We start from the raw sequence: 70445 nt of genomic DNA on the forward strand, positions 1-70445 counted from the left end.
CATAATAAAAGAACAGAATGGAAAAACTGCCTGGCCTCGAGCAAACCACAAAAAAATTGTCTTCTGCCTGCAGTGCTCCACCGAGCTGTGGGGATGAAAATAGCCCACTGGCCACATGGAGAGGGAGCCCCTCTCGCCGCCCGCGAGTGCGCGCTCGCAGACCCCCACCCGCCGCAGCTCCAGCGCTGGTATGCGCTCCGTGATTAGGGCTTTCTTCGGGGTTACAAGGAAGCAGAGTTGTAAATCGGTATTAGAATGTGATCAAAAGGAATGTCTGCATGCAATTATTCTGTTTGGAGGCCGGCATTCAGAGGCACCGGCTTTCAAGCCCTGGCTCGGTCACGTGGCGCGCTCTCCGCACAGCTGCGCACATGACTTTGGTCCCCACGAGAGAGAAGACAAAGGCTCGGCTTTTATCATTGTTGCTCCTTTGTTCCAGAATGAAGTCGCACTCCAGCAGCTCAGAAAGGACCCTCGCCACCACCTCCCCTGGCCGGCCCGGGACCACTGCGGGAGGAAGCCTCCCTAATAACCCCTTGCCCCGGAAACTCGCAGTTACTGTAATTCGAGAACAGACATCCCCTGCTGAACAGAAACTCACTTACTACGCTGCGGCCTGGGTAAGGGGGAGAGGGAGCAGACAGAACACTCGTGATGCCCGTCTCCTGAGCTCCGGGCACTGTGCTGGGCAATTTCACATCCGTTTTCACGTTTCCTTCAATGAGCCATCCCAACCACCCCACCAAGGAGGTATTATTTATTATCCCTCACGGAGCAGGGAAGAATCTGAGGCTCAGAGGGCTTGTGCACATTTCCCACGGTCACAGGGTGGCAAGGGGCACTGCTGAATCAAGTAAAAGACCTCCTCAAAGGAATGACACAGGGAAAAGGAAATTGGGGGGATGCAGGTGTCCCGTGAGTTTACATTATGGTGGCGGCTCGTCAAGGCTGCCGAACGTTATACATGCATTTAGGAAAGCAAAACCCAAAAACCCAATCGGTCAGATAACATCGGAAGCACTCAGCCCTGTGCCAAGCCCAGCCAGCCACCTTCATCGGCGGGCGTGAGACCAAAGGGTTGTGTTTGGGAATGGAACTGTTCGCACAGACGTGTTCCAGCGATTGCATGATTGCCATCCTAAGTCACAAGGCTCTGGTCTGGGCCCCGTCTACCAGTCCAGCCTCGTGTGTAGCTGCCTCCCCCTTCCTCTCTGGGTTCCAGCCGAATAGGGCATGGCTGTCCCTTGAGGACACCACGCTGCTTTCTGCCTCAGGTCCCTGGCGCCTGCCCTCCCTCATTCACTGTGACAAGAGGGAAGCTTCATGAGTCTGGGGGCTTCGATTGGCTATTTCACCACTGCATCTCCACAGTCTAGAACAGAGCCTGGAACATGGTCAACACTCAGTAAATACCTGTTGAGAGAACACATGAGTAACTTAATAAATAATATTTCAGACCTCAGCTCACATCTGATTTCCTCAGTTCGGTGTCCTGTGGATCACACCCCCCTTGTTAAATGCTCTGATTTCTGACCTACCTTTGTCTTTATTGTGTATATGCATTTGTGTGATTGCTAATGCATGTGATTGCTAATGCCTGTGTGATTGTATATGCATTTGTGTGATTGCTAATGCATGTGATTGCTAATGCCTGTGTGATTGTATATGCATTTGTGTGATTGCTAATGCATGGCTCTCCCCCAAGACCTCCATGACGGCAAGGACCCGGCCTGTTCTGCTCACTGTGATGCTCTCACTGACAGTTCTACTGCGGGTGTTGCATAAATGAGCGGTGGATGAATAAGTGGCCACGCCGGTCTCAGGAGGTCAAGGCTTTCTGAGCTCTTTTTATTACACAGTACTCAGAGGAACTAAGAAAAAATGGGTTGGGAATCAGATGAAAAAAGCAGCAATCTGATTTAAAAATGGGCAAAGGAGCTGAACATTTTTCAAAGAAGACATCCAAATGGCCAACGGGTATATGAGAAGGTGCTCAACGTCACTAGTCATCAGGGGTGATCAACAGGGGTCATCAGGATGGCTGCTATCTATATATACATATTTTTAAAGAGTGACTGTCTCAAGGGTGTGGAGAAAAGGAGCCCTGTACACTGTTGGTGGGAATATAAATTGTTAGGCCTCTACGGAAAACAGTAAGAGGTTCCTCAACAAACTAAAAATAGATCTGCCGTATGATGCAGCAATTCTACTTCTGGGTATGTGCCCAAAGGAAACGAAAGCAGGGTCTCCAAGAGATATCGGCACCCTCGTGTGCATGGCAGAGCTACTCACAACAGCCAAGACCCGGTCCACCTGTGTGGCTGTTGACAGGTGAGTGCATTAAGAAAATGTGACATACATAGTAATATAATACATGTTTATAGTACAAAATATATATCTTTATAATGAAATCTTATTCTGACATTAAAAAGAGGACATCTGCAACAACATGGATGAACCTGGAGGGCCTTGTGCTAAGTGAAATAAGCCAGACAGAGAAAGACACGTACTGTGTGGAATAACTTATATGGAACCTAAAAAAGTCAGACTCACTGAACCAGAGAGCAGATTGGTGGTGACCAGGGGCGGAGGGGGGGAGAAATGGAGAGATATATGGTCAAGGGGACAAACTTTCAGTTATAAAATGAAAACATTGTGCGGCCTAATGTACAGTGTGGTGACTACGGTTAACAATACTGTATTGTATACTTAAAATTTGCTAAGAAAGTAGGTCTTAAGTGTTCTCACCACCAAAAAAAAAGACAACTATTTGAGGTGATGGATGTGTTAATTAACTTCATTGTGGTAATCATTTCACAGTGTGTACTTATACCAAATCATCACGTTGTGCACTTTAAATATATACAATTTTATTTGTTAATTATACCTCAATAAAGCTGGGAACAAAAATCATGTCTAAATGGCCAATTATTTTTCTCCAGAACACATTCCTGGTTTCAGAATGAAAATCGGTGGTGGGAACGTGAGGTTCATTTAAAAGTCCATCCCCTCGTAGCCATTTTTGATGGAGTGCATGTGCCCCATTAAGTTCGGGGGCCTTCACGAGATTAATTTGATTTACTGCCCGCGCGTTTCCTGAAGCATACGGTGGCGGGCAGACGATGTGGGCTGTGAAAGTCTGGAGGGACGTGTAAAATCTTCCTAGGAGCCAAAGGCCGTTTCGTTTTCATGGCTCAGTTTGCAGGGCCGCCTGGCAGACCCTGATGCAAACCTCAGCCGCACGGGGCAGGCTCAAAACCCGGACATGTGGAGGCCAGAGACTGGGCTGGGACAGGCCACCAGTTGGCAAGTTCCCCCCCAGACCACCCTGCCACTTCCTCTTTGCTGGCAAAAGATGTGTGTCACCTGTGCGCACACGGGGACAACCTCGGTCGTGGGTGTGCTGACCGGCACGGGAGGGCCTGGGTCTTCTGTGGCCTTGAGGACCCAGAGCTCCTGGAACTGGGCGGGACCCACTGGAGCCCAGAGCATGCAAAATCTGGGGTGCAGGGGCAGCTGATGCTCACTGGGGGCCCCCAGTCACCCAACACAGCTGCTGGCTCCCAGGGCCAGGTGTCTTAGTTGTCACCTCTATTTGGGGGTTGACTGGGAAGGGGGTGTCTTTGAGCACAAGGTGGGTTTTTTCTAACTTGCTCTAGTGGGCTGGTAGGTCCTGCTGCCAGCAAGAAAGAAAATAATAAAATCCCCTCACTCTTGTGTGCGTGGGGGGGGGGGCAAAATATATAAAACATAACATTTACCTTTTTAACTCTTTTAATTTTACAATCTGGCGGTATGAAGTAAATTTACAATATTGTGCAAACATCACCATTTTCAGATCCTGTCAATCACCTCAAACAGAAACCCCGTACCCACTAAAAATAACTCCCAGCCCTGCGCTCCCCGGCCCCACTTTCTGTCTCTGTGAAACCATCTATTCTAAGCACCTCGCGTGAGCGGAATCCAGCAACGCCTGTCCCCTTGCGTCTGCCTTGTTTCATGTGGCATGATGTTCTCCAAGTTCACGCAGACTGTATCGTGTATCAGAGCCTCATTCCTTTCTAAGGCTGAAGAACGTTTCATTGTATGGAAACAGCGCCTTTTGTCCGTCCATCCACCTGCTGGCCAACATCGGTTGTCCCCCCCTTGGCTACTGTGACGAATGCTGCCAGGCAAGTGGCCCCTTCAGAGCTTATTTTTAATTCTTTGGATGTGCATCCAGAAGGGGGATTCCTGAATCCTATGGTAAGTCTATTTTTTTAAAAAAAATTCTGAAGACGGCTCGGTCATTTCCAATGTTTCACTGGGATGAGGGAGGCTGGTTGAAGTGTTAAGAGCGAAGCCGTCAGGGGATGTGAAGCGGGGAGGGGACGAGGCAGATGTGAGGAGAGAAAAGATACAAAATAATCATTTTAGAAAGAGAATGTATATATTTAGAAAGAGAAAATGTTTCCCTGCCAAGGGGAACATTTTAGGATTACCAGGTTGTGTTGCATGATCATTTGGGGTTCGTGGTGGCGCATGTAAAATGCAAATGACCCGCAGGAGCTGTGCGTGTCCACGCGGTCGGCGTCCGTCGGTCCGTCGCTCTCTGCGGATCACCCGGCGCCCTGCTCTGCTCCTGTGCGGGGCGCCCGCAGCGTTCCAAGGGGTTCAGGTGACCATCCTCCGGGGACCGGCAGCCCGGTCATTTCCAATGTTTCACCGGGATGAGGGAAGCTGCAGTCAGGGCTCTTTCCCGGCTGCCTTGGCCACAGAAAACTCTTTCTCCGGGGATGTGCTAAGAGGGGGACTTTCAGGGTCACAAGGTAAATGCGTTTGAAAGTTCCGTAGATTCTTCCGTTGCTCTTTGAAGCGACTCTGCCCATTCAAACTCCGCAAGAGAAGGCGAGCACACCCCACATCTTCCCCAGCCCTGGGTGCAGCAGACTCGCTGCTTTGCTTCTCTGATGGAACCAGAACCGGTCTCCCATTGTTTTAATTTATATTTCCTTTATTATTGGAGCTGTTACGTCTTTTCACAGTTTTCTTGCCCATTTGGATTCTTCCTCTTGTGAACTGTCGTCTCACATCCTTTGCCCTGTTTTCTTTTGCACCATGTGCTTTTTCATCTTGATTGATCACAGATGATTATATATTTGGAATATTCATTGTGCGTATACTGTAACTGCTGCAAATATTTTCCTTAGTTGGTTGCCCATTTTCACTTTTGTTTATGGCAATTTTGATGTGATTGAATTTATCGATATTCTTTAATGGCTTTGGTGTTGTGTCTTATTTCACAGGCTTTCCCTGTCACAGATCCATGAAAATAGTATCTTTTCTTGTCATGTTTTGGTAGTTGTTTTGATCGAACGTTTTATTCCAAGATAATTGTAGATTCACACGCAGTTGAAAGAAATAATACAGAGAGATCTCGTGTATCCTTTACCCATTTTTCCCCAGTGGTGGCATCTTGCAAAATTTTAGTGCAACTATCTCAACCGGGACATTGACATTGACACGGTCAAGACACAGAACAAGTCCTTCGCCTGTAAGGGCCCCTGCTGCCCCTTTATAACGGCATCCACCTGTCTGTCCCCCAGCCCCCACCACTGCCACCCCATCCTTAACTCTGGCAGCCACTAATCTGTCTCCATTTCTGTAATTTTGTCATTTCAACAACGTTCTGTTAATGGAATCATAAAGCGTGTGACCTTTTAGGGCTGGCTTTCTTCGCTCAGCATAGCGGCCTGGACAGTCACTGAAGCTGGTTGGTGTATCAATAGTTTGTTCCCCTTTATTTGGGGTTTTCCGTGGTAAGGATGCACCCCACCTTGTTTAACCACTCATCTGTTGAAGGACGTTTGGGTTGCTTCCAGTTTGGGGCTATCACAAATAAAGTTGTTATGGGCATTTGTGTACGGATCGTTCAAAAGCACGATGTTAGGTCGAATGATTAGGTGCATGGCTAGTTTTTTTCAGAAACTGCCGTTTTCCCCCGATGTCTAGACATTTTACACTCCCGCCTGCAAAGCGTAAGTGATCCAGCTTCTTCATACCCGGGTTCACGCTGTCATGGTTTCATTTTGGCCATTTCCTAGGCGTGTGGTTTTCACGAGCATTTCCCTAGTGGCTAAAGATACTGACCACCTTTTCACAGGCTTACTTGTCACAAACGCATTCTCTTCCCTGAAATGTCTGTTCCTGTCTTTTGTCCATTTTCAAATGTAATTGTCTTGGTGTTTTTTTACTGCTCAGTTTGGAGGGGTCTTTCTGTATTCTAGATGCTGGCCCTTTGTGAGATACGTGTTTTACAAATATTTCCTCCTAGTCTCCAGCACATCTTCTTTGCTGGGCCTTTGACAAAGCAAAAGCTTCCCACTTTGATGAACTCCCTTAGTGCTTTTGGCATCTGGGCTAAAAATCTGCTTAGCCCAAGATCCAAAGACTCTTTGCCTATGTTTGTTTTTCTAAATGTTTTAAAGTTTTATATTTCATGTTTAAGTTTGTGTTGCATTTTGAGTTAATTTTGGTAGGAGGTGTGGGGTCCGAGTCAAGGTTCGCTTTTTTGCCTGTGGATGTCAATCGTTCCAGCTCTGTTTATTCCAAAGGCCCCCCTTCCTCTCCCGAATTGCCAATCGGCTGGGCATATTTGTGTGGGTCTATTGCTGGGATCTCTTTTCTGTTCCATTGATCCACGTGTCTGTCCGTCTGCCAACATCACACAGCCTTAATTACTGTCACTGTGTAATGTCTGAGAAACTGGGTAGACTAATTCTCACTTAATTTTTCTTTTGCAAAATTATTTTAGCTGTTCTAGTTCCTTTACATTTCCATATAAATTTTAGAATAATTTGTCTATATCTATGAAAAAAATGATTAATTTCACAAGCTTTCTCTATCACAGAAACATAAAAGCAACCTCCTAAGTTTTCTAATTCTTTTATATTTCTTAAAAAAATGCCTTGCTCTTTAAGTAACCTACACTTCGGTGCTATGAATGGTGCAAAGTAGGGATCAAACTTGATTTTGCCATAATTTCTCCCAGCATTTTGAATGGAATGTTTTTTTCACTTATTTGAAATACCAACTTTATGACACACTAAAGTCCTACGGAATCGAGGGTCACTGTTCTTTCCATTGGTCTATCTATTCCTATGGTGTTGGGGTTTTTATTATTTTCTTGTTTTATTTACCTCTGTTTATTCTGATGTTTATTTATGCCAGCAGCACACTTTTCTATGTTGTTCCAATTCTATAACTTTAAAATATGTTCTGATATCTGGCAGGATAAGTTTCCCTTCACTTTTTGTCTTTTCAAAAGTCTTTTCTAATTCCATGTTCCATGTGAATATTAATAATCACCTTGTCAATTTTAATGAGAGATCCCAGTGAGATGGTTATTGGGATTGTACTGAAATTATAAGTACTTCCCACAATGGATATCGTCGTAGCATTGAGATTTCCCAGTGTAGTATGTATCTCCCTTTATTTTGGTTGTCTTCGTGTAGGTCCTCACGTTCCTGTTAGGACTCATCTTAAATATTTTGTGAGTTTTAACTGTGTTGTGAAGAGGGTGTTTTTACACATCTATTATCTAACTGGTCACTATCATATAGGAACAAAGCCTTTTCCCGTGGGTTTCCCGTAAGATACTCACAGGGACATTTTTATGCCAGGAGGGTCTGGAGCTCAGAGAGGGAAGCTTGGGCCAAATGCAAGTCCTCTGTCCCCCCTCAAAGTGCCAGGCCCATCCCAGAAAGCTGCGGAGTGGGGTGCAGCAGGGCTGCAGGGCCTCCTTGGGACATAGCAGGCAGCGCTTGGCTTTGTGTAACCTGACCTCCCTCTCAGCGAGGCTCTGGCTCTGCGGAGACTTAACTGAAGCACCCACCCCTGCACCCCACCCTGTTCCTACTGCTCTGCAGCCTGTCTCTCAGCAGCTGGGTCCCCTTCTCCCCGTCCCTGTGGCCAAGGCCTGCCGCATGGGGGTCCAAGGGTCCAGCCTGAGGAATGAACGCTATGACCATTAAAAGGTTAAAGGGTCATTACAAGCATGGGATTAGTCACGGGAGGCAGGTGGTCACTGACCAACCCCTGAGGATGAGGGAGGCGAGCTTGGAGGAGCCTCAAGGGCAAGGTCAGAACCAAATGCCTAACTCGGGTGGCAACGGGGTCCAGGAGTGGAGGAGACCAGAATCTCGAGTTCCAGGGTGCAGGGAGGCCCCCTGCGTGGGGAGGCAGGCCTGCAGCAGGCTTGTGAGGCAGCCACCACTTGGGGGGCCGGGGGAGCTTCATGGTGCGCCTGACCCTTGGCTTCTCCGTTTGTTTCCACGTTTGTCTCCCTCAGGGTTCGTGATGGTGGTAAGAGTTTTACTGGGCAACCCTACTGCACACACTCTCCCGCTTCCCCTGGAGGGAGGACAAGCTGGGGCACAGCACGGGGAGCCTGGCCGTCACCAGGGCTGCCTACCCTCCACCAGGGGTTTGGGCTGAAGCTAATCAGGGAAGGTGGAGCATCCCCGGGAGGCTGGAGAGCCCATGCCCGGGAGCGGCCCGCACGCTCCCCAACCCCGGGATGGGCTCTGCAGCCCCCGCTTCCCCGTCACCCGCTGGCTGTGACATGGAGGGGCCCCCAGTGGCCTGGCAGAGGGGGTTGCCGGGGCAGCATATTACAGACAGAAAGGATCTTATGAACACACAGGAGTCTGCTATGTTACTTTAAAGGCTTACCGCAGGGACCTGGCCCATAAACACTCAGGCGAGGAGGTTTTATGAGTGTAAAAGAGCCCGCCCCTCCCTCTCCCACCCCCTCCCTGCCTGCACCGAGCCAGGCCAGGGAACCTGTTCTGTCCATAGCAGGGTTTGAGCCTGGCCCATGGACTCCTGATGTGTCACTTGTCCTTTCACCGCCCTCTCTGGCCATGCTGAGCAGATACACACACACACACACACCCGACAACTCCAGCACAGCATGCCTCATCGCTTCCATCTGCTGACTCAGCTCTTTTAGGGGAGGCGGGTGGATCTTCAAACCAAGAGTTTCCAGCCATCACCCACATCTCTGGGATGACAGAGCAGCCCATTGGTCATTCCCACAAATACACGCAGCAGCTTTGGGCAGGGAGACCTTGTGGGAAGTACACAGGCCTGAAACCTGCTCCCTGCCCCTCTCCTGCAGCATCCCTGTACTGGGCAGAACCCACTTCAACTTCTAGACCCCCTGGGGATTCCCAGTTACACTGAGGGAGTCAGATTTAAATGGACTCACTCCAGGCAGCAGGAGAATATCAGTCTCTAGGGAGAAAGACCTCAAAAGTCTACGGATGCTCCCGTCTGGAAAATGGTGGCTGTGATTCACGCCAAGCCCAGAAGAAAGAGATTCATGGGCCCAGTGTGTCTTCTGTGTGTCCCATGGCATTGTCTAGCCCCATTACTCACACCACAGCCAGGGTGACACAGCCCCTGTCTAGTGCTTACTCATGTCTGGCCTGTGGGTGGGCGTGTCCTTCCTAGACAGAGGGAAGCCCCTCTGTGGAGGCAGATCTCCTTCTTCTGTGGCCCCCTGGCATCATGGTAGCTGCCTGCCCTGTTCAGAGCTTCTGTCTCCAGTATATCCCATTCCAACAGGGTGCATGTGTGTGTGGGGGGGTGCACATGCACAGACAAACCCACCCCCAGCCTTGTCACTGTTGCACACCTTACTATCTGTCCACCAGGCCCACATAGAGAGCCCTGAAGCTGAGCCCAAAACATCCTTTACTTCAGGGTCATGTCTACCAGCCATGTGGAGGCCTTGGGGGGAGGGTTCTGCTGCGGTGCCTCCACTCCTTTCCTCCCCCCACCCTGGTTCTAGGGGGGCCCTCACAGGACCCTCCTCTGCCGGTCACAGGGAGCAAGCCCCTCCCACTCAGGCCTCTCTCTTGTCCCCTCTGGCTTCTGGCCACTCAGGCCCTTTGCTCCTCTCCCTTGGTCCCAGGATGCTGACCGGTGGTCCCCCCACCACTGGCGTGTCATCAGCTATTCTGCTCTGTTCTCCCTCTACATGTGCGCAGAGGGATGGAGCCGGACATCGGCTCCCACAGATCTGGGCCTCTGAGACAAATGGCCCACTCACCTGGCCGTGACGGCCACCTCTCAGCGCAATCCACTGGGGGGTTCTGCTCAGGGTCTCCATCTCTCTTCACCTTGAGTTCAGGGCCCCGTGCGGTGGCATTGGTATCTGCCAGGGACACAGGTGTTTGCCAGGCCCCAGAAAGAGGGTATGCGGGCAATGTGGAAAGAAAGAAAAAAAAACAGTGCTTCAAATGGGGATGCTGGGCGCGGTGGGCACCCCCAGCCTGCACAGCTCATCTTGCCTGGTCTTCTGGGTCTGAGCATGAGTTGTATGTTCCAACAAAAGGGATATGCCCTGGACGACTTGTCCCCAGCCCTCCAGAGGAAGACAGGGCCAGCACCACTGTGGCTGTGACCAGCATTGGACTAGGAAAACCCTCCCCAACATATAATGCTCCCCCACAGCCACACCTCCCCCTCCCTGAAAGCTCTGTGGAAATCCCAGGAACAGGTGGGCCAGGAGCAGAGGGCCCAGAGGAACAGGAGGGTCCCCTCAGGAGCTGTGCCCCCCAACTCCCACCATCAGGTCCACGCCTCAGGGCCCAGGCACTCACGATTTCAGGGCACAGCTGTGTGAAGAAGGGGCCTGGGACAGCTGTCAGCCACACAGCAGGGGACGCCGCCCTGGCTCCCTCATTTCCATTCCCACTAAGAGGCCCGGAGTGAATGCCAGGTTCAGTCAATCAACTCGTACTTTAGCTGCACCAGCTGCGGATCACATCCCATCCCACAAAGATGAGGTCCCTGTCTCAGGAGCACGTGGCTTCAGGGCCCTTTGGGCATGGGGGTGGACACCGAGGCATGGCTCTGCACAGTGAGGCATGGCTGTGGACACTGAGGCATGGGCGTGGACACACACCGAGACATGGCTGTGGACAGTGAGGATGGGCATGGACACTGAGGCATGACCCTGGACACTGAGGCTTGGCCATGACACGCAGCACAAGGCTTACCTGCCTTTCCATCGGGGTAGCTCCAGGATATCAGGGCCAAGACATCTCCTTGTGATGGGGTTGGAGGAATGAAGAAAGACCCATGGGCATTGAAGATAAGGCCTCCACAGTGGGAACAGGCCCGGATGCTGGGTGCTCCTCCACCAGCCCAGCCTGGGTCTGATAGGCTTCTTTAATGTTGATAGTTAACGTTTTATAGATATTTCTCCTGCAGCAAGTTCAATCACATCTGCTTAGGCAGACATCCAGGCCCGGGGCCTGTGGGCAGATGGAGCGAAGGCCCGAGGCTCTGGCGGGCAGGCCTTCCTGCTGTAAAGCTCTGTGTCTGATAGGAAATGTAGGCAGGGGAGCGGGGAGGCCTGGGTTCCTTCCTTTCTGGTCTAAGAGTCTCTGGCGACTCAGCCTTTTCTTCAGTAGCATCTTCATGTGGATTCTGAGGTCTGGGTCTGGGCAAACTCCCTTCTGGGAAAACAGCGTCAGAGCTGATACCAGACTGTGGCTTACACAACAGCCCGGCAGGAAGACAAAGAACCTCACTGCCAGTCACAGGGCCAGGGATGACAGAGGCTGGCCCTGGGTAGGGCTGGAGGAGGCCGGCCAAGCAGGCAGCAGAGGTCCTGGTAGTGGGCAGGGAGTTGGCGGGGAGCCCAGCCATGGGACCCCCACCCCGCAGGACTGGTGGTGCTGGGTGGGTTACTGCCAGGGGATTGGTCATGGACTGTGGGGCACAAAGCAGGACAGAGGCCTCCAAACAGGGCCTGAGATGAGAATGGTGCCTCTCTAGGTCTCCTGTCCCCATGGGGAGGGGTCCCCACTCTGGTCCTTCAGCCACCAGCACAGCAAGCTTGGGTGGGGCCACTTCACCTCATGGCCACCTTCCTCCTTGCCCTGGGTTACTCAGTGAGGTGCTCAGAGGCCTTCAACACACACCCGTCGGACACCTAACTCACCCCAGGGTGTGCATTAAGCTTTGGTGTTACTCCCCGCCGGGGTGGCTCGGTGGTTGAATGTCGACCCATGAACTAGGAGGTCACCGGTTTGATTCCTAGTTCGGGCATATGTCTGGGTTGTGGGCTTGATCCCTAGTGAGGGGGTGTGCAGGAAGCACTCGATCGATGTTCCTCTCTCATTGATATTTCTCTCTCTCTGTCCCTCTCTCTTTCCCTCTCTCTAAAAAAAATCAATAAAAAACATATTAAAAAAAAAGTTCTGGTGTTACAAAACAAATACAATACAGTTCCTTCCCTGAGGACTTCCTGCTTGGGAGGGAGCAGGAGCAAGGATAGCGGGATGTAGAGCCGGTCTTGGGGGCACGGAGGGGAAGCCCCCAGCATGGGGTCACAGCACAGGGCACAGATAACAGGAAGACGGGCTGCACCTCCTGCAGGGACCACCGTCACCCAGCCCGGCCTCAGCCCACTGCTCCCCACCCCTCCCCAGGAAGCCTGCCGTGGCCAACAGCCAACAGGAAAAGCACCCTCATGTGCTTTCCCCACAGAGCTTGTTTCTGGTCTGAGGACACACACCCCTCTCCAAAGAACCAAACAACTAGCTGGGCTGGGTGACTAACCCTTTGCATCTCCAGAAAACCCAGTGACTTAGCCTAGCTTAACAGGGCTCCCATCAGGAGTGGCCTGGCTACCCTGTCATGCAAACACCAGTGGCTCACACAGGCCCAATATGCAGGTCACACATTTTCCACTGTACTGAGTGCCTACCATGTGGAAGGTCTCATGCTAGGTGAGGCTTACACTTCCCTTGAAGGTAGGCAGGGTGCTGGGTTATTATCTAATGCTGCGTAACTAACCACCCCAAAATTTAGTGGCTTAAAGCAACAGCCACATTTATTTCACTTGTGAACGTGCAAAGTGAGCAGGGCTCAGCAGGGCCGGCTCCTCTCTCCTCCAACTGGTCTCAGCTGGGGCCGCTCAAAGGAGCAATAAATAGCCATCTGAAGGTGCTCATTCACGTGCCTGACTCCTGGCAGGGAAGGGCCCACAGCTGGGGCAGGCAGGGTTCCTCGAACACCTCTCTCTCTCCCCCTGTGGTCACGCCTCCAGTCTCCCCAGCACCATAGCTTCTGGGTAGCCAGACTGACATCTGGCCCTAGGGCTCCTGGGCATCTGTCCTGTGCCAGGAGAAGCCAGGCAGATGCTGTATCCCCTTTCCTAACCTAGAATCTGGGGTCACGGAGCATCATCACTGCCTCCATAATTAGAAGCAGCTCATCAAAGCGGCCCATATAAGGAGAGGACAATTAGAGCCCGCCTTCTGCTGGGAAGCATGTCAAAGAATGTGTGAACAGGACTGCGAACATGTGATAAACTCACCACGCAAGACAAAGGTCACTGTCCCCTTTTACAGGGGCCTGCAATAAAGAGGTCTGTCAGCTCACGCAGCAATTCGGAACCAGGTGAGAACTCTAAGCCACGTCTTCTGGCTCCGAGCCCAGGCCCTCCTTCAATCTGCCACCTGGCTCAGTGACAAAGGGCTCAGAGTCCCTTGGAGCATCTGATAAAATTTATAAACAATTTTCCCAGGAAAAAAAAAAAAAGCATACATAAAAATGTGTGTCCTTAAATTTGTGGGGGCACTTCCTGTTTCTGACCTAGTATGTGAGAAGCTTCAAGCTGCTACCATAAAATGCTGAACAAACTGAAAAACCAATAACTCTTCTTAGAGGGGGCACAGAGGTGGGGACACAGCAGAGAGTCTTCGCTAGCCAGAGCAGAGCCCACAGCACACACTCTGTGGGAGCCAGGGCTGGGCTGGGAAGCGGCCCCGTGACTGACGAATTGCTGGAGCCTCAGGCAGGACAAGGCGGAGAGAGAAAAGCTACCGCGGGCCCAGTCCCCGGGGTGCCCACACTTCTGTGAGTTTTTCCTCTGAGAGCTCAACCAGGTTCCCCCAATAAATAGCAAAGGGAAACCCTCTCGTGCTCCTGGTAGGTAGGGGGACAAGGAACCCTTTTTAAATACCCAGAGTCCTCTGCTCGGCTTGACAAGGCCTGCGCTCGGGAGAAACTAGTTCAGAGACTACCTGACCTGGCAGGAGGGGAGTAGCTGGCTTCAGCCCGCTCTGGCCATCGTGTCCTACCAAAGGGGGAAACACTGGGAAGCACGGGTGAAGTCCACAGTCCAGAGGTACAGGCTCACCGAAAGACAGACCTCACCACAGGGCTGCAAGACTGCCCTCCCCCACGCCCAACCATCCCGTCACTAACGGCCCATTTACAGCAGCTCCTTTTACCTGCACCTCGTGTCCAACTACCAAGAAAAAATTACAAGACATGCTATAAGGCAAAAACACAATTTGAAGAGACAGAACGAGTGTAGAACCAGACCCAGACACGGCTGGGATGCTGGAGCTATCAGGCTGGACACTTAAAACAACTGCGACTAAGATGCTAAGGGCTCCGATGGACAAAGCAGACAGCATGCAGAACAGACGGACGCTGTAGACGCAGAGATGGAAATCCTAATCACGAATCAAAAGAAATGCTAGAGCTGAGAAACGCTAGCAGGAATGAGGAATGCCTTTGATGGGCACATTAATAGACTGGACAGGGCTGAGGAAAGAACCTCCGAGCTTGAGGATATCTCAGTGAATTTGTGGTTATATTTACAATATAACCGAAAGTAAAAGGCTGGGCTAATCACTTCTGACCTGCAACTGCACCCAGCACAGCCACCACACCCAGGGCAGCCCGTGTGCCGCCCGGAGCAGGTTCCTGTCCCCACACCTGCCTGGCAGCCTGGAGGCCTCTCTCAGGGCAGCCTCGGGTTCTGGGGAAAGCTGGCCTGTGGACACGTCTGGGTGGTGCTGTGTTGGCCAGGACCTCCTCCCCATACACACCAAGTGGAGGAAAATGCAGAGTTCCCTCCTGCTCCTGACGTTGGCAGACCCAGGGGCCTGGAAGGAGAGAACGGAACCCAGGCTCCCTTCCCTGAAGCCACCAGCCTTCTCACGCCCCGGAGCAGCTGGGCCAGGGCCCCAGGGCAGCCACACAGCAGAACAACAAACAAGCCTCTCACGAGAGGTTTTGTGTTCTGCATTTGACGCTGGAGGGGCAGCATCGTGGATCCCTATTCTCCTTTCCTTCTGCTCAGACCTGAGAAAGGAACACGCCCATCAGACACTGCAGACCACAGAGGGTATGGTGACACCTGGTCCCCTGCCCGCCCCCTAGGCTGGTTTGTGGAGCTGTATGGAAAGAGGGCTTATAGACGAAACTGAAATTAGTTTTGTTTCACTCTATTATCTTGAAATAAAGAGCTTTATGAGAAACTGGACATTAGCAGCTTACTTACTTGAAGGCCCAGGTGACAAAATATGGTACAGATTGGAAGGAGAAGGGACCTTGATGTGGGGCTCAACCCAGTGGGGTCTGAAGGGAAGGCTGCCCTGGGCTGGCACCTCGAGTGTTTTGTTGCGTTGGAATGCAAGATATCAGAAGTGGAAGGAGCAGGTGACAAGGGTGCCAGCAGGTGTGGCTCATTCTTGAACACACCTGCACACAGTGGGGGTGAGGGTGCCCCTGAACGGCGCTCAAGTCCTACAGTGGCGGGGCAGGTGGTGTTGAGTAGTCACGCTTACGTGGCCTTGTGTGTGCCCAGAGTGTGGTGGGAGCTGAAGTGTTAATAGAGAGACATGCAAAGCGCACGTGAAGTTGGAAAGCGCAAGGTGGTAAAACACCACGTTCAGTCGGGAAAGTAACATGGAAGGACCGGCAGTGCTGAGACACAGGGATGGATGGAAGCCAGGTCGTTCCAGGCGAAGGAAACACCTGATTTGGGGACACGAAATGCTCCATTCCGAGTACGGTCACTGTAAGGTTCCCACAGGAATATCACAGGACTCTAAAGGGACATCTTGGAGGGCTCTCTGGGGTTGCTCCAGGGGTGATGGTGGCATTACTGTTGGGTCGAGGTGCTGGATTACTGCCGGTCTTCTCCTGAGGGTAGGAAATGTCCCTAAAGACTGGCATAGACATCCTCTGAAGTGTGACTTTATTCTGGTAAGGGAGATGGGAAAAGTTTGTCCTCGGACCCAGGGAGAGTCCCAGGGAGGGTCAGGAGGTCAGAAGGGGAGTCAGCCTTGGTCTAGACTGAGAGGCTGTCAAAGTGTAGCCAGCCTCTGGGGGGGACAGCTGCCCATGGAAGACAGACGAGGGGCCTGGGAGGGCATTACAGCCCTGTGAGGGGGACAGTGGGTTCCATGTCGGCCTGAGTGTGGCTGGGCTCACCGGGGAGCCCTGGGAGCAGGTTCGAGCATTGGGAGCCCACCTGTGCACACCTGTGCACCTGCCTTTGGTGTGTTTGTGTCCCTGGGGTTCTCCCTTGGGACTCAGGGAGAACCTGGGAGTCTCAGCCTCACACTGCTTCTAAGAAGAGCAAGAGAAAAGCTTACCGCACCTTCCTCATGATACCCAAGACTTGGTGCCAGGACACCGAGACCCTGCTGCCAGGCAACCTCACGTCTCACTGCCTTGCTGAAAGCAGCAGGATCGTGGCACTGCCTCACTCCGCTTTCTAGATCCCCTGTGAGTGCATTTACTTGGCAGAACGGAATTCACCCGCAGAGCCCTAGCTGCAAGGGAGCCCATCAACGGAGTCTCATCTTTCTCCCCTCCAGTAAGTGGAAAGGCACATTAGGAGGCAGAGAGGGATGCTCACGGTCTATCAAACTGTCAGCAAATCTGACATGTTAAGTCTGCATTTTACAGATGGTGACACTGGGGCTTAGAGAGAGAAGCATTTGAAATAGAGTCACCTGCCAGCACCTGGCAAAGCCAGGACTTAAAGCACTGAGGTGCCAGCAAATATTTACAAACCAGTTCTCCACGGGCAATTCCATCATGGATGTTGGTTGATATTTTTTTCTTTATGTTAATGAACAAAACAAAAGTAGAACAACTTAGACATATGTTGGAACTTTGCTCTTTTGTCAATGACATGAGGGACTTTTTTCTAAATCAGATAAGAAATTTCAAACATGTGAAGAGTATTTCCTTAGTTTTTTATGCTACTCACAATGTAGTAACTACAGATACCACACCCTTCAGTTGTACCTGCTCGATTAACATTTTCTCTGTGTGTAAATATTCTCATTGTGGCTGATTTCAAACTACCAAAGGGACGTCACTGAACAAAGAGCTGGGAATAGCTGTGCAGTGCAAACTTCTGCATAGTATTTCCATGTACAAACATAGCAGGAGTAAATAACCTCAGAGTATAGATAATAGTACAATAATTAAGGAGTGGTGGTGTTTAAATCTGTATTACTTTTGTGTTTAATATGATTGATTCAATTATAAAGTTATTTAATTGTTAATAATGTTATGTTTATCAACCCGCTCCCCAAATCCCTGAACATTTAAGAATCAGTTCTTGGAGGTGTACAATATGGGCACAGCCCACTGACTTAAACCCGGGACTTCTGATATGAAAGCCCATGCTCTTAAGCAACTCAACACAGCTGGACACCCAGAGGACTGCTGGTGGTAAGTAGTGGAGTGGAGATTTTTAAGTAATCTGACCCCAAAGCCAAGTTCTTACTCACCAACACTTGGATAATTGTCTCCACTGTTTTTCTGTGGCTCTGGAAAGCTGTCCCATTAGCCATGGGTGGGCCCGATGGGAAAGAGGGGGAGACATAGCAAGTGGACTCCGAGGGACCTGCTGGGCTACCCTACCCTGGACCCCAGGCAGAGGGAGGGTCATGGACGCTCAGGCACTATCAAGAATTGTTCCTTCACTGCAGAGAGAGGCACCTGCCCAGGGTCACACACAAAGGCTGGGGTTGAGTTGGGACTAGAGCCCAACTCTCCTCATTCATTCCCAGGCCAAGGCATGTCCACAGACCTGTGCCCAGTGGGGACTGGCCAAGAGGAGCCAGCACTGCAGTCATGGGCTGGAAGAAGCTCCATAGGACACACAGATGCCAGAAACAGCCCGAGGCCTGCTGCGTGCCCAGGCCTGTTCCAGGCACCCTGGGGAGCTGCTATTGTTGGGAGGAGAGAGACGATGGACCGACCAAGCCCTGCACACAGCTGCATTGTCCAATTTGGTTGCTAGTAGTCACATTTGACGATTTATATTTAAATTCATTCAAATCAAGTGAAACTTAAAATTCAGTTCCTTAGTTGCAGTTGCAAGAGCTCAATTGGTACATCTGGCTAGGGTGATGGTACTAGATAGAGCAAATAGAGACGTTTCCATCATCACAGGAGATTCTACTGTCAGCACAGGGCCCAGAAGGAAGTCAGAGACCACGTGGAAGAGCGGTTCTTGGAAGGAAAAGTCCTTGAAGAACCAACTACCATGAGCAGGGCCCCACCCCAGGCCCAGGCCTCCCTCCTTCCCCACGCACTCAGCCCCAATCCCAGGCCTGAATGGCCTGTCCGGAGGCCTATTTGCGGCTGTCCCCACCAGCCAGGGCTGGAGAATGGTGCTTGTGGGGACTTGCAAGGAGCTGACCAGGAGCCAGCAGTTGTGGGAACAGCTGAGCCTCCTTCAGGCCACAAGTGACTGCAGCCCAGCGGAGTGAGGCCCACAGGAGCACCACCCACCTGCCTGAATCCCAAAGGGCTGTGAGGACAGAAACCTGAGCCAGGAAGGGAGCTGGCTGGGGCTGGAAAAGATTCTGCGCCCCCTGTAGGGGGTGGGCACTGTGGGCTTGTTTCTCTGAATCTTTGATGCTCCTTGGAGACTTTCAAATGGATGTCCCTGGTCAAGCACCGTGTGCTATTTGCCCTGGGGTTTTCCTTTTATTTATTTTTAAATCTGTGTCATTCAGTTGGTTCTGTAAAGTGCAAAAGAAGTAACCCAGCCATAAAAAGAAATACTATACAGTTTATAGGGGAGGGGGAGTTGGTAGCTGGCAGGGGACAGCTGAAAGCAAAGTCCTGCGCACTCACCTCACACTTCACAGTTTCGGTGCTTGACCCGGTAAAAATCTCCTTGAGTCTTCACGGAATCTATGTATACTTGGGGGTGAACATAAACTTCTTGAGATCTTAACGGAATCCATGCAGACGCTCATAGAATCCTGGAAGCAGCCCGTCGGGGGAAGCCGTGGAGCTGACTGTGGTCAGACAGCCTCTGCGTCTGCCCGTCTGTGTCGCGACAATGGCACCTCCGCTCTCAGCAGCTCCCCCTGCACAGCTCGGCCGAGCCCCAGCTCTGCGTCCTTCCCTGGGCACGTCTGAGAAGGAACAGGAGCCCCCTGCCCCTGGGAGTAGTTTTAGTCCCTGGATATATGTTTGAAAAAAAGAAAGGAAGGAGGAGAGAGAATGAAAATATTTTTTGTAATTCAAGCCAGGCCGAGCCACCTCTAACTCAGAACTGTTCTACAACAAACACCAAACAGATAAACCATGTCCCGGTGACTCCCGGGGCCTCTGCCTGGGCACAGCCCCCTCCCCCATGGCCTTGGGCAGCCAGGAGCAGGGCTGGCCTTCTTGGGAGACTGAGTCGCCAAATGTAACCTCAGCAGCAGCAAGAGAAGGGCTATCGGAGGGTAAGGCAGAAGCAAGTGAGGCCACGTCTTGGGACAACCAATAGATGTTTCTCTCTCACATCAGTGTTTCTCTCTCTCTCTCTCTCCCCCTTCCTCTAACTCTAGAATCAATGAAAAACATATCCTCAGGAGAGGGTTAAAAAGAAAAATTTAAAAAGATGATAATAGCATTGTGGTTATGTTTTTAAAAGAGTCCTTATCTTTTAGAGATATAACTTCATTTCTAGATGAATATTGTCCTAGATTTGCTTCCAAATAATTGAGGGGTTGAATAGAAAGTAGGTGGGGGTAAGATGAAACAAGCTTGGCTGAGTTAACAATTGTTGGGGTTTGGTGTAGATACGTGGAGGTTCATTACACTAGTTTATTTATATATTGTTTGAAATTTTATGACATAACATTTTTTTTTAATTTAAAAGGAAAGTGTCCCAGATTGGACAATACATGTGATCACTCTAGTTCAATCACCAGGAGGGATTTTGCCACCAGGGGACAGTTGGAAGTGTTGGAGACGTTTGGGGTTGTCATAATTGGGGGAGGGGGTGTATCTACTGTCCCCTCATGGGTACAGGCCAAGGATGCTGTTAAATGCTACAGTGCACAGGGCAGCCCCCCCAACAAAGCCCCAGGTGTCAGAGGGGCTGAGGTTGTAATGGATACTCTAGGGGTGATTATTTAACACAAAAATAATTTACACTCAGAGTGGCTAGCGATGTTTTCAAACATAGTTATCTAAATCTCCTCCCCAAATTCATTAGTTAGCACAAGAGGTGTTCTGGAGAATTGATCACTGGTGAAGTAAGTGATGTTTTAAAAATGTGTTCAGCTGGAAAGATGGTCTAGGCAGGCAACTACATCTTTGCTTGAGCAAGATAGAAGAATCCAGCAAACCTGGCTGCCTGACACCCAGGGACTAGTGCTCCGGGTGCGTTCCCATTTGGTTCTGGGTCCTCCTCTGAGCCCCGACTACCCCCCAGACTCTGACAGAAGGCTCTGTCTCCTGGTGCAACCAGAATGAGGGCTAGTCCTGCTGACAGAACACAGGCTTATCTTGGCAGCATTAACCTCTCATGCAAGTGCTCGCTGGATACCTAGGGACAAAGAAAGGGGATGCCCCGAGCTCAGTGGCGAGGGTCAAATGACTGTTTTGGTGCCTACTTGTTATTAAAAATATGTCATTGTTGCAGAATCTGATCCGAAATTTGCTTTCGTTGTAACTTACCTCTTTGGAGCAAGGGCGTCACCTGAAGACTCATAGCCCCCACCTAATCCTTGGGGACACCAGTGTTTACTTAACAACCTGATAATCATTTCAACGACCAAGCTGGCTGAGACCAGGAGATAATGCTGGTGGTGTATGCGGAGGAAAGATTAGAGAGATTAGACCTTTCTCACTTCCTTCGGGATCTTTCCAGCGTCTTCCTGTACCTCCCTGACACCAACACTGTGTATCACACCTCATTCCAGCTTACTAGGGTTTCACCCATGTCTCCTAACACCTACATCTGTGGCTTCAACCATGGCCAGGAATGGTCAGCTTGTGCCCAAGGCCTCCAGAGCAGAACAGTAAACACGCAGGAGCGCTGCATGGCCCGAGTCTGGCCTTTGGGGCTAGAACTGGTCACGGTGACCAAGACTGGTTTCCCGCTCCCTCTCATCTGCCTCCAGCTGTGGCCGGGCTGGGACAGGCTGCCTCTGTGTCCTTGAGCGCTAGGGGCCTGGCTGCTCAGCACCACACGTCCTGCCCAGAACTGGGCTCCCTGGTCGCAGGCAGTGGCCAGGCATTTAGGGGCAGGGGGACAGTCAGACAACAGCAAGAGGGGCTGGGAGAGAAGCCACTAAGGAAGCCTTATTTTCAGTCATCAACAGCTGGAGAGAGTTGGAGAGGGGGGAGCACTGTGCTGTTGAGTGGGGGAAGGGTGGGCGTGCATGGGAAGAATGCCCCTACCCAAGGGGGGTGGGAGGACCCCGAGGGAGCTTTCTAGAGCTGTCATGCGATGAGCTCCACTGACTTCTCCATCCTGAGGGGGAGCGTTGCTGCCCTAGTCGGTCCTAAACATGGTACACACGTGCGCCGCGCACACATACACACACAGGCCCCTGGGCTGCGTTATTTGGCCTCGTGGCCCTTTCTTTCACAAGGTCTCGGATTATGAGTCCTACAAGGATGACGTGAATTCCTCCTAGCTGCTAACCCCAGGGTGCGCTGACTCCCATGGGGTCCCCAAAATGCTCCCATCAGCCCAGAGGCCAGCTCCCTGCCTCCCAGGACTCTCCCTCAAGGTGCACCTCTGAAAGAGACAGAGGCCCTGCAGAGGGCAGAGGCCCTCCTGGAGGCACATGTGCCTGTGCCAGGGTTATTCAGCGGGATCTCCCTGCTGAACCCTCCTGTGGCTGCTTTTGCCTCCATCCCTGCCGGCAACTGCCCCATGGGAGGCTTGGGGTAGGGAGGAAAAGTGGTCCCAGGGCTCTGGAAATCTCTACAGTTCCCCTCCCCCAAACCATGACAAATAAACATATACTGCAAAAAGTCCAGTATGTGATTTCAAGGCCCTTTTCCCACCAGCTGCCACCCAAGCCCAGCCCGTCTAGGGGTTCTGGTGCCACCCCCCTGTCCCCCAGATCGCAGCCCACAGCAGCATGTGTGCGGTTCTTCTTGTCTGCTCCTCTGCCTGGGGTCCTCTGAGCACGTGGACTGGGCAGGACATTGTTGATCTCTGTCTCCCAGCAGAACTCAGCCCAGAGCCCCCTAGCCCCGTCCCCACCCCCACCCCCACGCTCAGAGGACGTCAATGAGTGTGGGCAGAATTTAATTGCCTGACAAGTTCAGATTCGCATCTTTGATCTGAGAAACTGGCAGAGCTGGGTAGTGGAGAGAGAACTCAGGATTCTGGCGCAGATGGACCTGGGCTTGAATCCCGGCTTTGTCACTTACATCGTGTGACCTTGAACAGTTGCTTCACTCCCCTGAGCCTGGTGTCTTCTTCTGGGAAATGAGGATGGTCAGCTGTACCTAACTCGAAAGGGACCATGTGAGAGGTGATTACTCAACGTGCATGTCTAGCACCTGGTGGCCACAAGTCTTCCTCTAGGCCCTAGAGTCTCAGGCAGGGGTGGGGAACATCCGGCCCACAAAATCATTTGGTCTGGCCCTGCCAAGGCAACCGCAGGCAGGACTCGAAATTTAATAAATCTAGGAGCTTTTTTCATAGCTAATTTTTAAGTTGATAATTTTGTATGGCTCATGAATTATAAATATCCAAATGGCCCTTGGCAGAAAAAAGGTTCCCCACCCCTGTGCCTAGGGGATGAGCTGTGCCCAGCTGTGAGTGGTTTAGTCTTGGTTCCGGGCACCAGGGTCTCTGTGTTATCGGCATAGTAAGCACTTTCTGTATATCCTAATCTCTACAATGGACCTTTGAAGAAAGTATCATCATCATCATTATCAAAATACCTTTTTATAGCCCAGGAAACTGAGACACAGAGAGATTGTGAGGCTCGGCCAAGATCACACAGCTGGTAAGTGGCAGAGTTGCTGTTCGAACCAAGGCACTGGGTGTTGGTGCTGGTCCTCCTAGCTGTGCACTGAACTGCTCTGAGTTCACACAAGAGAGGAAATGGACAGGACAAGTTCCTTGATGTGATCAAAAATGTTTGCTAAGCTCCCAGAACAGAATTAGGAGGGGTGGTTCCAGCTGCACGGCACGGTCCTGGGGAGCAGCTCCGGCCCCAGGCCTGCTGAGGAGCTTTGCTGAGACCTGGCAGAGGTGGCCCTGCCTGTCACGTCTTCCTCCGCAGCCCACTCGCCTGGCAGGACAGTTGAACAATGATTAACTGCAGCGGACAGGCCGGTGCAGGCTGGGGCGGGCACGGCAGTTGAGCTCACCCCTTGCACAATGCCTGCCACGCCTGCCTGTGGCTCCGGGCGACTCAGTGGGGCAGGGCCGGGCAGGCTTCCAGAGCTAGAAATGGCCCTGGGAAGGACAAGGGACAGCCTAGCTGGCCATGAAGACCTGATCACCACCACATTCAGCTCCCACTCCCAGCTCCCCAGCTTATGGGGCCTCCTCTGCGTGCTCCTGTGTTCCCCAGGTGCAAACTTTGGCCTCAGTGTCCAGTGGGATCAGCCTTACTGGAGATTTTCCTCCAAATTCTCCAGAGCCTGCCCCCTCTGCTTCAGCCACCAAGCCACATACCCCAGATGGGACTGGAAGAGAAGGAGCTCACCCTTGGGGCCCTCACCCAAGCTCCAGAGAGCGTGCTCCTCTGGGCCTCCCTCCCCTGGTCCCTGCATGTTCCAGGCAAGGTGCTCCCAGCTCCCAGCCCCAGGGCCCCTTCCCCAGGAGCACCCCAGCTCCCAGACCTGGCCCAGACTCACCCCTGTCCCACTCTACTTGTTTGTTGAATGGAGTAATAAAGTCCTTTGTCCTAAATAATCTCTGTGCCCATTTCAGGTCTGGCTCCACTGCTCCAGAAGTCTGGAGAGAAGCTTGGGATGTGTGGATGAGAGATGGTGTGTGGGAGCGAAAGACAATTTCCTCTGCAGGCAGGAGGGGTGGCAGGCGCCACAGACAGGGCTGACCCTCTGCCCATCCCTACCTCCATTTCTCAACATTCCAGAAAGACCAGTCCCCACTGGTCTGATGAGGGACCTTAGCTCATTTGAGGGGTGAAGGAGCCTTGCTGGGTGCCCCTCAGAGGCCTGCCCCCACCTCACTACAGTCCAGGCCCTAAGTAAGGCCAGAGCCTAACTGGGCAGCCCAGACTCTCCCCAAATGTAGGGACATTGTGACCCCAAAGCTTTTCAAAGACTTTTCAGCAATGAACAAAGGTTAGGCTCCTCCTGACTGACAAGTTGGGCCTTGTTTTCGTCCCAGATTCACCTGCCTGGGCTCAGACACCGCAAGCTCTGGGCCACGCTCCTGGGGCACCAAATCCTATCTATTTTCTCATAGGACCACCCCACCAACCTGGACTGGGAAGGCCGGGGTCTCATTCCCTCAGGGCCATGCAAGACCCCACTCCTACCCCTCCCAGGCGCACGAAGAGAACAGAATACTCTCGCTGCCCTCTGGAGCATGGCTTCATGGGCGAGACAGGCACATGAAAAAATGGCAGAGGACAGGGGAGAAGTCCCAGGATGGAGGCTGGTCCTGGCTGCTGGGATGCTGAGCTCTGACTCCCAGGCAGCACCTCCTGTACACCAGGCCCTGCTCGAAGCAGGGCACACATATTTACATATTTCTATTGTGTGGTTTCACAGCAAGATAAGGAGAGGATGGTTTCATGGCCCCCAGTGCAGCTGATGAGGGAAAGTCAAGTACAGAGAACCTGAGGCACTTGCCTGAGGGTGCAAGTGGTAGGACCCGGCACCTGTACTCTGAGCCGCCAGGCCGGGTGGCCTTTGAAGCAGCAGAGTTGAGAAGGGCAGTCCGGGGAGGCTTCCTAGCTCACCTAGCCTGAGGTTGTCAGAGAAGCTGTAGGAAGCAACCTGGACCCAGCCACCGATCTGCAAGGCTGGGAGCACCCCAGGGAGGAGATGGGGACAGGGGTTCGGGTACCCCAACCCTGGCACGATTTGAATCTCCCATATTTATGTATTATAGGTGAAATTTAAATGCACACACAAACACAGTAAAGACTGAGTAGCCTGTCAAAACACAACACCCTGACGCAGGAGTTGGCAAATCTTCCCTGTAAAGGGCCAGGCGATAAATATTTGAGGCTTTGCAGGCCATACTTTTTCTGTCACAGCTACTCAGCTCTGCATTGAGCCCAGAGCAGCCACGGAGGGTCTGTGAACAAATGGGTGGGGATGTGTACCAATAAAACTTAACTTGTGGACATTGACATGATTTTCAATGTTACATGATTTTCAAAATAATAGTCTTTAAGAATGTTTAACCATTTAACATGCAAAAAGTTTTTAGCTCACAGGCTACATAAAACCAGGCATGGGGAGGGATTTGGCCATGGGTGCAGTTTACTGACCCCTGCCACAAAGGCTCAGGTTGGTGAGAGTGTGTAGGGACTTCAGAGAACTAGTTATGAAGATTGGCCAGAGCCCAGGAACCCCAAGAGTGGGAAGCAGGGTTGGGACAAGATTGGAGGGGGCTGGGGCCACCCCCGGGGGTGCCTTCAGGGCCCTGAGGAGGTGTTGTTACAGTAGGACCAGCCCCAGGCTCAAAGTCCTGTGTCACCAGGCCCAGGCTGTGAGACCCACAAGTCTGCCTCTCTGAGCTTCAGTGACCTTGAAAGTCCTGTGAAAGGGGTCAAATGCAGGTGGGGGGGGGGGGGTAGTGGCTCTTATTAATTCATACAACCGTTTTGATCATTCTTAAGATTTTTTAGGTGGGAACTTGTTCAGATGAGGGTTTTGGAAAGAAACATCCTCCTGGGGAGCATGTGGGGAGTGGGCCAGCCTCTGAGTGACACTAGTTGGCCACAAGATCCCCCCTCCCCGCTTCTTCCCTCTGCCCTGTGCTGGGAAGACCAACCTGTGTGGACAGCTTCAAAGGCCCCTCTGCCCTCCCACTGCTAGAGGACTCAGACACTGGGAGACCCAGCAGGAGGTGGGGGGAGAAGGGTGAGGGTTGAGGCTCCCTCCAGCTCCCTCCCTGCAGGGTGCCGGCCAGTGGGCTGCATCCCTCAGGGAAAGCCACAGCCCAGGGCAGACTTACCTCTCTAGTCCTAGGCGTCTTCCTACCCCTTGCCCACGTCTTCACAAACTCTCCTCGACGTACCCTAATTTGAGCACCACCTGGCTGGCTAATTGATTCAAAGCTCGTGAGACAGAGAAGTCCCAGTTAGGAGACCATTGCTATAATCTTTATGAAGAAAGATGGAGCAGTGACCTGGCACAGTGGTGGTGACAGGGAAGGAAGAGCTGGAACCGAGGCATATTGAGAAGTAAAACGGGGAACTGGGAGCACGAGGGGGGACTCCCCGGATGCGGTGCATTTCTGGCTTGGGAAACTGGGAACATGGAGATGTCGAGAGAGGATGCCCAGGGAAAGAGGCAGGTACTTGGAATGGAAATGATGAGTTTAGGTGGGGCCTGTGGGAAGGATATCCAGGTGGCTAAATGCACAGGTGTACCTGCAGCCTTGGTTTTTCTACCCACCCACTCTCCCCAGATGGGCCGTAATGTCAGTAAGGGCCTGGGAGCTCTAGAAAGTGGTCACTGCATACTGGTTGCTGGCCTTTTTCTTCCCTCTCAGATGCATGGAGAAGGCTCTAGATGCAAGAACTTGGCCACGGTTCGGGAGAGTGATGGGAGCATGCTGTTCCCCCCTTCAAGGAAGAGTCCCAAGGACCCCATCCCCAGAGGGGCCATGCATTAAATGAAGCCAGAGCAGCCAGCCAATGACATTGACAGTGGATGCTTTGGCCCATCAGCCGGGGAGGCTAATGGGTACCTGCATTTGGGGGACATTTGGTTTAAATCTTCCTTTTAACCACCCATCTCCTGTGGTTTGCTGGAGGCAGGAGGTCAGAGCCAGGCCTTCCTCCGGACTGGATCCTAGTGTTGGGCAAAGCCACATGTGGGGGAGGGGGAGGAATAACCCCCCAGGCCTCTCCAGGTCTTCAGCTCCTTCATAACTGGGCCGCCTTCTGATTATTGCACTGTCCTCCCCAAAACAAACACTTGGTCGAATATTTCTCCATTGCTTCACCCACTAGTTTGCCTTTTCCCAGGAAATCAAACACTCCGGTTGTGCCTCCCGGTTGCTGCGCACAGCCATGCGTTACCGCTCCCGGGACGGGCGCGGGTTCTCTGCTCTCCCCCCCAGGGACCACCGGGCAGTTAGAGTCTTACCTTATATCCTCTGCCTCTGAGGGGCTGGCTCCGCTTGCCCGCAGTGAATTAGCACATCCCCTGGCCCCAGCCCCGGCCTGCCTTCCAGCCCCGCCCCCAGCCCGGGTCCCAGGCTCTGGCACTCATTACCCGCCAGCAAGGCCCGCTTCAGCCGACGGCTCTGCAGGCAGCCCGGCGGGCGGACAGGTAATGCTTCAGGCAACCGGGCCTGGCGACTGGCTGGTCACATCAGTGGGCCACACAGCGAGCAGGAGGCAGGGTGACACAGGGGTCCCAGCAGAGTGTGGGCTTGCTCAGACATTCTCAGGGAACCCTTTGAGCCCCCAACAAGCTCCGAGTAGGGGCCCTGGGCAGTTTCACATGTGGGAGCCTTTAGGGCCTAAGGGTTCAGTGCTGGGCTCCCAGGGCTCCCTTTGCGATCCATTTTCCTAAGTGCCCTGAGGAGGGGGAGGGGGCACCCAAACTGCCTTCTCCTGGGAAGATCCGCTTTCTGTTGGGATTCCCCTGTTGACTCCTGAGCCTCAAGGCCATCAAGCAGCCTCTGTGGCAGCAACTCAGACAAGGCAATGGGAGTAGGGGAGCCTGGATTACGGTGCCCCAGGGTGGGAACAGTCTGAAAACAACTCTGCTTAGAGAAGGGTGACTCCCGGGGCTCATTCTGACCGTGCCCGGGACACTTTCAAAGGTCAGAGCCCCAGGGGTCATTTGAATAGGAAGTCCTCAGGTCACATCAAATGTTCCGTGTCACAAACCCCCCATTTAGCCCCTTTTCAGGGAGTCATCAGTCTAGCTGGCAGGGTTGGGGAGGGGCACGGCATTGTAACTGTCACAAATCTGCGGCATCCAGCTGTCACTCCAGCCAGTGCACCTGGCAAAGGCACCAGGTGTCTGCACTGGGCACCAGCAGCCAGATTCCCTCAGTAGCCCACACAGCAACACAGCGTGGAGAGAAGGCCCCTTTAGGGGTGGACACCACTGGCCCCAAAATCACCAGGGGCTCCAGGGAAAAGAGAGGAGGGGTGCCTTGCCACAGAGACCCCCAAGAATGCTGCTGTGAGAGCCAGGAAAGCTCCTATGTTTAGGATGGTGAAGGCAGTGAGGAGAAATCACCTCACCCCCCTCCCTCTCTCTGCCCATCCCTGTCTCTCTCTCTCCCTCTGGGGCCTAAACACCCCCTTCTGTGTCCCCAGGCAGTGGCCAGACCTGAAGATCCCACCAGACAGACAAAATTCTTCAGAGAGCTCCTCAATCTAGTCCTGGCTTCTTCCCACTGCTCAGACCCCAGCCCCACTCCCACTTGCCCAGGGAGAATCTGTGGGTCAGAGTGATGGTGGGGAATGAGAGGCCACGCACAGCCTCAGCCCTCTCCTGGAAGGCTCCTAGAAACTCCTGGAAGTTTCCAGAGTCACAGACAGAGCCTCTTGCATTCCAGGATCCAGTTCAGTAACCACCTCCTCCTGGAAGCCCACCCTGTGAGTGCTGACAGTCTGAGAATCAGCTGCTGAGAAAGTAATTAGAAAAAGCAGAGGCCAGAATCGCATGTGGGGTGAGGAGGAGTGAGGAGAAGCTGCAGGTCTGTCCTGGGGCTCTTGCTCCCCCAGAGGCTGGCTCCTTCCTGTGTGGACCCAAATCCTGAGGATCCCTCTCCCAGGTGGCTGCCCATGGCACCCAGGGAGCTGTGGGGAGAGCCAGCAGAGAGAGGGAAGGCCCTCCTGAACAGGACAAAGGGAGTGTCCAGACGGCCCAAGGGAAAGCTGCCCCTGCCCGAAGAGGCGCTGAGCGGGCGGGGGGCACACTGACTGTGCTGTCTGAGCGCCCTGCCTGGGGGCACCCAACGAGCCCACGAACCCTCGCCATCACTGTCACCTGAGCCCATCATGCCCTCGGGGTGGCCTGCTTCTGGAAAGCCAGCACCCACATCACCACCACCCAGAGGCCAGGGCCCAGCCCACCCCACCCCACCCTGACACCAACTCACCTCTCCCGCAAAACCTTGGTTTCCTAGTTTCCTATTTTTAAAATATAAATCCCTAGTCTTTTCCCATGGGGAAATTCTTCTAGGCCGCCTGAGAGCCCCACCCTGACACCCACAGCCCTCAGCCAGCATTTGCCTCCTTCCCTCCCTCCTATGGGGCTTAGAGTCCAGCTCAGGGCCAAGTGCGGGAAGCCTGCTGTGTCTTCCCCGCAGGACTGGGGGTTGGGGAGCCCTAAGTGCAGAGTACCTATTGCAGAGGGGAGCCCAGGCTGGGCGCCCAGAGGTGCTCAGTTGGGACCCAGTGAAGGACCAGTTCCTCAGCTCCAGCCCCTCAGCTCACCACCCTCTCTCCATTCGCCGCTCTGCTGGCCAGGGGAGCTGGCCCCTAAGAGCCACCGGGGTTCTCTCTGTGGGTTCGGCCCTGCCCCAGGCTTTGAAGGCAGCTTCTGGGCTTCCTCCAGGCAGCACAGACCTGGGGTCTGGTCTTAGCAACTGCCCCTCCAGGGAGCTCTCAGCCCCTTGGTGCTCTTTACCACGCTCCTTTCCCTCGAGAAACTAACTGCTCTTCTGTGAGTCAGTAATGGGACAAAGGACAGGGTGGCCTCATGTGATAGCTACAGTCACGGAGGGAGGTGCAGCTGCTTCTGCTTCTCGGGGGGACCTTGTCCTTGCGTGGAAAGGAGGTCCTGGTCATAATACGGGGCCCATGTACCTGCAGTCTAACCAAATGGTTTCTGACAGACAGCCTGAGCTGCGGAAAGAGCACTGGGCTGGGAGCAAGTTGACCCGGGAGGTCTTGGTTCCCCCTTTGACCCGGAAATCACTCTCCTTCTCTGAACCTCAACATCGAGGACGTGGCATCAAGAACCCTAAGGATTTTCACAGTTTTGTGACTTCTAGAAATCCACATGTGTGGAGTAGTGTCGAGGGGCCTGCCATGCCCTAAAAAAGAAAACAAAAAGGAACATCTGTAATACTTTCAACAATAAAGATAAATTAAAAATCAATCAATAAATGAAATCATGTGAAGGATGCCTTGAGCGGCATGCTGCAGTTAGGCCCCAGCTGCCCCGGCTGGCGCAGGGACCGCGGATGCTGGGAGGAGGCTTTGAAGCCAGGCAGCTCTGAGTTCCATCCCAGCTCTGCCTCTCACTGCCTGAGGCCCAGGAGGGAAGGAATGAACCCCAACTCTAGGTGGAGTCCCTGGGCCTGCTGGCTCTAGCTCTGTGCCCATCTCCTCCTTTCCCAGAGGACTCACCCTAAAGGGGCGAGTCAGAAGAAGGCCAGGGTGCTGGGGAGGGTGTTCAGCTTTCAGGGCTGAGATGAAGGTGACCACCTCTCCTAGCCCAGCTGGCAAGGCTGGTTCCTCTACCCAGCGGGATCTGCGGCTGCGCTGGTGACTCTGTGTGTCTGGAGGTGGGGTGGGGGCCGGATGAGACCACTTGGCACCAGAGGGAATCCCTGGAGGGACAGCCCTTTCATCTCCAGATGTCTGAGCCTCCCTCCCCACGTGGTGCCCAGGAGGATATGGGGCTACCCCTCCTGGAAGTGGCCTGGCCTTCTCAGAACTGTCAGCGGGAGGTGGGTGGTTAGAGTGGGGTTCACAGTGAGCTACACCGCCCACAGCCTTAAAGTGGGTGAGGATTTCTGCCTTCACAACACTCCTCCCACCCTCCAAGTGCCTGCCATCCTTCTCAGGGCTGTTTATTACTGAGGGCTGGAGTGGCCCATGGATGGGGAAAGGGTGGAGAGAGAGGTCGTGGAGACTGTAGTTTGCATACAAACTAGGGCTGCTGGAGGGAGTGCTGGGGGGGGGCAATGGGCACATCTGTGCGCACCAGTCCCTGCCCAAGGACTGTATCTGTTTGAAGGAAGCGTCCTTCATTCTAATTGCGTCCAGGCCATGTCTACTTACCATGCCATGTGCCACAGCGCTGGATCTGCCCAGAGGAGGCGTTGTTCTGATGTACACAGAGATGCTCTTGTGTCCCTGATGCCCCAAGGCTGTACCTGGGGTTACTGGTCTCTGGGCAGAATTTGGGGGGGAAGGAGGGCTTGGGAGGTGCCCAAGGAACTCAGCTCACAAGTGGCACCCCCCCCCCCCCCCCCCAGCCAAAACATCTTTTTTCCAATTTCTGATTCACTTGGCCGGTGACCACTGGCACTTGCAACCAAAAGCCCGAGGACTCTATTAGGCAGCACAGGGCCTGGGAGCCCATGGCTGTTTCTGCACCAGCCCTGAACCATCTCGAGGAGCCAGAAAGAAGTGCTGCCTGGTTGGAAGTGCCCTCCCAGTCCAGGCAAGTCCTGCCCTGCTAGTGAGCCCCTTAGGAGAAGGAGGGGTGGAGGGCCTGGAGCCCAGCCACTGCCATGGCCACTCCAGGTCTCCAGGCACTAAAGCCTATGTGTCAGTTCTGATCTGAAAGCCAGGCTGGGCCAGGCCAAGCTCTGGTGGATGCTGGGATCAGCCAGGCCTCCCCTTTGGAGTCTCAGACATTCCCTCCCCCGTGCATCCTGGGACGGAGGGAGGGATACAGTAGGAGGGGACTTCATCCTTCCTGCGCACTCACCAATCCATGCAGCCCCCCCCCACACAGGACTCTGGGACATGGAGACCCAGGACCCAACCTGGTTATGGCTCTGACTCTCCGTGACCCTGACCAGAGCTTTCATAGATTTAACCCCCATACAGTCGACGCTTTAGCTCAGTGATCCCATCACTGTGTCTTCTTTAGCCCCTCTTCCTTCAGTGCCCGTTCTCCTGACCCAGGCCCAGGCCCAGGCCCAGGGCGCTGGGTGAAACACTTGGACGAGCTGATGGGCGAGCAAATAAATGGATGGAGTGCAAGGTCCTTCCTCCTCCACCCTCACTTCCAGTCCCCTGATCCCCCCCTTCCCCAGCTCACAGCCTGGCTGGGGCAGAGCCCAGGTGTTTTCCATTAAGGGTTTTATTGCGGATCCTCAGGCTCTGGCTGCGGAGGGCAGCCGGAGCTACCCAATCCTCCACCCCCCTCCAGGCTGAGCCAACACCGGTCAGGTAACCAGGGGCCTGTCCTCTCCCACTACCAGCCCTCCTCGGCAGCCTCTCAGGGGGTCATCCAGGGCCCAGCTCCAGGCTCCAAGCCCATTCCCTCCCACCCATCATTCACACTGCAACAGCCAGAGCATCCTTCTGAGAAAGAGCTAATTATTGCATGCCCTCCTTTAAAATCCACCAAAGGCTGCCCTTTTTGTTTTTGTTCTTGGTTTTTGTTTTTTTGTTTTAACAACTGGCTCTGATTTGTAGCACTTGCCAGTTCCCATGGTGTAAATATTCCCACCATGGCCAGTTTCAAACTACCAGCATGAGGTCATGGAACAGTGCACAATCGGCTCTCACAGCTGGGAGAATAGCTCGAGCTCATCACCGCCTATTCCCTTCACCCTTGACCTTGACCTATAAAGCCCTGCTTTACTGGCCCCAGTTGTCCCTCTAGCCTCATCTCTCACTGCTTTCCCACACCCGACACAGACTCTGAACACTGGATGGCACCTATGTGCAGGGGCACTTGCCCAAGACACCCCTCTCCTGTCCCCGCCTGGCCAGCTCCTTTGATAATACTCTATTCAGATGTTTCCTCCTCCAGGCTGTTCTTCTAGCTCCCCAAGCTGGATTAGTGCCCTTCACCTATGTTCCTAGTCCTGCCTTGGACATCTGTGCTATTTAATAATGCATGTCTGTCCTTGCCATAAAACTGTGGGCTCTGCAGAAGCCAGGGCTATGGTCTGGGGTCTCTGAGTCCCAACCCCTGACCCAGAAGAGGTCTCAGTGGTCATGTTGAGGGTGAGGTATACGGAGTGGCCAGCTCAGAGCCCAGGGCTCCAGGAGAAGAGCTATCCCAGGGGCCCCAGTCGCTCTCTGGGGCCTTTCCTGGCAGAGCCCAGTGCCACCTTTTTGGCCAGAGTCCTAGGAGAGCTGCAGGACAGGAACAGGGGCACTGCCCATGCTTACCTCCCTACTGGGGGAAGGGACATCCCTCAGACCCTGGATCTGGGCTGTCTCTAGCACAGAGGGCCAAAGAGGGGGCTGGGGATGGGGGAGAAATGAGCTCCGCCCTCTCCCAGTTGTTTGTATCCTTGTGACCATGGTTTCCTGCAGGGCAGGTTATCATTATTGACTTTGGCACCAGCACCCAGGCATTTCAGGGAGGCCACCACTTCCCAGGGCTGGGAATAGCCTCAGGGCCTTCGAGAGCAGCCTCAGCCGAGGAGGGCCTCCCCCACCTTCTGTCCAGGTGGTCCTTTGTGAGCAGAACAGGTGACACAGGAAACAGCAGTGGTCTAGGGGAGTGCCATGGGCTTCCAAGTGACAGAACTCTGGATGGCTGGAGCCCAATGCTGACTGCTGTGGGTCAATCAGCAGCTATATGCTGAAATGCTGGAATTTCTGAGACATTTCCATGGTTTATGGGACCATAATATTTGAAGTGGGAACCTGGGAACCGTCCTTGACACCTCCCTCCTCCTTGTCACCCCATCCCTCTCATGCCCCACACAGTCAGGAAAGGAGGGGCACAAACTACCAGGCAGGTGGCCCAAGGGGGCACAGGCCCAACTATGTGACTTATGAATGCAAACCCTGTGTCACAACTTTTGGGGGGGGGCAGTGAGCAGTGGTTTTTTTCATTGACCCAAGAGTGCCCTGGACTGTTGCGCAAAAAATCAATCGACTGGCTGGTCCTGTTGGTCTTCCTTCCTGAAGGCCTTCACAGTGTCCTTCCCAAGGCCACCGCTCGCTCCAAGCCCTGCGCCTCTCACAGGGGCCCTGCTGTGCCCCTCAAGCAGCAACAAGAGCGATATTTCAGATGCTAAAGCCACTCCCTCAGCATCAGTCCCACACTAGGAACCCGGGGCAGTCCGTGAGAAATAGACAAAGGACCCATTAGAAAAATGGGCCCCAAAATATGCAAAACAGTTCCCCTAGGAAAAAGGAAATACACCTGGCCGAAACTTACAGATTCCTCACTTCCTTGAAAATTAAATAAACAAATGTCCGAGCAACCACCTGATGTCACGTCCATTCTCTACCCCCGTGGGAAAAGAAAATGCAACGGTTTGGTGATGCCTGTGGTGGCAGGCGAAGGGTGGTCCCTGGGACTTCTGCACACAGTCTGAGTATGGTGACAGGTGTGGCAAATGGGTGGAACTTTTGGAGGGTGATGGTCAGGAACATCCCCTTCGGTCAGAACTCACTGCTGGAAAGGTGCCGGGTGGAGACTGGTTCCAGGTCACTGTCTGAATCAGACGAGGCCTGGCAATGGCTGCCTCATCCCGACGCGCTGACAATAGCAAAGCCTGGAAATAGACGCCCACCTAGAGGACCACCCAGAGCGAAGGGCTGAGTCAGTGACCCGTCCGCACAGCTGAATGCTCCTCGGACACTAGGAAGCGTGGGGGCAGGACTGGCTCCATGTGCTGAAACGGAACCGGAAAGGTTAGCTGCGAACAGAGCCATCCCTTCAGTGCAACTACTTAAAAGCAGACTTATCCTCAGAAGTATATGTGTGGAAAGTATTTCTGGACCCACACAAGGGAGGCCTGTTAAGTGGAATTGCCTTTGGCCAGAGAGACAGGTGGAGAGAGGCTTCCACTTTTCACGGGTCCTTTTCTGCCCCGCTTGGGTTTCTCATCATGTGCGCAGTGTTTGAATTTTTAAAGTGGCATCAGGCACTATCTGGGTGGTGGGATGTGAGACTGATTTGGTTTTCTTCAGGCCTTTCTAAATCAAAGGAATCAAAATCAATGTGTTCAAATGTTGCAAAACAATAACTTTCGCTGCCCCGGGGGGAAAGTCCATGTTCCTGGACTCATGCTGAGAGGTCTGTGGTGCCAGCCAGCAGCTGATTCCCCTTGGTGTCCTGGCCCCTGGGTCTCCCACAGCCCACCCCACCCGCCTTCCACACCCCAAAGCCCCATGCCCCCTCTTGTCTCTGGGCCTTTGCTGTTCCATTTACCTGGAATACTCTGCCTGATCGCCCCTTAATTTGCCTCATTCATCCTCAGCCTGACTCCGGGTGCCAGACCCATCTTCCCCCGGTGGCCACCCTGCCCCGCCAGGCTGGCTCCCAGCACCCTGGCCAGTGCTCCTAGACCCCATTAATGGCCTTTCTACTGGTCAGCTTCCCTCAACACCTCACAGCAGCCTTGATGGTAAAGACAGGGCCTGGGTCACCGAGAAGGTCCAGAGCCCAGCGCTGTGCCTGGCATGCAGGAGGCTCCATAAACATTTGCCGACTGAACTGACAGATGACTCCTGAATGGGAGGAACAGACGGCTGGCACCCCAGGCTTATCCCCAAAGCCAGCCTGTGTGTGGGGTGGGATTCCTGGGCTGGCCCCCGACGGTAGGCCTCGGGCCTCAGAGGCAATCTGGAGGGGCAGACAAAGCAACGCGGCAGAGCCGCCTGTTCGGCTCCAAGGTGGCTTTTATTTCCTCTCCTGCGGGTGCCAAGTCCCTGAACAAATATTTTCCTGGAGTGGAGGAGCGGCTTAGCTCCCCGCCTTAAGTGCTGGAAACACCACCGCGTCGGGCAGGTTCCAGGAACCAGAGGGAGAGCAGGGATCTGGCTGCAATGGGAGGGGAGGGTCATTAGGGCTGCCTGCTGGGCTGTGCCCACCCTCCTGGCAGAGGAGGGGGCCTGCTCCTCGGGCCTGTCAGGCCTGGGAAGCAGCGGCTCGCTCCGCTCAGCCCACAGAGCACAGCTTTTGCCCTGGGCCTCTCTGCCCATAAATTAGAATCCTCTGGGATCCTGAAGAAAACGTAGGCCATGTGGGCTTCCCTCGCTCCTGCTAGAAAAGCTACAGTGGAGTTTAAAGGAACTAATTAGAATCTCAGAAGTCCTTTTATAGGCTTCCCCCCCCTTTAACTTTCTTATTACTGAATAGCATATACAGAGTACACTCATCTTTAGCGTATAACCTGATTTATTTACATATACATACACCCTTGTAATCACCACCTACATCAAGCCAGAGAACATTCCAGAGAACCTTTCAGAGAAAGGTTCCTTCGAGTCCCTGCCTAGACAATACCACACCCCCAGCAGAGGTACCACTGGCTTCTATGACCATTGATTCATTTTGCCTGTTCCTGAACTTTATGTAAATGGAATTATACAATATGAGCTCTTTTGTGTCTGCTTCTTGCATTTTAATATATGGCCTGCGATACTCATCTGTACTGTATGTTGTAGCGATGGTTTGTCCCTTTTCATTGCTGAGTAGTATTCCATTGCAGGAACATAGCACAGTTTATCCATTCTCCCGTGGATGGACATTTGGGCTGTGACGGATGAAGCTGCTGGGAACATGCCCACATACACCTGCCGGCAGACCCATGCTCTCGCTCTGCTTGGATTGAAGGGTGGGCAGGTGTTTACCTTTGGTTTCCAAAGTGCCCGTATCAGTTGGCACACCTTTCAACCGCACGGGAGTTTTGGTTGCTCCACATGCCCTCCAACAACTGTCTTTCTCTAATATCTGCCTTTCTGGTGGGTGCACAGTTAATAAGCTTCTAAAGATGGCTTGACTTTCAGAGCACCGGGCGGTCACAGTGAGCACCTGAAGGCAGAGACGCCCATATTTGCCGTGAGCCCCTGCCTCTTGCTGGGTCATGATAAAATATCTGCCCTCAAAATGCACCAGGGTAGCAGGAAGCTAGTGGGAAACAGACACCTCTGAGGACATGCCGAGAGGTGCCGAGTGGCCCAGAAGTTACAAGGGCACAGAGGACTCAGTGCCTCTCCCTGGAGGAGCTCTGAGCCCATCCTGGAAGTTGAGCAGGCGTGGGACACAACACTGCTAAGGGCCTGACTTGGGGGCACAGTCACGCACCCTGAGTAGGAGCAAAGCTGGCGTGGCCCAAAGATAGGCACTGGGTGGGGGTGCAGTGGCGCTGGGGAGTGAGAGGGAGGGAGACAGCCAGATAGGGGCTGTGTCCCCAGCCAGGCAGAGCTAGCAGGATCCCAAGCCCCTCCAGGCTCCCCACCCATGGCCCTCCCCCAGTTCCTGCTCCAGGAACCCTGAGCCCATCTCCGCCCACCTTTCTCTCCTGCCAGGATGGAGAGGAAGGTGGGGTGGAGTTAGGCAGAGAGGTGGACAGGGTGCTTCCCAGGTGGAACATGGCACTAGCACTCCGCTCCAAGGAATAGTCCCCTGCAGACCCTTTTAAAGGACTTCTCTCCCAGATGCTGTTTTAGGTCCACCTACCATCAATTAGTGCCTAACCTGGCTGGGGGCATGAGACACCCCCTGGAGGCCCAGCTCTGGGACGTCTGTCCTTCCAGCCCCACCCCTGACTGCCACCTCAGAGGACAGCCTCATCACCGGCACCTTTCCCTCAGGCTCCACTTAGTGTACTTAGGGGAGTGCAAGGTGCCACTGTGGAACTGGGGACAAGCCTCACAGGTCCTGCCAGTTTTACCTCTTAACAAATTCTCAAACCCAACCCCCCTTTCCATCCCTCCCCACATCAGCCTCTTCACTGCCGTTGGGATCCAGTCCCCCCACCCCCATCCCTCTGCAACTCCTAATCTTTTGGGCTTCACCCTGTGGCTTCTGGCTCCCCTGAGGCCCTCCGAGAGGGTCCAGCCGCACCTCTTCCCGCACCTGCCTCAGTTCACATCTGGCATGAAGCCTCTCGAGTTCCTGTTTTCCCCAAAGCTGTGCCTTCTGCCTGGAACCCTTCTGGCCCTTGTTTCAGGTCAATTAGAATCTGTCTTTCAAGACCCAGTGAAGCACCGCCTCTGGGACCGATGCCACCAGCCCACACAGCACTGTCACTGAAACTGCACTCACCTGTCTGTCTCCCCCTGGACCCCAGACTCCCTGTGAACAGGCTGAAACCCCAGTGCTGTCCCCAGCAAAGCCCTGGAGGCGAGCGAGGCAGAAAGAGCGATTTCAGGCAGAAGCTGGCCGAAAATTAAGGAGGCGACACAGTCAAAGATGGCTCATTTGTTCAGAAAATAACGGAAATGAACTTTTAGTGGAAAATTCAGTGAATCCCTCATCCCGAAACACTGTGGAGCACACACCCAAGCCACATGGACGCGATCCAAAGGTGAGGGGAAATGCAATCTTACTCAATTGCTCGGTTCCAGGCGTGGCCAGGAGTCTTAGGAAAGCAGAAAAGAGGAGAGAAGGGGTCGAGGCCTGGGAAGTGGGGCACAACCTGAGGCCTGGGGAGAGATGGGCCGAGAGAAATCCCTTGAGGCCAGGGTGCCCAAGGGACTTGAAGACCCCTTCACATTTTAGCTTCTTTACTGTTAAGTCAAGCCTGTTTTGGAACCACCCATCTGGACAGTGCCCTGGGGAAAGGCCAGAGGTGTGACCCAGAAAGAGCAGGAAGCAGAAGAGAGGATTCAGCAGAGAACAGGGTGGGACTGGGGTGCAGTTTAACCTACTGGGATATAACAAGAGCAGGTGGCCCAGAAAGCTGGGGTCTCAAAATCTTGCTGGTGGAGGGGCACCCTCCCTGGTCTAGTGCCACCTTCTCTGTGCATGGCCCACTGTGGCCTCAGGGGCCAGGCTGCTCTTGTGAAACCCCAGCTCCACCGCTCACCTGCACGCAATCTTGGGCAAGATCCTTGCTGTGCGTGTGGCAGCTTTTGTCTGAAAATCGGGGATCGTTAATAGCAGTGCTCTCTCTGCCGCATTAGGAGTTTTCAGTAGTGAATGGAGTAAGCCAGGTGCTGTGTCCAGCAGTGTCTGGCCCATAGTAAGTTCAGCAGCAGCATTAATTAAATCCGGGCAGCCTCTTCCACAACTGTGCCCTCGCTGTCACCCAGGGCCTGGCAGAAAACAGGTGTTTTAAGTGTCCGTTGATCTGAGGATTGCGTCCCAGCCTCCAAATCTTAGCACAATGTATCAGGAGAGTAGCATCCTTCACTCTGCCAAGCTGCCTGGAGCCTGCAGTCCCTGCTCCACCCACAGGTACAGGACCCAGGAATGGTCCCTCCCTACGTCCCTAGGACACACCTGGGGTCTGGTGTCAGAGGCTGGCCTGGACCCAGCACCGGACTGTGGGGAGATCTGCCATGAGGGGACAGCTGAGGGGCTGGGTGGGGGTCCACAGCCTACACGAGACTGAGTCAGATGAGGGCCACCAGGTGCCCTGAGGGCACTGGGGGCTCCTGCAGTGCTGAGCTTTTCCAACCCCCTCAATTCCACGCAGTTCTTCCCTATGTGCAGGCAGGATAAGCAGTCCTTGGGCACCACAGACCATTTGCTAATGAGTTGTCAGGGGTCCCAGGACAATGAGCACACAGAAGGGCTCGCACACTGGGGTCAGCAGGGAGCCTTGTGTCCTGCGGAAGGGAATGATCTAGAAGGAGAGTAGGCAGAGAGCCCTGGGGAAAAGGAAGACAGTGGGTGCAGGAGGGCAGAGGCGGCCACAGCTCCTCTGCTGTTCACCAAGCCCAGAGCCAGGCTACCCCCACCAGAAGGTGATGGGGCAGGACATCGCCAGACCAAGAAGACACTTGACCACCACCACAGCCCGGAATGACAAGTACCGTTTATTAGAGTTACACGAATGAGCCCAGCCACAGGCTTGGCACTGTCCCAGGGACCAGCAGAGATGAGCACGTTCACAGACCCCTTCCCCACCCTCGAGTCACGTCCAGTCATCCATTCTGGGCAGAGAGTCCCAGTATTGAACACAGGACAGGTTCCCTCGTTTGGTGGTGCGTCTCTCTGAGTCACATACGTCCCCCCCTCTCAGAGCAGCTGGAACGTTGTCAAATTAAATAAGCAAGCACAGGAGTTCCCAGAAGCCCCAGGCGGGGGCCTCCGCTCCTAGCAAAGGTGTGAAGGAGGCCTGTCCAAGGTGTCTGAGAGGCAGGCCTTGGCTCCAGGCCCTGTGGGGCTGGCGACCTCAGGTCAAGCTGCACTGGGGGCGTCGCAGCTTCGTTAACCACTGAGGAGATGGTGCTTTGAGCTTGGCAACGCAGAAATTCACATCAGGACTTATGTAACCTTGGCTGAACCAAGCGACCTCCAGAAGAATATTAGCAAAGACAAAAACCAAACAAACTGGAGAGACTCTGGCCCCGAGCCCCTCCCCTCGGGAAGGATGAAGGCCGGGGCTCCCAGTTTCCCAATATCGTGGTGCTTAGAGAAAAGGCCGTCACTGGCACACGGCCAGCACAGAGAAGAGGCCAAGGCAGCAGAGCCCGCGTGGCTACTTTATATTAAAGTTTATTACACTGGGGGAATCTACTGTACAGGGAAAAACCCATTGGATTAAGTCGAGTTTTGCCAAAAGCAAAAGACTATCACTCTTTGGAACATTCCTGATTCCAGCCGGGGCAGGGCCACGGGAGCTAATAGAAGGTGAGCCCGGCCCTTTGCGGAGCAGCTCAGAGCCAGCTGTGCCCAGGACCCCTCACGTCACCTTCCAGGAGGATGTGTTTCCCAGAGGTGGTGTCAAAGAAAGAGCTCAGTCTGCGGGAGTCTTGGGCGACCTGCCACCTCTCACCCCACAGTCCTCTCTGCTCCCAGCCTGAGGTTCCAGGGCTCAATTCTCACATGGGCTCTTCGACGGCACCCCTAGTTCATGGACACGGGCGTGGCTGCTCTAAAGAAGTGACTGCCCACGGCAGCTGGGATCGGCCAGCCCACCAGTGGGGCCACCCAGATGCTCCGTACCCTGTTGCACACGTGAGTGACAAACTCAAGAGACACACAAAAAATAAGCCTCTATGGGGGCTTCCAGATTTGGTTCTTCTAGTTAAAAAAAATAAAATTAAAAAAAAAAAAAAGGTCTTCTTAACCCTGACGCTGCATCCTGGCGGTAGATTAGGGAAGCAAGATGGGATATTAACGAAATCAACTTAACTTACCTCAAAAATAATAACGTCTACTGGGCTATGAACAAAGAAACTAGAGGAAACATGTGCAAAAACAAGTTGGTATCTAAGTCAGACCTCCCCACAGAACAAAGTGAACTCGGATGGAGCCCTGAACTCCTCTCCCTCGCCACTCAGCCAGCGATGCCCCCGAGGCTGCCCATCTCTACCAGTAAGTGCTACGGGCGTGTGAGCCCCCAGCCCCAGCGGGCCACCCAGGTCCACAGCAGTTGGGGTCCCCTCTGTCTCCAGAGCTGTTCCGGGGTTGGAGAGACCGAGTCAGAGTGGCAAGATGCCAGGGGCCGGCCGCAGTGGGGAGGTCAGATGCAGAAAGCCCTCGCACCCCAGGCTCCAGGCAGAAGTCAGAGAAAAAGAGGGGAGCCCCCAGCGCGCCCCAGGACTCTGTGGGGCATGGGCCAGAGGGGCTGGGAGCATCAGGGAGGTGGCAAGGTGCCAGGGGAGGCAGGCCTGCAGTTCTTCATGGAAGAGGCAAGTGGGGGCCTAGCGAGTGGCGGGGGAGGACCGCTCCGTCAGGCATAGAACTCCTCCTGCTTGCTGGGCTTCTGGTAGGCCCCTCCGTTGGCTTGTTTCGGCTCCTCCAGGGAGTAGCTGCCCTCGTCTTTCTTCTTCATCCGATACAGCATGAAGCCCACCAGGCACACGGCCAAGATGAGCCCCACCAGGCCTCCAGCAATGACCCCTGGGGAGGCAGACCGAGGCCAGTTCAGCTTGGCTGCTCCTGGGGCTGGGCAGCAACCCCTCCCCAACCGGGCAACCCCCGAAGAGGCCTTGCCTGTGGCCAGCCCCACCCCCGAAGAGTGGCAGTTTGCCCCCCTTTCTACCACCTGAGAGAAAACTCACCTCCCAGCACCTCCTTCCTGTCCAGGAGGCCCTGTGAGGCCCCGGAGGCGCCGGAACCCAATACGGGTTCCTCCAGCTGGTCTTGTTTCACAGGAGGCCCAGCTGTGAACTCCCCAGACATGTCAAAGGTGAAGTCCTGTGGGAGGGCAGGGATAGGGTCAAGCTGGGGTGGGCCACTGCCGGCAGCAGCTCAGGCCTCCCCGGTCACAGCGGCCACCAACTCAGACACTCCCAAACACGGATGTGGACATCAAAGCCAGGCCCCTCGCCACATCACACTGGACTGAGGCAGAGATCCGTAAAGTGACATAAAGCACATCTTTTAATATGAAAATAAATAGGCTCACTTTATGCAAAGTTAAAATTACTACGCCACTAAAAGATAAACACAAAACTTGGTAGAGTTTGTATACTCGCAGCAGGAGCCTTGCAAATGTTTGGGAGCCCTCTCTCTGGTGATCTGCAAGGATTCTTGCTCTGGTCTCACTGCTTTAGCCTGACCTGCCCTGGGTTCAGCCCTGGGGTGAGGGAAGGTGGGCCCTCATGGCCCTGCCTTCATGGTGGGGAATGTGACGTGCTCACAGGGCACCAGGTGTTGAGTGTGCCAGTCAACCAACCAGTGTCCCCTGCCCCAAGACACTGTACTCAACCAGTCAATAGGGGCCACCAAGCACATTGGTCACCCATTGTCCCAGCAAACACAGAGGACTACAGTGGGCAGACACTTACCTGCTCCCCAGAGCCCTCTCCTGCTGGGAACTGGGTGATAGCTCCAAACTCAGCAGCTCTCTCGGTGGCAAAAAGGCCTTTTTCCTCCATGGTGACAGTGTGAGGGTCGGGCTGGCCAGGTCCTTCGGGAGCTGAGGTCTTATGGTGGTCAGGCTGCATGTCTCTGAGGGGATGGGAGGTGACAGGTGCCTGGGCAGTGGTGGCTCTGGTAGTTGACACCCGGTGGGTGGTTGGGTGTGGCGTGGTCTCACCGGGTGGGTAGGTGGTCTTTTCCAGTCTGGTAAAGCCAGATTCCACGTTGACCAGGAACACTGTGTCTCCCTCTTGCTCTTGGTCTCCCGCTCCAACTGGCAGGACGGAGGTGGCGGCAGAGATGATATCAGTGCCGGTGGACTCTGGAGCCGTGGGCATTGCTGTCAGGAGCCCCATGTCCTTCCAGGTGGAGGGGGACTTCTGTGAGAGGGTGAAATCTTGCAGAGCACCTGCAGGGCCAGAAGCAGAGCTGGTTGGGGTGGGGGAGACCTTAGACGTCGAACCTAGCCAAGTTCAGGCCATGAGGGTGGCCTGGGCGAGGACCTGTGGCTCTGGTCCCCAGGCTAGCACAGCAAACTCTTCCTCCCGTGAGAAGCTCTGTACCCCAGGGCAGAGCTAGCTAAAGCTAAATTTGACTGGAAAATAAACAAGGAGAGCTGCCTTTGTCGCTGCTTGTGCCTCGGGACAGCCTGGTCTCTGGAGCCATGAGACACTAAGGCCATCTGGGAAGAAACCTTTCCTGCAATGGCTAGAGCCAGCTCCCTGGCTGTGGGTGTCCTCAGGGGCCCGAATGCCTTATCCTCAGTGCACACACCTCTCTGTCCCTGTCCCTGTTACACCTGCTCTCTCCCCAGAAAGGCCCAGGTTCCTATAGAGCAGAGGCCCATGTCCTCCCTCCCAGCCCTTGGGCCCCTGCCTAGGCCACTTTCCCCATGGACGGCCTCAGCCCTCTTCCGAGGTCTAGCTTAAAAGCATCTCCTCTGGGAGGCCTCTCTGACCACCTCTAGCTCAAGGACTTCATTTCCCCAGGGAAGGGGAAATGGGGAGATGAGGGAACATTTATAAACATATACACCCCGCCAGGCTCTGTGCTGCCTTACAGCTAGTTCCCAACAAACTTATGGAGTCAAGTTATTCTTCCCATTTTACAGATGAGGAAATAGAGGCTTGAAGAAGTCAAACAAGCTTCCAAAGGTTGCCTAGTGAGTAAAGAGGGGAGTGGGAGCCAAAGTGTTTCTGCAGCAGGTGGCCTCTGGGGCCTTCTGGAACCAACAACATACATATATGTTTTTTCCTTGCAACTCGGACGCCATCCTTTCCCCCGGGATCTCCCTTTGGGCCCAGCCTGCTCCTGTCTTGGGAGGAGGCTCTCACCTGCACCGGAGCCTGAGAAGTTGTCAGAGTCGTCCCCAGAGCCATCCTGATCTTCGGGGGGCACATTTGTAGCCACAATTTGCTGGAAAAGGGTCAGAAAAGGGTATTAGTGGAGGCTTTTCAGGGTGTTGTGATTCCGGGGTCCCTGTCCTACACAGCTGAGTACCCCCCCCGGTACCCGCACATAGCACAGGAAGGAAGCCCATGTGGATGGCTCAGGACCCTCAGCTCTGAGTGGCCCTTTGGTCCCCTATACACCTCCTAATGCTATGACAACACAGCCCTGTGTCAGGTGCTAGAGATGCAGAAACACACGAGAGGGGACAGGCCCTTCACCCCAAGAAGCTTCCCAGGCCTCTCAGAAGAGCAGACAGAGACACCATTACTAGGAACACAGGCTGTGGCTCCCATGGGATTCCAGCAGCCCACCCTACACTGAGAATCAGGTCTTGGGGCCACTGGCCAGGGAGCTTTGGGGTCTAAGATTCAGCTTAATGCCACAAAGCCCTGGCTCCAGAGAGGCAGCCTCCAGATGTGCTGGAGACCAGGGTGTGGATACCCAGGGCCCTGGGTGGGGAGGGGAGGGGAGGGGCAGGGAGAGGCAAGGGCTGAGCTGTCTGTGCTGAGGCAGGTCTGGCCATATGCTCCTTCCCACAGCTGACCTGTTATCTCCCACTCACAGGACAGACTGGGCTGAGGCCCGCTTGAGGACAGATGAGGCTCACTTAGAAGGGGCCCTGCACTAAGGAAGCACTGACAAATGGGCTGTGGGCCTAGAATGGGACCTGTGTGCATACAGCCATCCCAGGAATGTTGCTGCTTGGCCCAGAGGCTGTACGTGCCAGCGTTCCTGAGGCAGGGGCTACACAGCAGGCCCAGGATCGGGAGTGGGGCCGGAGGAGGAGGGACGCTCCACACACAGCTGAGTTGGCGTATGCAGAAACACTGGCTCCAGGGGAGCAGGTGGGGAACAGAGGACCAGCAGCCAGATGGCGGGAAGGGTAGCTAGGTGTCCTGTTCAGCAACAAGACTTTGACCCAAACAACCCTGTAATGCAGTTCATTCTGAGAGGGCCCTAAGGCCAGGGGCCAGAACAAAAAAAGAGCTAAGAAGCAGACCAGCTTAGTCCGAAGCACACAGGCTTTAAAGAACCCCTGACCTCTGCCCCTTACTAGCTGAGCGGCCCTGGGGACAACACTAACTCTCTTACAGTCTCAGTCTTCCCACCTGGAAAGTGGGGAAATAGTCATATCTACATTCCAAGACTGTTGCAAAAACTCAATGAGGCTATGCACAGAGCCTGGCCGGCAGTTAGCACCCTCCCAACAGTGGTGGCTGCTGGAAGTCAACATGCAGAGGGCATTCTAGGGCCGTCTAGGACGAGGGGAGATGGGGGCGGGTAGAGTTGCAGGAGAAGAGGGGGCCGGAGGGAGCAGGTTCACAGGAGGCTCTGTGCAGACTTGTCAGAAAGCCAGCCCCACCCACAGCTGGGCTCCGGGCTCCAGGGAACTGGCCTCCTCAGCCCAAGAGGCCTTGACAGATCTTGGCGACAGGTCACAGGGCCTCACTCTTGAGTGGAGCATGGAGCAGAGCAGAGAGGGAAGACAAGCCCAGTGGCCTCCTGAGGCTGCCGGGGCCAGAGCTGGACCATGTGGGGGTTTCCATCTGTGGAAGCTTCAGACACGTGTAGAAACTGCTAAGCTAGAAATACCACTGAACTTCCTCTGAAAATGTAAAACCCAAACTGTACCTCCCCCAGAAGGATATGACTGAGCTGTCATGGCCCATCTACATGAACATCGCCCCTGACCTCCACCTGCACCCCAGACCACATCTCCTGTCTCTACTGTCCCTGGAGATGCTTCAAACACTGGCTCTGCCTCCACAGAGCCCCAGTCTCCCCTGGCCTGTCCCCTTCAGTAACAACGACTACTGCCCACAAGGCAGGCACAGAGTGAGCACCCCCTACCCCAACATACTCTCACCAGGCCCAGAGCAGACTGCTCCCAACTGGACAAGCATTCAGGGGACCTCCCTCAGAGAAAAAGCTGGACATGGAGCAGGTGTCAGGGCTCCAACAAGACAGGCCTCCCCTCCTCTGTAAAGAGCACCGAGTCTCTCTGCTGAAGCCAGAGCCACAGGGCCAGGCCCTAGTTCACAGATGATGGAACCGAGGCCTGCAGAGATCTCAGCACACTGGGCACCTTGTCAGCCCTGGAGGCACCACCCGAGACCCAGGCAAATGCCAGGGAGGCCCAGCCTCTCACCTACACAGAGAAGTCCCAACAAGTTAGCAATTTCCTAAGTGTGGGCATCTCAGGACCAGATAGGGCTGTGGATCTGCCCAGTCCTTAGAAACAATTTGTTTCTTCAGCTCTGCTCAGCTTATCCCTGGTGGATCTTGTTTACACAACAAGCTCTTAAGCAAACACTTTCTCCACTGAAACCAGCTCCCAGGCCTCAGGGCAGCCTCTCCCTGCAGGGCTGGGCCTCCACTGCGGAGATGGGCTATGTGGCCTCCTAAGTTCCCTGCACCAATGACGCCTTCTGTGATGGCCTCAGCTCCCCAGGGAGAAAATCAGCAGAAACTGCTGAGTATGAACTTAGATCGCCAGCTGCCAGCTGACTGAGTTCGGGGTGAGACTTCCAGTTTCACTGTGCAGTCCTGCTGTGCTAGGAATCTGTGGCCTCATGTGGGTCTGTCCCCAGCGCTGCCTCTGGCCATGGTCCTTCCAAGAGACCATCTGGCCATGACTGGGGGCTACTCAGAGACAGGATGGCCCAGCTTGGAACCTACCTGGGAATGGGAAAGGCAAGTCATCCCACACCTTTAATGGGGCCCTTTTACCTCTCCAAATCCCAGGAAAATCAGCTTTTTATACAACAAATCAAAACCCTCGTGGTAAGTTAAGGTCTAAACTTTCACACACTCAGTTTGCTCAAAGCAAGGATCAATTTGCTCCTACCCCACCCTCAGCACAGAACCTTGGAAGCCCATCCACCTGTTTGGCTCAGCTGGGGCTGGGGGTCATGGGGCAGATGTCTGGAGGCTGGGGGACAGGGAGGGAGAGGGAAGAACCAAGACCTGAGGTCAGGGCTCTGGCGGAGCAGGAAAGGGTATGGAAGGAGGAGGCGTCTCTGAACTGCAGTCTTCCAGGAGCACCTGCTCTCCTCACTTGCCAACTCTCCCTCTCCCCAGCCCAAGAACCCCCTTCCTGGCCAGCCCATCTGTTTACGAGAAACTTGCTTCAACAGAGCCGTAGGCTCCAGAGTGTCAATGCGTAAGAATTCCTGACCCTGCCCAGAGGCAGAGGGGACAAAGGTGCCAGCCCAGATTCCAGAGGAGAGGGGATGGCAAGGACAGGCACGGGGTCAGGGCTGCCAGGGGCTGAGTCTTCATTACTCAGCTGCCAGCCGTTCCCAAGAGCAAGTGGAGAGTCTGTGGCCAGAAGGCTGGCAAAGAACCTTCAAGAGGAGGCCTCATGCCAAGTCCTGGCAGCCCTTACCTGCACTGGCCACAAAAAGGACCACCCTCCTGGGGAGCCTCCATCCAAGTGGAGCCCTTGCTCTGGCCAACCAAGGGGACCTGGGGTTGGGTTTCCCTCCAAGACATCTTGGGTAGGAAAGCTCCTTGGCAGGGCACTAAGTGGGCATCTCAGAGGTTCAAGTAAGGAGGAGCTTCCCCCACCCTATCAACTGCAGCCACCAGGTCCCAAGCCCTACGGTTTCCAATCTGTACCCTGAGTCACTAACGTGTCACCTGCTGCTTGACTTGAGGGACGGATAAGACACAGATCCTTTGAAAAGCATTACAGAGTTCATAGGATTGTGTAGTTTTTCAACCAACAGGTGGTAAAAGTACAATACCATGGTAGAAGGTCACACTTTGATATTTAACGGGGCCTCAAATTCAAAACTTGCATCACCCAGGGGCTTTGGGGAGAAAAGCAGGTAAAAGATGGTCTGGCCCGGGTGATCTCCTGGGGCCCAGAGAGCCCCCCTACAGGGGACACTAGAGCCAGGTCTTGAAACCCCCAGGCAGGCTGAAGAGGGTAAGACCCCGCTCAGCCCGGATCATTAACGGCGGCAGTGCTGGGGGCTCAGGAGCCCGGCAGCCTCGGCAGTGCCCAGTGGAAGAGGGTCCAGGTATCTGTTGGCCATAACTGCCCTCACCGTGGAGCTGGGGGGCTCCTAGACTTCCCGAGGCTCAGCCCCTATTCCCAGCAGCCCCAGAAGCAGGAAACAAAGAAACTAAGAAGCACTGGTCCTGATGCTGGGCTGGGGCTGAACACCATCACCTTTTCTCTCCCCCTTCCTCTGCTCCCCTTCCTCCGCCTCAGGTGTTCCAGGCAGCAGTCCTCCAGCCAGCTGGCCCGAGGCAGGAACCAGCCTAAAAATGACAGGAGCTGCGGGGGGGGGGGGGGAGTAGGTGAAGCCAGGACAGGACTGGGGTAGGGAGGGGAGTGAGGGTCTCTGGGACAGGACCAGAGGGGGGGAGGTCAGTGGGGAAAGAGCCCTAACCAGGTGGCTGCCCAGGGGGAGGTCCAGCTCTATGCTCCCTTGCTGGGTGACCTGGGCAGTGCTCTGCCTCTCTCTGGACCTGTCTCCCACCCTAAACTCCCCTAGGGCTCTGACAGGCTTGGCTGGGATCTGGGAGGCCAGAGTGGTGTGGGTGAAAAGTTGGTCACAGACAGCCATGCTGGGGTAGGTGGGAGGGCCAGGCCCACAGCCCAAGAAGACACTGGGCTCTCTCCTGCCCAGGATGTCCCGGTGGTAGTGGATCAATCACTTCCCCTCCCAAGGCTTCTTTCCTAACTTGGGAGCTGCCAGAGAGGCGAGCTTTGGCCACTGAGGGGGCACAGATGTCCGCCTTTTGCCTCCAGACCCTGAAATCTCCCCCCTGCCGACACTTCCAGGAGAGAGGGCCCCACCGCGCCTTAGGGCAGCATCAGCATTTCCGGCCTGACAGGCACAGTTATTTATCAGCTCGGAGTCTCTCCACCAAGCACCAATTCAAGCTGGGACCTGCAGAGGGGGTGATGGGACTGGCCCACGTGGGAGGGGCCTGGGGAACAGGCAGGTAGGCCTCCACCTTCACCCTGAGATCGCGCTTCCATAGGGCACCAAAAAGGCCCCAACCCCCATCAGCAAGATGTCCACTGGGAGGATTGTCTTATGGGGGACCTCCTGGGCACCTGACCCCCCCCCAGAGCCTTATCTCCTCAGTCCCCACACTGCCGCCCTGAGGCAGCTCTCAATGCTCTGGGGGATTCCAGGGCAGGGCAGCATCCACAGTCTGCTTTAGAGACCCGTCTGCAGTAACATTTCTCAGGGCATGGAATGCCAGGATTTACAGATGGGAAACCCAAGGTCAAGGTCGCAGGGCCCTTTCCCCTGCCCCATGTAGCCTGCTTGGGGAACCCCGAGAGGCCAGGGATGTGTTAAGAGGGGATCCAGGTAGCCAGTGCCAGCCCTGATACCCAAACCAGGTCAGCACTGCCTCCGGCACCCCGCGTCCCACCCTCCACAGGGAGGGTGCTGCCTCATGCAGAGACTTGTCTTAGAACAGGCCCAGCTGAGGGCTGGGTGCATGGCCAGGAGCTGGAAGACCAGTTCCTCTGCTTTTCCCCACCTGCCAGAACCTGGGCCGAGTTGGAAAGGATTCCGCTCAGTGTTGAGCAAGGCCGCCCAGCCCAGTCTGGTGCTGCCCTGGGAGCCAGTCAGGGAGTGGCAGGGCCAAGTGACCAGGCCAGGTGCCGGGAAAACCTGGGTACAGCCTGGGCTCTGTTCTCAACTTCCCGGCTGATCTTGGGAAAGACCCTGCCTTGGATTGCCCATCTGTAGAACAGGGGCTTAGCCGAGGGGTGGTAAGGGGCTCCTCGTTCCAAGTCTGTGGCTGGGAATCAAGGCCCACCCTCGAGGGGCATCCAGACACTACAGCAACTGCCACCTGAGGGGTGGCACACCACAAACATGGTCACTCAGCAGGGGGAGGACCCAGGATGGCAAGGATGGGGGACATTCAATCACAGTGACTCGGTGTCATTGATCTCAGTTTCCCAAAGGGGGTTATGGCCTCGGCGGAATGCTAGAGATGTCCCAAATCAAGGTGACTCCAGGGATGGTAACTGGCAACCCACAGGGACAGAGGGAGCACTAAGGCCTCCAGAGCTAGCCCCTCCCCAGCCCTGGCAGCCCTAACGAGACAGCTAAGGTGGGAAGCTCAGTGTATGAGATCCCCCATACAGCCCCCATGAGGGCCCCTGAAATGGCTCTCCACCTGATTAATCCCCAGACTCCACCAGGCTTGGGGGGCCTGTCACCTCTGGCAGATGGGCTTGTAGAGACATTCCCCCCCCCCGCTCTGGCTAAATAAAGTCTTCTTAATAAAGTCCGCCTTCACCGGAGGCAGAAACTCGCAGCTTTTGACACACCTGCAGCCAGCCAGCTCCAGCTGTGCACGCACAGAGGGAGGGAGAGCACTTATTCACCCACATCTCCCCATCAGTGCGCCCAGTGCGCCCAGGCTGTAGACTATCCCCTTTAAATAAAAATGCCTCTGGGAAGGTGAGGTGCAAGTCAGTCACAGGAGAGCGGAAATCAGCCCTATGTGGGGGAGGGGCTAATTCTGAAACTGGGGTGCTAGGGGTGAGTAGGAGCTGTGGAAGGTGGGAAAGGAGTGCAAAAGGGGCACTGGAAGAGCCAAGAGCAAGTTCTTTAACCTGTGTCAGAATGTGGTCACCACCCAACTCCATACCCAAGAAAGAAAGACTAAGTAAATTCCCGTTGCCCTAGCTCGGAGCCACAGGCCCGGCTTTTCCTCTCCCACATATCTAGGGACCTGCCTCTGGACTAAAGTACAACTCAGAGCGGTCAGAGACACAGGAAAGGCCAAGTGTCCTTGAGGGGGTCCTATGGCAGAGTGGAGCTGGTACTTTCTGGCCTGAGTGACAGAGGCAGAATTTTCTGGAAAAGTGCAGAAGGAAGGAGGACCCTATGGGTGGGGCAACCCTCAGTCTGCAGTTCTGGACAGAAGCCACTGTCCTCCACAACTGGGGGCCTGGCTCAGCTGGCCTGCCCCTGCCCCTGCCCTCAGGTGCCCTGGTACCTGGGTTCAGCGGGCCTCCTCCCACTGCCTGGCAGCCCAGCCCACACCTGCCTGGGTCAGGAGCCAGCCCCTGGCAGAGGTCAGGCGGAGGAGAGCAAAGTCTGCCTGCCGGGGGAAGCTCATATTTCTGAGAGGGGGCAAAAGCCACGTTTGCAGACCCTGTTACGTCAGCACACTGGGATAAGACCAGCCGGCCATTCACACGGGGTGACAAGGCCCAGGCCAGGTCACACCGCATCCCTCCCCGTCACAGCCGAGGGGGGTGGGGAGGCTCTCTCCAGGGACTCTTCAAGCAGAGTCAGCCCCAAAGCTCCCCAACTTGCTCCTCTGAGCCCAGGAAGGAAGGGACTCCAAATCATACCACATACGTTACCTCACTTTGTATTTTCAAAAGCCCTCTGAGGCAGAACATGAAAACCCCTATTTTACAGATGAGGAAACTGAGGTTCAGAGGCAGGTGAAGAAACATGCCTATTACACAGGGAGAAGTGATGGAGCCTAGGAATGATCTGGGTGGGCCAGACTCCATGTCCTGTCCTCTCTCCAGTCCCCCACACGGCACTTCTCTCTGCTCCAGTCCCAGGTGGGACTAACCAAAGCAGACTAGCCAGCTAGCTGTGTCCCATCCTGCCTGCCCAGCCCCAAGGCTTCAGGACCCCAGTCCCTACTCCAAAGGTAGGCAGACCCTAGATGGGGGTCTAGTAGAAGGATCCTATTCTACAGGGAGCAGAGGGGAAGAGTATGAGGTCAGAACTCTCTGCTCCTCACACAATTCCCAGAGCCCAGGATGCCTCAGCCAGTGCTCAGACTCACCTCAGGGCTGGCTTCCTGGCCTGAGCCTTCCCAGGACTTTATAATGACCAGGCTATCCCAAGAAATCTGTGCACCAAGGCCCATTCCCCAGGCCCTGTCCCCCCCAGAGTGCATATGAGGGATGAGAAGGGGAGGGGAGGCAGTGCCCGAAGATCTTGCTCAGCCCACGTGGGCCCAATCTCCTAGCCTGGCCCATAACTCAGCAGGCCTTGCTGCCCAGACCCTCCCCACGCCCTATCCTGGAAGAGATGCAGTCACCAGGGATAGCAGCACCGCACCTTGGTGGTTCTCTCTGGGAGAAGACTGAGTGACGTCAAATTCTCCTCAAACACCCAGCAGCCTGAGGCCCCACAAGCCCAAACCTGACTGCATATCCGTCCAGGACACTCCCTGGGGATGGGACACCAAGGCCCCAAATAGTTTCCTAGGCAGCAGGGATGCTGAGAAGCTTTCGGAGGGGAAGAGTCAATGCTGCCCCTTTGCCCCCGACACGGGACGGATACAAGCAGGTCAGGTGAGGCCCTGCGGTGCCAGCTGCATGGGAACAGCAGTCCAAGTCCTCAAGCCCTCCCAAGGCCTCCTGGTGACCAACACATACTAGGTGCCGAGACGGACAAGCTCACCTCAGCCCTCTAGAAGTCCCCTCCCACATCCCCATGTCCCATCCACCCTGGCCAGATCCCAGAATCCTGTCTCCTCAGCCTGCTGGGGGCCCAGAAGGCACCCAGTGAGGGCCAACCTGGCCACAGCAAGCGCCAGGTTGCCCCAAGCAGGAAAGATGGTGAATTCAACATCACTGTGGGGGACAGTTCTCAACACCTCTGGAGATCAAAGGCACCCAAGAGTGGTCCCAGAGCAGGGCTGGCAGCCTCTGCTGCTCCTACTATCCCCAGGGAACCCCCCACACCTTCGCTAACACTTCCCATGGCCAGAACAAACTCAGCCTTCAGCCATTGCTGCTCCTCTGGTCTGTCTGCACAGACTGACCCTCCTGTCTGGTCCCAGTAATGGCCACCCTCTCTTACACATACCCCTGGACCAGGCAAGGATCCCTCCACATCTGCACAGGGCTTTTAGATCTGGTCAAGCCAGGTAGGGCTCACAACCCCCATGCTCAAGGCAGAACTCTCCAGGGGCAGCAGGAGCAGAGGCAGGCCTTGCCCAGACACCCGCCAGTCCTGTGACACAACCATGAGATTCAAATGCACGACCTCACTTCAGTTCTCAGCCCCCTGCCCCCATTTCACAAATGGGCTCACTGAGGCCAAAAGAGGCCCTGCACAGTCACTCAGCAGAAAAGAGGACCGGGGCTGGAAGCCTCACTGTAGTCCCCCCACCCCACAGCCAGCACACAGTGGGCTCATGGTCAAGGCTGGTTGGGTGAGTTTCAGAAGACCTGTGGGCCTGGCACCATGAATCAGCTGATGAGTGGAGCGATAAACAGATCTGCCTTCCCCGCTGCCCCAACCTGCCCAATGTGGCTTGAGTTCCAGCTAATGAACGGCCCTGGGGCAGGTGGCCAGGATGCCTGGGTATGTACAGAGAATATTAACTGACCCACCCCCAGCCTGACCTTGCCCAAGGGCCTCCGTCCACCTCTGGTCCCCACACTGAGGTCTCGGTTTACCTCTTCCAAGCAGCTTGCTCTCACTCCTTCCCCACAGGCGACCCCTCAGGTAGCTAGTGCTCCCCGGGCAGAATCCTGGTGGAGAACGCTGGGCCCACTCCAAGTCCCCCGGGACCACCTTCTCCATTCCCAGAGCAAAGTCTCTCTGCAACCACATGTCTGTTCGAGCTGAAGAAGGGAAGGGAGGCCCCCGAGCAGATGGGGGAACTGAGGCACAAAGGGGCAATGGCCTGCCCAAGCCACAGTCAGAGGCCACACTGGGACTAGGAAGGCCAGGAGTCCAGGCCACCCTTCTCATTAAGAACATCTTCTGCAGACTTCTAAATCCAGGGACAGAGGAGTGTCAGAGCTGCAGTTAAAAAGGGAAAAAAGCCAGAAAGGGAGGGAGAGAGAAGGCAGCTTCCTGGTTTCTAAGAAGGAAGTTGCAGACAGGTGATGTACCAGGTTTCCTAAAAAACTCGGACTGCAGCCTACTACCTGGAAAGCCCAAGGGGGAAATGGCGTCAGGACCGTCCCGGCAAAGCCCAGGCATAGCTGCAAGCCCCCTCCCCTGCATGCATACAAACACACAGACACACAGACACGAGGGCCTCTCTTGGGGCTGCAACCTCCAGGTGAGTCACTGGTAAGAATTTTTCCCAGGGCTGAAGGCCAGAGGAAGAGCAGCCTCTACATATAATTAGGCAGCCCACAGAGCCATAAACGCCAGGAGGAAAGAGATCCCCAAGGGGCTCCAGAGGCAGGAGGGGGCGCATCTGGAAGCCTCCGAGTTCCCAGGTCAACAGGAAACATGACTGGGCAGACAACCGAGTCCAGGAGAAGGTCCTGCCACCAGCCTCCCCACGCTGGGCCTGGCCCGATGGTCCCAAGCTGCGAGACTGCCTACTGCACTCTTCCTCCTCTGTTAGCCTGTCTCCAAACACTTTCAGTCCCAAAACCTTCACAGCCTGACAGGCAGCAGGACACCTTCCAGAGGAAGCTTAGCCCGCCCCATGCCACCCTGGCACCAAGCCCAGGGGAGCCGATTTGGCACCCCTGCCTCGGGCCTGGGAATGCAGCGGACCGTTTAGTGCCCACTCCCCACCCCATGTGTGCTTCCTGAGGCCAGGCAGAAGTGGTAACATCACACAAGTATAGCTAGGCCTTCCCAGGGCTACGGGGAGGAGGCTTCCCTTGTCCACCCAGAGCTGGAAGGTGCAGTCGCAGAAGCGACCTGGAGTGCCAGGTCTTGCCTCTGTGACCTCAAGCTCTACAGCCTGCGTCCCAAACAAGACTCCCGCATCAAGGGACAGATACATGCCAGCCCTCCCTCGGCACTGTCAGGGCACTCGCAGCCCCACTCTGAGAGGTTCCAGAAGGCGCACTCCATCCAAAGCCCAGCCTCTGCTGTAACAGCTGAAAGGGAAATGACAGGCGCTGAATCTGTTCCAGGGCGCAGGATCCCGGCGCCAAAAGCCTTCTTTCCAGACTCCCTTAATCCCATTCCTTCTCTCTAGACACACTTAGGCAGGCCCTGGGGGGATGGGGGGACTCTCAACCCAAGACTCCAAAATTGGTTGTTGAAAATGAAATGGAGGAAATCAGAAAATAGTTTGTTCTGTAAAACTACCAGGGTTCTGGGGCTAGAAATCATTTAACGACCAATTCCTCATGTGGCGGCTCCTGCATTGGAGGGGCTGGGAGGTGGAAGCCAGCACAGGAGCCAGGAGTCCTGGGCTCTGGTCACCCAGCTTGTGCCATGGGGCAGCCTCTCAGGCTTATTCTGCAAATGTCTGCGTCCCCCTCCCTGCCCCCGGCCCACCCAAGATGAAAGACAGTGCAGGCTGGCTGCTGCCCTGGGGGCAAGACTGAGGGTACTGTCAAACATGGGAACTGGATGCCCCTCATCCCATCAGGCCTCTGGTGCACACTCCCCACCCTACCCTCATGGGTCCCAGTTTCTGGACCTAAACTTCCTGGAGGAAGCTCTTGCCTATTCCTAAGTAACCGTCAAATGAACCCAACCCAAGCCTAGGATGTTGCCTAAATCCTGGTTTTTGCCTAAAAGCACTGTTCAGGCCAGCTCAGCCCACCCCAACAACCCCTCCATTCAAAATACACACACACGTGGTTCTTCAGGATGGAACAGCAAACACCCACAAGGGCCTTGCAGGGTTCAGCCGGCCCTGTATGCCAGGCTTCGTGGGGGACACTCGACAGCCCATCAATTTATTTATGCCATTCACATTCGCATACACACTACACGCAACACACACACACTCCTGGTTCTGCCCCTTGGAGGGGCTCAGCCTTCCAGGCTTCACCCACATAACGGGTGAAATGATATAGAGTGTAAAGGTTTGGGGCAAAGTTAAGGGCTCAGAGCACTTAATGGTAGGCACTCAATTAAGGGTAACTCTCATTAAATCGACAGCTAACTTTTCTCTGGCACTTTCATTACCAAACACTTTCAGGCATTCATTATGAAATGAATTCACAAACGACAGAATGAGGACAGGGAGAACAGGTATGTTACCCGCTTTACACGGGACATCAAGATCTGGGAGTGAAGTGACTCACCCAAGATTACGTGGTAAATGAGTGGCAGAGTTGAGACTCAGTCCTGGGGCTCTGCTTAGCCTAAAGCTCTTTGTGGCCTGCCAAACTGTACGAGCGCACAGGGACGGGTGAGCTACAGTCCAAATCAACATGCCGAGCGGATGGAGACGGGACCCACGCTGAGAACAAGGCCTTTGTCAGTCAGGGGTTACGAGTTAGCCTCGCTGGGTCCAGGCTACCTGTCCTTGGCAAGTTACTTACAACTGAAGCCAGGTAGAGGAACATGGGGTCATCAGGTGCTTCCACCCAGAGGTCATTCATATCTGTTCACCAAGGGAGCCCGTAAGAAGCTCCCTTGACAGCCTCTCTGTCATTCTAGGTACTAGCAGGGACACTGCAGAGGTCCCTGAAGGCACAAGATCCACGTCACAGATCATGAACATTACTCAGAGGCAAGACCCTTCCTCAGAGCTGAAAACTATTGTCTTAGAAATAATTCTAACACATCTGATTTGTTTTTTAGAATGGAGAAAAGTGCCAATTAGAATTGAACGAAAAAGCTGCTAACTACACTTAGGCACACCCATGTCACTTTTGGCTGCTACCAGACAGAGATGAAAGAGTTGAAAAAAATAAATAAATAAGCCATATTCAAAATGTAGCAACCTGGGGCACCGGGCACAGGGGCAAAGTACTCTTCAGAGCTCACTGAACACAGGGGACATAAGATAATCTAATACAGTGACAACAGGGAGGACCCTGGCACCTAGAGAGTCAATTATTGTTAGTGTTCTTCTGTTAATAAAGGAAGGGAAATAAATATTTCAGAGAGCCCTGCTCAAAGTAAGAATACTTTTGAAGGTAATATGGATTCTTAGCTACCCGAAAAAAACCTGTACACTTCAGTCTCAAGGGATTTCAGAATCCCAAATTCTGCTGCAATAGAAAAGATTACTCTATAAAATACTCCAAAATTCAAGCTTTTCACTAATTCTTTCCAGGCCCCTCTCCTTTCCCACCCCCTCCCCACAGATCTGGGTTAATGAGGTTTTATTGGAACCCACCATGAGCCACAGGTAGAGACTTAAACCAGCTCCACCCTCCCTATGGAGCTGAAGCCAGGAGTGACATCACCTCTGGAAGGCTCTGAGCCCAGGCAGAAGCAGTTAGCGCCTCCCCCACCCCCACCCACTCAGCCAGGCCGTGGGGAAATGTCTCTACTAGCCCCCATAATTAAGGCAAAAAGGAATTTTATGCCTTTCAAGAAAGAGACGAGGGAAAGAGAGAAAAGCAGCAAATAACTATTCCAGAACGAGTCATTTTTCTTGCATGGCAGAAACAAAAGACCCCGGGAAACACACACACAATCCCTTTTAGACAAACCTGTTCTCTTCTCTTGGGAGTGTCTTTGAGCAGACTTCCCTAGCCCATTCAAAGTCAGGTGCCCAGGGATCACACCCTACCTCCCCCCAGTCCCCAGGGGAGTTCTGACCTGCTTCCCACTGGGGCCAAAGACACAAATCTGTAGGGACATCGTCTCCCACTTTAGGCTAATCCCACTGCCTGGTTTCTTTTAGGAAACAGGTAGAGGAAACCTATGTGAAGGCATTTTATGGGACTTCATATACCCACTTTTAACCAAACCTGGAGACGGAGAAGGCAGGGCTGGGAAAGAGAAAACAAACTAAACTTTATTTAAAAAAGAAAGACCTAAGCTCCAAGCCAGAGCCTTACCCCAAAGCTTAGTACTTTCAGGCTCAGCTCAACCACCCCCACCAGGAAGCCCTCCCACCACCTCAGCTCTAAGAAGCCTCCCTCTCTCTCCCTCCTTTCTCCCTTGAGACTTAACTGGCTCCTAGGCCCTGTGTCTCCATAATGTGTCAAAGTTTCTAGGCAAGAAAACAAATGCCCCATACTGTAGCATCTGCCCCTTCCCATCCCACAGAAGCCACAACCCTACAGAGCAAAGGACAAGCCAGATGCCAAATTCTTACACCCGAAAGCCAGGGCTGCACTGAAGATCCCGCTCAGAAACCCCATCTGTCCCCACGGCTCCCCAAATAGGGCACCCCCCCACACACACACACACTCCAATTCATCAGCAGTTCAAGAGGCGTCAAGAACCTTGTCCTGGACTCCCAAATGCTTCCAAGCACAGCGGTCACCTGGGAAGCAGGGAGGGCACTCGGCAAGTCCGCCTGGATAACCCTCAACTGGGCCAGACGCTGTGAAAGACCCAGAGCTCTCCAGAGCTGGAGGCCACCACCATCCTAGAGGTCGGGGCGCGCGGGGCGCGGCGTGCGCACAGCCGAGTCCAGGCTCCACTGCAGCCCAGGGCCCAGCCCGGCCCGTGCGCCTTCCTGCCCACGTGCCTCCCGGGGCCGCAGCCCGGGAAGCCGAGCCTTCCAGACGCGGTGGCGAGAGACGGCCACTTCCGGAAGGGCGCGCGCCCCCCGCCGACCCCCTCCCCACCCCGGGGCCCGGCGCGCGGTGCGGGGCTGGGGTGGCCGTGGGCACCCGCAGCCGGCGCTGACACCTGGCGGCGGCCCGCGTCCCCGCCCGCGGCAGGGCCGGCGCCGCGGGGCGGTTCCCAGGAGTGGGTTACAGGGCCCGAGAACAAAGCGCCCCCATGGGGAAGGCGGGCTAGCGGCCCGCGGCCAGGGCGGGAGATCACTTTCTGGGGACCCTCAGGATACTCTTTGTCGGCCAAGCCCCCCCTTTCGAGAGGACGCACCCTCCGTCGGCGGTGGGTGCCGGAGTCCTACCTAAAGGCCTCCCCCAGCCTCGGGCTCCACATGGGTCCCCCTTTCCCCCAGCTTCGCTGGGCGGGCCAAGGGACCCGCCTTCCCATCGCGCGGCTCCAGCACAAAGCCGGGCCGGGGGAGGGGAAGGGCCATTCCGGATCCACTCGCGTGGAAGCCGCGCGCCCGCCCGGCCGCCCCCCGCGCGGGCACGCGCCCCTCTGCGGGCGGCACAACTTCAGCCCAGAAGTTGGGTTCCTGCGGCTCTCTAGCGCCCTGGGGCCAACTTCCCGGAACCTCCGCTGCCAGCTCAGCCGGCTCCCCTCCGAGGGCCCCACCTCCGCCCGCCGGCCCGCGGGCCGGGCCGCGGCTCCCTGGCACGCGCGCCCGCCTGCTCCCGCGCGGGCTCCGCTGCGCCCAAACTTGCCTCCGCTCTAGGGGCCGGGCGCCCGGTCTCGGCGGGTCTGGTTTGAATTAGGGTCTGCGGGAGGGGCGCTGTGGCGGCGGTCACGGCATCCTCCCGGGTCACCGGCGAGGGGGGCGCCCGGCCACCGCGGCGCCCCGGGCGACGGGGTTCGGGGCCGGTGACCCCGGTGCCGCCGCAGGCTGGCGGGCTCCGACGCATGTGGAGCCGTTTTACATAATTGAGCGCGGGGCCCCGGCGCAGGCTGCGTTCCGCGGGGCGCCCCAGCCCCCCAGCCCGGATCGGCGGGACCCACCGGGCGCCCACCGACGGCGGAGGCAATTGGGGCGGGAGCCCGGGTTTCGGGGTTCGCCGCCGCGGGGTTAGCGCGGGAAGAAGGTGAGTCCCAGGTTCCCCTCCCCCTCCACGTGCGGCCGCCGGCATCTGCGGGGCTGCCAGCCCCGGTTCGCGCCGCCGCCCCGCCCGGCCCGGCCCCGGACGCACTCACCGGGAGGGCCGGCTGCGGGCGCAGCGCGAGCGCGCACAGGCAGAGCCAGAGCGCCGCGCGCCTCATGCTGCGCGGACCGCTGGGCGCGGCGGTTCGCGGACTGCGCGGGTCGGGGCGGGCACCGCCGAGTGCGCTGCGCTCGGCCCCTCGGGCGATGCCCCTCGTGCGGCGGCCCTGGCGAGGGCGCTGGGGTCCGCCGGCTGCGGTCCGCTCTCCCGCAGGATCCCTGCCGACTCGGCTCGGCTCCGGTCCGCGCCGCTCCCGCCGAGCTCCGCCTTATAATAAACCCACAGGCCCCAAGCCTTTGCAAAAACTAGACCCCCACCCCCAGCTCGCCAGGTCTCCCGGCCAGCCCCAGTCCCCGCCCCCTGAGCCACCCAGCCCGGCCCCTCGGATCGCCCCACCCCCGGCGCCCGGGCCCCGCCCCCTCCCGCACCGCCGGGCTAGAGCCTGGCGGGTCCCCCGAGCCTCGCTCCCTGCCGGCGGTGGTTCCCGGCGTGTCATCTCCGCCGCTCCCGGGCCGTGGGGACCCGGGCGCCCCCCCTCGCGCCCCGGCCCAGGGCACCGAGGCGCTGCCCGGAGAGCGGCGGGAGCGGAGGTAGGTGGTCCTCGGCCGCGGGCGCCGGTCTGCAGCGCCCTCTGGGCGTGGGCGCGGGGCGTCCTCCAGGTGCGCTGGACTCCCAGGGCCCGGAGGAGCACTTCGGGCCGCTGTGCGGGACCCCGAGGTGATGGGGCCTTACACCGATGCGGCCCTGCCCGCCTCTCCTCCGACTGCAGGCGGGGCTCCCACGCCCGCCTCCCCAGCGCAGGCTCCCCCGTGCGCTCGCGTCCTGCCGGCACTTCAGGACCTGCTTGAGCTCAGGAGGGGCGGTAGAAAACACAAAAAAGGAGTTTTCGCGTCTTTCTGTGGAGGACAGTGCCCTCTCTCTTCATCCTCTGAGCTAAAAGGAAGAACGGCTTTGTTTCCAGGTGATCTCCTCGGGCCTGCAGATCTAAGAAGCGCCGCTTCAGTTAGTTCTGCTCCTTCTGGTCCCATGAGCTGGACCTCAGTGTTTCCATCCCCAGTCAGGCACCCCAGTGCAGAAGGCTGTGGGAGGCCTGCGGTGCAGTGCTAAGGCCCTGGGAGAAGAGGGAAGAACGCCGGCCCTGCCTGCAACCCGACAGGCCGGAGGGATGCCAAGTGACCTGGGGACCTGGACCTGCAGACCCCACCCCTCCTCCCGGGCAGAGGATGGGCTGGCCACGGTTGGCCTGACCTGGAAACCGAGGTCTCCTTGGCCTCTCAGGCAGCCTCCAGTGTAGCTCTTTAAAGGGATTAAACATTCCTGGGTCCTGGGCTATGCAGATAGGGACAACTGGCTTGAGTCCCTTGGATTCTCTGCCACCCACCTGGCAGCTTCCTGCATCCCGATCTCAGACCACACTCCTGGGTGGAAGCCGTGGAAGTCATTCCCCTTAAACAGCACTCTGCCCTGTTCTTGCCCCTGCTCCTGAATTCCTGTTTGACCCCAGGCAGCTCTCCCTTTTTGGATCTCAGTTTGCCCCCAATGTCCTTGGTGGGTGATAGATCCCCATCAGGGTTCTTGGAGCGTGGTGCGCGTCCCTGAGTGCCTCGGTTTATCAGATCATCCAACATCATGGCAGCAGCAGGCAGGGCCCCTCCAGAGCTCAGGGAGTCCTGCTGGGTTAAAAAGTCCTGTTGACAAAAGGCTACGAGTGTGTCTCCAGGGGCTGGCTCCCACTGTCCGGAGTTAGCTCTCTTGTCCTTTTAACCCAATATAAAGGAAAAATAGGTCAGCTTGGAACCTTGTCTTTCTCTACCACACAAAATAAACAAAACTGGAGTCAGGGAGGGTTTGATGGAGTTTTTTTGTGTTGTAAAAATTACCGGTTTGGTGTTTCTTTCAAACAGAGTATAATTGCCCCAGATCATTGTGTATTTCTTTGGGCAGATTAGGAAGAGGCGGGGCCCCAAGAATGACACATATCCAGAGAAGGGAAGTAGAAGGTCAGGGTTTGTCTTGACCCAGCTGACCCCTGGCATGTCTGCTTCTCCCAGCCCAAATTCTGCAAGGAAGTCTCTTCCTTCTAGAAGCAGCTTTCTCAGGGTCCCACTCCTCAGATCCCTACAGCTCTTTGGAACGCCACAGTGACATCGGCCCATAGGCACTGGTATGACCAGCCCTGTCTGCACTCATCAGCCCCAGACCTTCGTAGATCTAACTAAAGGGTTAATGTCTGGATGAGCAGGGGGCCTCTACCCCCCCATCTGGGGCACTAGGGCAGGGCCTCCATCCTGATTTGTATTTCTAACACAGGTCGTTAAAGATTTTCAGTATTGCCCGGCTGGCGTGGCTCAGTGGTTGAGCATCGACCTATGATTCAGGAGATCACAGTTGGATTCCCACGTCAGGGCACATGCCCGGGTTGTGGGCTCGGTCCCCAGCAGGCGTGTGCAGGAGGCAGCCGATCGATGACTCTCTCATCACTGATGTTTCTATCTCTCTCCCTCTCTCTTCCTCTCTCTGAAATCAATAAAGATATATTAAAAAAAAAAAAAAAAGATTTTTCGGTATTATCCTTGATGAATCATTCACTGCCTTAAATGTTGCTTCCTTTTCCTGGAAGGAAAAAGAAAGGCAAGGCCAGCGTCTCATCCCCTCACTTCTCTCTTTCTTCCCAGGGACACACAGTGCTGCCCTCCGGGAGGTCTGCACATCGCAGCCAATAAGGATCGGGTAGGAAGAGGCCAGCTTGGGGGGGGCCTGGATACAGGCTCCCCTTGGACACATCAGGCACCTAAACGCCACAAGTGTTCTCTGGGCAAGTTGCCATCAATCAAAGCTTAAAATGCACTTGTCCTTTCCCTCAGGAACTCTGCTTCAGTGAATTTCCTCTCCAGAAGTATTTTCACCGGTGTCCAGAGTGGCACGTTTCCATGTTCATCCATAAAGGAAAAGCGAAGTCGGTGCAAAGATCCACACCGTTGAATCCTGCACAGCACTTTCTAAAGCGAAGTGAGCGGTTAAGTCCTGACATGGAGCCCTTTTCAAGCCCAGTTATAGGTAAAAATGAGCAAGTTCAAGAGTGATCTATATAGAGTATGGCCAAAATGTTCACAAAAACGTGTGTAATGCACATAGACTATCTGTATGGACTATACAAGGCCCGGGGAGGAAAATGGGAGGGGGACAGTGAAGGAGGGCATTCACGTTTCCTGTGTATTCCCAAGTGTTTACAATGAGAAGATGCACCTGGTTTAATTTTTTAAATTGGAAGTTATTTTCTGAATCAGTGAGGACGCCTTCAGCCTCAAGGAACAGCTCCCATTCAAACAGCTTGAATACTAGCACAGTTATTGAATGTGCCTGTCCTTGCGTTATCCACTGCACAAACCAAACCTCCACAACGCTGGAACTGAAGCCCCTCCCGCCCTTCAGCTCTGCCATCCCTGTGTTCTCCATCCCCAGGATGGTGGCAAGGTGGTGGCTCGGTTTCCAGCCATCACAGCTAACAGAGCCATGTCCAAGGCCACCTTCTCCTAGTGTCTTTCTTAGGAGTAAGGAAATAGTTCCCCGAAGGCATCCTACACACACACTTCTTTTCGCATCTCACTGGCCCGAAGTGGGTCCCACACCTACATGGAGCCATCACTAGCAAGCGGGCCTTGAGCACCAGTGTGGGTGTAAACTTCTAGGGGCTTGGATGTGGGGAAGCCAATGCCACCCCACGTCCGCTAAATATTTTGACTCCTTAAAGGGCATGAGATAAATGTAAGGGCACCCCACTTTAAGATGATACAAAACACATCTTTTTCCATCCACCTCTCCCCATCATGAAGCATTTTAAAAGACAGTTCATTGTTTTCTTGTGAACCATTTCAAACATATAATAAAGAAAAATGTTCCTCCAAAAATTACAAATAGAATTACCGTATGATCTGGCAATTCCACTTCTAGGGATATACCTAAAAGAATTAAAATCAGGGACTAGGATAGATATTTGTACACCCATGCTCATAACACCACTACTCAAAATAGCCAAAGGGTGGAAGGCATCCCAATGTCCGTTGATGAATGAATGGATAAACAAAATGTGGTCTATACATACAATGGGGTATTATTCAGTCCTCAAAGGAAGGAAATCCTGCCCCATGCTACAACCCTGAAGAACCTTGAAGACTTTAAGCTAAGCGAAATAAGCCAGCCACAAAAGGACAAATACTATATGATTCCACTTAGAGGAGATTTTTAGAGTAGTCAAACTCAGAGACAGAAATAGAAAGGTAGTTGCTAGGGAATGGAACTGGGGCATGAGGCATTATTTTTCAATGGATATGGAGTTTTATGTTGGGAAGACAAAAAAAGTTCTGGAGATGGATGGAAGTGGTGTTTGCACAACCATGTGAATGTACTTAATGCCACTGAACTGAACACTTAAATGGTTAAAATGGCAAAACTTATGGTATGTGTATTTTACCAAAAAATGTAAGAAACCCTCAACTGCTAAAAGATACAATAAAATAATGAACACCTGTGCAACTACCACCCAGTTTATCAAATCTTAACGTCTTTTTTCTTTCCTTTTTATGAAATGAAACTTTACAAATTCAATTGAGTCTCTCAATTTATGTGTTGAGATGTATCCATGTTCATACATGTGGCTCTGGGTCATTTATCTTAATTGCTGTATTATAATTCATTGCATGCACCTACCATGATTTCTTAATCCCTGGACATTTGGTTGTTTCCAGTTTTTCAATATTACACACAAGGCTACAGTCAATTCTGTGCCTTTCTTCTTGAGCGCACGTGAGACTTTCTCTACAAGTGGCTCGAGCTCCTGGGTTTTAGGTAGAAATATCTTCATCTTTCTTAGGCATTGCTCTCAGCAATTTCTCTAAACACATTGCTTTCCAAAGGGCTTATAGCAATTTACACTCCCAGCAAGACTTGTGCGAGCTCCCATTTTTCTACATTCTCTGTATGACTTGGAATTTATTGGACTTTTTCCCTTTTGCCGGCCGGATGCATGTAAAATGATATCTCACCGCTGTTTGGTTTTGAATGGCCCTCCCTGTATGAAGCGTTGCTGGGACTTTTTATTGTTGAAGCCTTTTGTAGCTGACTGCTTGGGCAGGCACGACCGGTTGCTTCCCACACCTGTTTTCCTCCCCCTTTTCAATAGAAGAACTAAATTTCAGCGGGGCTCAGGCCACTTGAGCTACCGACCACCTTTCCCAGCATCTCTTACAGCTATGTGCAGCCCGGTGATCGGGGTTTTGTCAGTGGAACGAGAGCAGAAGTGGGGTGTGTACCTTCAGGGACAAGACACCTGACAACCTCTGTTCCCAAAAGAAGTGCAGACAAGAAGGGTCTTGTTTGAGAGAGGAGGTGTTTTCAGAGTCTGCAGCCACGTGGGCCCTGCTCTTTTCAGGCTCCTTGGGGACCGCTCTCTGGGGGGCAGGCAGGGTGCCCCACGGGAAGCCCCTCTCTGTGCCTGCCGTGGGGCTGTGCTTGTGTGCGCCGTGAGGCATGAAGAAGGGCCGTGGGAAATTTTTCTTTTCTTTGAATCTTCATCGGAGGATATTTTTCCATTGCTTTTCAGAGAGAGTGGAAGGGAGACGGAGAGAGAAAGGGAGGGAGAGGGAGGGAGAGAAACATCGATGCGAGAGAGACACATCAATCGGCTGCCTCCCACACGTGCCACAGTCGGGGCTGGGGATCTAGTCTGCAACCAAGGTACGTGCCCTGGACCGGTGATCGAACCCAGGACCCTTCAGTCCGCGGGCCAGCACTCTAACCGCTGGGCCAAACCGGCCAGGGCAAGGTTTTCTTTCTTTTAAGCAACTAACATGTTTGTTCTCACAGATGTTGAGAGCTGCAGCTACGTGTTCTGTTTTCACCTGCACGCTCGGGCGGCTCTGAAACCACCGGTGATGGGGTTATTGCGAGTGCACTGGACTCTAAAGCCTGCTACTCGGGTCCCCTCCTCACTGCTGCCCCCCCTGCCCCCCCCCCGTTCTGTCCATTTCTCAGTTGCCTCTAATATTTGCTAGAATGTCAGCAGGGGGGAGAGAGAATAAATACATCCTTTATAAATATCACTGGAATTTACACATCCAAGTCGGAGAACCTACCTCCCCATTGTGGTCCCATCGTTGGGAGGCTGACACTGCCCATCCCATCACCTAGGACAGCTTTTTTTTTTGGGAGGAGGCTGGATGCAGCTCATTGTTTTGATAAATGTGTCCAGAGTCACAGTGATGCCCAATTCCAGGAAGCAACGCTCTCAGTGCCTTCCAGGTAAATTGGGATCCTTGGAAGTGTGCTCTAGGAATTCGAATCTGGTGGCACTCGGCCTGAATGGTGCCCCTGGAATGGGAGCCACGCAGCAGTGTGACAGCCCCCGGCTGGATGCTGGAGATACAAGAGTGAAAACATAAGATTCTCAAGTCTGAGGAGGCCACACTCTTTGGAGAGAAACATATAAACAATCATTATAAAACAAAGAAGTCCTGTCACACCAGCCTGTATCCTGGCAGCTGGAGCGGACAATCGATGTGGAATGCCAAGAAAAGGTTCCAGAGGATTTCAAGGAGAAGGCAGGGCCGGGGTGGGGATAAGCCATCAGAACCTGCCCTCAGATGAAGGAAGAGGGTTTGGGCCGCGTATTAGTTTCCCATGGCTGCTGTAACAAATTCCTTACTAGGAATTTGGTGGTTTAAAATGTGGATGAAAAGGGGCCACATACTAACCCTGACAAGCCAGGAGGCTGCATGGTGGCCTCACAGACTCAGAGACCTACAGTAACCATGTAGGAAGGTCTAAACACTGAAATTCCACACTAGCCCTGGCCGGTTTGGCTCAGTGTTCAGAGCCCAGGGACTGAAGGGTCTCAGGTTCCATTCTGGTCAAGGGCACGCACCTCAGTTGCAGGCTCGATCCCCAGTCCTGGGCCCTGGTTGGGGCACGTGCGGGGAGGCAGCCAATCGATGTGTCTCTCTCACATCGATGTTTCTCTCTCTCTCTCTTTCTCTCTCCCTCCCCACCTGGCCCCCTTCCATTCTCTCTGGAAAGCAATGGAAAAAAAATATCCTCAGGTGAGTATAAAAAAAAACCACATGCGTAAAATTCCTAACTGAAGACAGGTCATGACTGGTAGTCACATCCTAGGCTTGTAGCTTCCTTGACAAAGGTCAATCTTTACCTTAAGTATGTCTGTCTACTGTCTTTTTGCACCTAAGATAACATACCTTTGGAATGTTAGGGTGCCCTCCTTCCCCAGACCCTCGGGGCACCCCCAGGTACCAGAGCAGGAGACCACACAGCAGTTCACTGTTGCCTGACTCCCCAAATACCATCTCTACGAGCCGTCAGTGGTAATTAACGAGCCCGGACTCACCAACGTAAAAGTGTGTCTCTCCGTTTTACCTTTTATCCAGTCCTAGAGGTTTCCCCGCGGTGCCTTCTCCCACCCCCTTAACCTACCACCAGTGGATTTTGTGTGGCTCCCTTATGCCACCTCCTTTGATTCTAATGTATAAAATAAGCTGCAAAACTGCCATTTCTGGGAGCATTTTCTCAAGTCCTTGAGATTTTGTTTCCTGGCAATTGTCAGTTTGGCTCAAATAAACTCATAAAAAATCTTACAGGTTTGGACGTTTCTTACATCAACAAAAATAACAGATTTATTTCCTTATTGTTCTGGAAGCCAAAAATCCCAGATTAGTTTTACTGGGCCAAAATCAAGGTATCGGCAAGCCTGCACTCCCTCCAGAGGCTCTAAGGGAGACTGTTCCTTACTTCCCCCGACTTCTAGTGGCTGCCAACATTCCTTGTCTCGTGGTGACATCACACCTACCTTCACAGCCAACATCTTCAAACCTCTTTCTGCTTCATCTTCTCGCCTTCTCTTCTGTGTAATAAAAACTCCCTCTGCCTCCCACTTATAAGGATACAGGTGATTGCATTTAGGGCCCACCTGAGTAACCCAGGCTAATCTCCCCATCTAAAAATGCTTAACTAAATCACTTCTGCAAATCTGCAAAGACCTCTCACCCTTTTTTTTTTTTTGCCATGGAAGGGAACATACACAAGCTCCAGGGGTTGGGACATGGCTGTTTTGGGAACCATTATTTAGCCAACCACAGGCAGACAGAGGAGAGGCCATTCCAGGTGGGAAGCCCAGCCAAAGAACAGGCAAGGAAGCAAGAAAGAGCTTCAGAATGTTCAGGTCCTTTGGCTAGAGCTGGGTCACATGGAGACAACTAGTGTAGCTTTGGGTGCCACCCATAGGGAGGCCTAAGCCAGAGGAGTCACTGACCTTTCAGAGCAGAGGAGGGACTAGAAAGGACCAAGCCTGCCTTGAGGAGGTGGCAGTGAAGTTGGGGACATGGGGGAGGGGCAGTATTGAAAGCTATGGAAGAGGTAGAATGCGATGAGGCTCAGAGATGGATGAAGGAGAGAAAGTGGTATCATCTTCCATCTGGTTTATGCTACTAGAGAGGCCAAATCCATGGTGCAGTGGCTGCCGGGACTGAGGCAGCGCTGGGCACTGAAGTCTTTCTGTTTACTCCCCCTGTGGCTCTTGACTCAGTGCTGGGCCATCTCCGGAGCAGCCTTGGTTGGAGGCTTGGGCCGGAAGCTCTCCCGAAGGCAGGTGTGCCAAGGCCAGCCACACCCTCCCAGGTGTAATCAGGCTGATTCACCCTGAGCCACTTCCTGGGGTGGGGCTGCTTGCCGCTGGCCCCTGACCTGGTGTTTGAACAGCCTCAATGCAGCCTCCTGCTGGGAACAAGCCCGGGTCCCTTGCTCTTAGGGCATGGGCGCAGGGAAGCTGCAGGCCAGTTCTTTCTCACCCACCTCACCCCCTCAGCAAGCAATTGTATGCGATTCTCTCTTGCAAATCCTTAGCTTTAGCTGTGTGACTACAAGCAAGTAATTTAACCTCTCTGCGCTTTCATTTGTTCCTCTATGAATTAGAGAAACGCTAATACCTACCTCAGAGAGCTGTTGTGAGGATTACATGAGCACAGTGGAGGGCTAAGACAGTGCCTGGCACACAGGTAAGTGCTGCCCGCACGTTAGTGATGTTGAGGATGTGACAGAGGGACTGAGAGAGGCAGAGAGACTTGGGTTTGAACCTTAGCTTTACAACCCTCTCCCCATACAACCCGGGGCATGTCCTTTAAGCATTCTGAACTCAGATGATGGAGACTGAATGAAATAATGCAACAACACTTAGCACTTTATCTGGCATCAGATCAGGGAAATAAAACTAAGCCTCAGAGAAGTCAGGCAACTTCAAGCCCCCTGGAGTGAGAGACCCTGGAGTGGGCTCTGAAGGGATTCCTGGGCTCACAGTCAGCCTGGTTCAGGACCATCAGTTGATTTTTGCTGTAAAAGGCATGTTACGTAGGAGCAGATGCCCGTGTGTGGCGCACACACACGAGGTGAGCCTCCCCTGCAGCCTCAGGATACGTGTGCAAATTCACTCCACAGCTAGAAGGCGACTCTGCGTTCCAGCTCAGACTGTATTAGGCAGAGGCTGCAAACAGCCCTCAGGGCTGCATTTGGCCAGTAGACATTTGCCCTCATTGTGCTTAAAAAGGAGATTTCCAGAAGCTGTCTGCTCATGACCCAGGTTCTGGGCACACAGTAAAGTCACGGTCCTGAGCTGGAAGGCAGCTTCCTGCTCAAATGCATGGGCTCCACGACGCTCCTGAAATGTCTTCTGAGGCGGGAAAAGCACACTTCCCTTCTCAAGCAGCCCTTCACTTGCCTAGGGAGTCAGGGATGGCACGTCCAGCAGTGCCTGGGCAGTGCTTCCCGTCTGCAGACTGACGCCGGACTCCTGCGCTTGTCAAGGGTTGGGTGAGACCCTCTGGGTTTCTGATCTCTAAATACCCACTGCTTTGGGGAGGCTTCGGTGGTTGTAACTTTGTTGTCAGGCAGATGCTGAGGAAATGGTTCAGAAGGCCAGCAGACGAATTCCCCTCAACACTGTCCTTGCTGTAAGCCAAATTGGCAGAAATGACTGATGATGTAACTGTGGCTCCCTTCAGGTGAGCCTCAGCTTCTGCATCAGCATGATGGGCCCACGGAGGGCTTCTCCCCACTTGGCTGTCACTATGGCTCAACTCTCAACCCAAGCACCCACCGATGACCCAAGGTGGCCCTCTAAGCAAGCACTCAGCAGAACAGTGACTCGTTGGCACACCTCTCCTGTGACTAAAGCGTAATCACACACAAAAAAGGGCTCTCAAACTGCTCAGTGAAAATGAGGGTGTGAGGAACGGCAGAAATCAACTGATGGTCCTGAACCAGGCTGACTCCACAAAATTCCAGCAGCTTCCGAGTCTCAGGTGCTTTTCTAGTGTCCGGGGTGGGGGTTGGTGTGTGTGTGTTCTTATCTCCACCACATTGCTTTTCATTTCCTTGCTGTCTCCTTTCAGGCAGCCGT

The 70445-nt window shown here is 54.4% G+C and overlaps 1 protein-coding gene across 1 annotated transcript; it reads right to left on the minus strand.

Moving 5' to 3' along the window:
* Positions 1–39893: 39893 nt before the first annotated feature.
* SDC1 (syndecan 1) lies at positions 39894–60320 on the minus strand. Its single transcript, XM_081156118.1, has 5 exons — positions 59982–60320; positions 44244–44325; positions 42837–43318; positions 42108–42243; positions 39894–41946 (listed from the first exon to the last, which is right to left on the minus strand). Exons 1-5 carry the CDS (start codon positions 60045–60047, stop codon positions 41777–41779), a joined length of 936 nt encoding a protein of 311 aa, XP_081012244.1. The 5' UTR covers positions 60048–60320; the 3' UTR covers positions 39894–41776.
* Positions 60321–70445: the final 10125 nt, after the last annotated feature.

This window comes from Miniopterus schreibersii (genome assembly GCF_964146895.1).
Source record: "Miniopterus schreibersii genome assembly, chromosome: 13".
NCBI classification, from domain to species: domain Eukaryota; kingdom Metazoa; phylum Chordata; class Mammalia; order Chiroptera; family Miniopteridae; genus Miniopterus; species Miniopterus schreibersii.

Coding starts and splice junctions, on each gene's coding strand:
- SDC1 (XM_081156118.1), bottom strand. CDS start 60,047: ATGAGGCGCGCGGCGCTCTGGCTCTGCCTGTGCGCGCTCGCGCTGCGC. Junction 43,319..44,243: donor CTTCTCAGGCTCCGGTGCAG/GTGAGAGCCTCC, acceptor CTGGCCCTGCAG/GTGCTCTGCAAGATTTCACC. Junction 42,244..42,836: donor GAGAGGGCTCTGGGGAGCAG/GTAAGTGTCTGC, acceptor GCCCTCCCACAG/GACTTCACCTTTGACATGTC.